This window comes from Salvia hispanica, chromosome 1, assembly GCF_029641045.1.
Source record: "Salvia hispanica isolate PSC_SH4W2 chromosome 1, Shi_PSC_v1, whole genome shotgun sequence".
Taxonomy (NCBI): domain Eukaryota; kingdom Viridiplantae; phylum Streptophyta; class Magnoliopsida; order Lamiales; family Lamiaceae; genus Salvia; species Salvia hispanica.
The window spans coordinates 38512297-38581808 of record NC_142692.1 but is presented as its reverse complement, the minus strand read 5'-3'; the positions used below and the strand labels follow the sequence as shown (position 1 = coordinate 38581808).

At 36.9% G+C, this 69512-nt stretch overlaps 8 protein-coding genes, 1 long non-coding RNA gene and 3 pseudogenes across 15 annotated transcripts; 9 read left to right on the top strand and 3 right to left on the bottom strand.

Moving 5' to 3' along the window:
• Positions 1-4085: 4085 nt before the first annotated feature.
• On the top strand, positions 4086-5565 carry LOC125217542 (uncharacterized). The gene is made up of 2 exons (XM_048119060.2): positions 4086-4426; positions 4833-5565. The coding sequence occupies exons 1-2, from the start codon at positions 4334-4336 to the stop codon at positions 5421-5423; spliced, it is 684 nt and encodes a 227-aa protein (XP_047975017.1). The 5' UTR covers positions 4086-4333; the 3' UTR covers positions 5424-5565.
• A 3859-nt stretch (positions 5566-9424) lies between these two features.
• On the top strand, positions 9425-10400 carry LOC125220745 (B3 domain-containing protein REM5-like). The gene is made up of 3 exons (XM_089061359.1): positions 9425-9529; positions 9610-9873; positions 9975-10400. Exons 1-3 carry the CDS (start codon positions 9425-9427, stop codon positions 10398-10400), a joined length of 795 nt encoding a protein of 264 aa, XP_088917485.1.
• Positions 10401-15683: 5283 nt separating this feature from the next.
• On the top strand, positions 15684-16327 carry LOC125220746 (calmodulin-like protein 30 pseudogene; annotated as a pseudogene).
• A 5280-nt stretch (positions 16328-21607) lies between these two features.
• Positions 21608-22487, bottom strand: LOC125219969 (uncharacterized). Its single transcript, XR_007176271.1, has 2 exons — positions 22252-22487; positions 21608-21883 (listed from the first exon to the last, which is right to left on the bottom strand). It is a non-coding gene; the product is annotated as an uncharacterized LOC125219969 (long non-coding RNA).
• A 2482-nt stretch (positions 22488-24969) lies between these two features.
• Positions 24970-29944, top strand: LOC125219411 (uncharacterized; annotated as a pseudogene). Its single transcript, XR_016132855.1, has 18 exons — positions 24970-24979; positions 25122-25341; positions 25387-25580; positions 25688-25791; positions 25922-26000; positions 26192-26279; positions 26588-26777; positions 26862-26988; positions 27138-27218; positions 27521-27622; positions 27735-27830; positions 27997-28071; positions 28560-28679; positions 28924-29052; positions 29174-29251; positions 29330-29416; positions 29502-29588; positions 29662-29944. The product of XR_016132855.1 is annotated as an uncharacterized LOC125219411 (transcript).
• A 6228-nt stretch (positions 29945-36172) lies between these two features.
• On the top strand, positions 36173-37234 carry LOC125223865 (uncharacterized). 4 transcript variants are annotated; one of them, XM_048127175.2, is made up of 4 exons: positions 36173-36508; positions 36589-36632; positions 36736-36836; positions 36987-37024. In XM_048127175.2, the coding sequence occupies exons 1-4, from the start codon at positions 36317-36319 to the stop codon at positions 37004-37006; spliced, it is 357 nt and encodes a 118-aa protein (XP_047983132.1). In that variant the 5' UTR covers positions 36173-36316; the 3' UTR covers positions 37007-37024. The 4 variants fall into 4 exon arrangements, with proteins under 4 accessions (XP_047983132.1, XP_047983131.1, XP_047983130.1 ...); XM_048127173.2 differs by having other exon boundaries at positions 36174-36508; positions 36717-36836; positions 36987-37234; XM_048127172.2 differs by having other exon boundaries at positions 36175-36508; positions 36714-36836; positions 36987-37234.
• Positions 37235-41555: 4321 nt separating this feature from the next.
• Positions 41556-44682, top strand: LOC125222103 (uncharacterized). Of its 2 annotated transcripts, XM_048124545.2 has the most exons (7): positions 41556-41871; positions 42269-42326; positions 42645-42725; positions 42886-42921; positions 43001-43240; positions 43356-43497; positions 43906-44682. In XM_048124545.2, exons 1-7 carry the CDS (start codon positions 41693-41695, stop codon positions 44370-44372), a joined length of 1203 nt encoding a protein of 400 aa, XP_047980502.1. In that variant the 5' UTR covers positions 41556-41692; the 3' UTR covers positions 44373-44682. The 2 variants fall into 2 exon arrangements, with proteins under 2 accessions (XP_047980502.1, XP_047980503.1); XM_048124546.2 differs by lacking the exon at positions 42645-42725.
• Positions 44683-44823: 141 nt separating this feature from the next.
• On the bottom strand, positions 44824-45846 carry LOC125222104 (putative carboxylesterase 2 pseudogene; annotated as a pseudogene).
• A 586-nt stretch (positions 45847-46432) lies between these two features.
• LOC125185229 (uncharacterized) lies at positions 46433-51033 on the top strand. Of its 2 annotated transcripts, XM_048081730.2 has the most exons (7): positions 46433-46794; positions 47770-48005; positions 48083-48341; positions 49093-49272; positions 49340-49495; positions 49580-49709; positions 50499-51033. In XM_048081730.2, exons 1-7 carry the CDS (start codon positions 46765-46767, stop codon positions 50522-50524), a joined length of 1017 nt encoding a protein of 338 aa, XP_047937687.1. In that variant the 5' UTR covers positions 46433-46764; the 3' UTR covers positions 50525-51033. The 2 variants fall into 2 exon arrangements, with proteins under 2 accessions (XP_047937687.1, XP_047937686.1); XM_048081729.2 differs by lacking the exon at positions 50499-51033 and having other exon boundaries at positions 49580-49890.
• A 1465-nt stretch (positions 51034-52498) lies between these two features.
• LOC125185228 (polyadenylate-binding protein RBP47-like) lies at positions 52499-56001 on the top strand. Its single transcript, XM_048081728.2, has 6 exons — positions 52499-52970; positions 53709-54219; positions 54453-54538; positions 54620-54750; positions 55190-55286; positions 55591-56001. Exons 1-6 carry the CDS (start codon positions 52632-52634, stop codon positions 55729-55731), a joined length of 1305 nt encoding a protein of 434 aa, XP_047937685.1. The 5' UTR covers positions 52499-52631; the 3' UTR covers positions 55732-56001.
• A 1067-nt stretch (positions 56002-57068) lies between these two features.
• On the top strand, positions 57069-59525 carry LOC125185227 (serine carboxypeptidase 1-like). Its single transcript, XM_048081727.1, has 7 exons — positions 57069-57558; positions 57623-57894; positions 57978-58220; positions 58338-58456; positions 58648-58743; positions 58814-58919; positions 59151-59525. The coding sequence occupies exons 1-7, from the start codon at positions 57084-57086 to the stop codon at positions 59298-59300; spliced, it is 1461 nt and encodes a 486-aa protein (XP_047937684.1). The 5' UTR covers positions 57069-57083; the 3' UTR covers positions 59301-59525.
• A 7534-nt stretch (positions 59526-67059) lies between these two features.
• LOC125223695 (transcription factor HHO6-like) lies at positions 67060-68750 on the bottom strand. Its single transcript, XM_048126952.2, has 5 exons — positions 68381-68750; positions 68103-68278; positions 67818-68043; positions 67508-67584; positions 67060-67436 (listed from the first exon to the last, which is right to left on the bottom strand). The coding sequence occupies exons 1-5, from the start codon at positions 68445-68447 to the stop codon at positions 67287-67289; spliced, it is 696 nt and encodes a 231-aa protein (XP_047982909.1). The 5' UTR covers positions 68448-68750; the 3' UTR covers positions 67060-67286.
• Between the last annotated feature and the right edge of the window lie 762 nt (positions 68751-69512).

Below are 69512 nucleotides of genomic sequence, written 5' to 3'. Positions count from 1 at the left end.
GCTTAGGTTCGACCTTTGGTGATGGATAACTGCAGCTTTTTAATTTTTCCTCATAGCAAGAATTAAAAATGAATATAAAGTTGAAAGCACGATGTTAATTAATGTAACATATGAATCATGCATATGTTAAAATTCAATTTAATAATAAATACTCTCTGCATCACTTATTCCTATTTTTGTCCGTTCCCAAAAATTTATCATATTTCACTTTTAATATTTTTTTTATAATAGATCTCACATTGTACAAAATTATTCTCATTCACATTTTATTATGAAATTAATATATAAAATTGGAATATTACATTCCACTTATTTTTCTAATTCACTTTTTATTAATCTTTTTTAAAATCCGTGGGATCAAATGAATGACAAAGTATTAGAAACGAATGTAATAAGTACTATCTTTGTAAGCGATGTTTATTAAAAATGTGCTTAGGCCATCCGCATCCTTGTCTCTTATCCGTCTCTTAACCGTCTCATCTCTTAACTATTCATGGGCCCCATTGTACTTTTCAGGTCATCTCTTAACTAAAAGACAACACCTGCATCCCTCCATCTCTTAACCATCTCTTAACTATTCATTCAATTTTATTTTTTATTTTTAATTCCAACAAATTCAATTAATAAAAACACACTTCATTAAATAAAATAAAAATTATAATTTAAAAACCTAAAAAAAAAATACATAATTTAAAATCCTAAAAAATTAAAAAAATACATAATTAAAATACTCTAAATTAAATTATAAAAACTACTCCGCCGGCGAATCATCCCCCGAAGTCGCCGGTGCACCCAAGTTAGATCGATCCCGAATACCAAGTTGAGCTCTCAGATGCTCAATTCCGTCCATATGGGTTTCAAATTGGCGAGCTTTCATTTTTGAAGTGTCAGCCATCGTGGCGACCAGGTACATGGACATTAGGTTGTTGTAGCCCGTGCCCGTGCCGGAGCCCGAGCCCTCGCTCGCCTAGCTTAATTCGCCGCAGCCCCTCCCCCTCCCTCTCCCTCCCCCCCTCGCTCTCGCCGCCTTGGTCCCTTGCGGCTGACGTCGTGCACCGGAAGAAGACCCCCTTGCATCATCGGTTGGCGTATCGGTTGGCGTGCCCTCACGTGAGGAGTTGCCTTCACCGCCATCACTAAACGAGTAGTGGTCACGCGCCGTGTGCTTCGTGCGTTTCGAGCCTGACTCGACACCACCAGCCCACCTTTCAAGGTGGTGGACTTGCGACCAAACATCGACAAACTTGAAATCTTTACTGACGTCGTCTTTGAAGACCCGCAACGCCGCTCTCAGAATGTCGGCTCCACTGGCTCCGCTTTGATAATTCGCCTCTTATGCCCTGAATATCGCGCAAAATTTTTTGACATCTTTGTCGCATCGGTCCCAATGACTGCGGAGCATCTTCACGTTGCGGGCAAAGGTGTTCTTCGGCCTTCGTGCGTTGTAAGCTTCGGTGACTTTTTTCCGACAGGATCGTACGAGACGCTGATCCAAGCGTCGTACAGAGCCAACGTCTCTTTTTGGCGGTATGGATGACGGCTGCCGTCCCCCACAACCTCGTGGTCGCCCTCTTCCTCCTCGGCATTGACGCAAATCCTGAGGCCGATCCTGCCGGAGCCGGAGCCTCCACTATTGGCCAGTCGGGCAAAGTGCGTTCAGGCGCCAAAAAGTTCTCTGGAATTTGGGATAATCCCGACGATTGCCCGTACCTCTGGGGGGGGGGGGCGATAGTATGCATCCACATCAAAATGTGGTGTTTGGTACGCCGGCAGAGTGGTCGAGGCTTGGGTGCCCGGCGACGAACCGGGAGTACCCAAAAAGTTGTACATGCTCGCCCAATCGTCGAACCCGCCGGAGCGCCGCCTGCCGGAGCCGCCGCCGCTGGAGTTTCCATCGCCGGACATTTTTTCAACAATTTGAGAGAAAGGAATAGATGAGTGTAGTGAATGGAATAGGAATGAGAGTAGTGATTGTGTGTAAAATGGTGAATGGAGTATGAAGTATATTTATAGAATAATAAAAGAAAAGAAAAGAAAAGAAAAAATTTAAAAATTCGACCGTTTGATACAACGGTCATTTGACCGTTTAATTTTTTTTATTATTAAATTCGAATATTTCGAATTTATAAAAAAAATTATTACGTCCTATTTCCGACGCCCACTCGCGGGCAGGCGAGTGGGCGCCACGCTATCCTCCAGCGCGCGCCACGTGGGGCGCGCACGTCGTCTCGCAAGCTCGAGGCCGGCCTCGTCGGCACGCGTCGCGCGACGAGATGTCTCGTCTCGTCGAGACGAGACCGAGACAACATCGCTTCTGCGATGCGGATAGGGGTGGGTCGATACGATATATCGTATCGAAAACGTTGTATCGTGTATCGTATCGAAAATATCGATATGAAAGAATTTCATATCGTTATCGTATCGAAAGTTTCGATATATCAAACTTTCGATATAAAAAAATTTCATATCGTTATCGTATCGATATTTCGATATATCGTATCGAAATTCGATATATCGTTAAATATCGATATATATCGAAAATTTTCGATATATATCGATATATATCGAAAATATAATATCGATATATATCGAAAATATCGATATATCGAAAATTTTCGATATATATCGTATTTTCGATATAAAACGATATATCACGATATAAGGAAATTCATATCGTTATCGTATCGTATCGAAAATTACGATATATCGAAAATTCGATAATTTTTCGATATTTTTTAATACGATACGAGCGATATATCATTTTTTCGGTATTTTTCCCCAGCCCTAGATGCGGATGCCCTTAGAATAGTAATATTAACTGAGTAGACTAGACACCCCATGTTTTAATTATTGGTCTAAAGGATATTACTATTACTATGGTGCCATATAAGCTTGTAATAAAGGTGCAAATATATAAATGTGTCAATCAAGCTTGTAATAAAGGTGCAAATATATAAAATCTGAACATTGCATATTTATTGCTAATTATTGTATATATTTTATACAGATTTAGTTGAGACTTGAGAATGTGGTCTTTATAGCACAAGACTATTTATTTTTTAATATCATATTGGCACAATAGCAATGGAAGGACCTATCTCAGGGCTTATCCCACATCCCATCTCGTTCCATGTCATCACTTAGGGCTCGTTTGTTTTCTATGTTGGCCCAACATATGTTTAGATATAGTAAACTCAAAAATCAAGTTATAGGTTAGAGTTAGCAATAATTACCATATGTTTGTTTGTACATATTCATATCCCTAGTTTCTTATTTTTATGTTTGGTATGAGGTGTCCAAACACAAGATACAACCATGTATTCCCAAATTTATCCTCATTGCATTTTCATATTTCCGAGATTGTCCTCATCCATTTCATTTTGGCGGTGAACCCAAATTTTCCAATCAACCCAAATTTTTCATCTACCCTAATTCCCGCCCCCCCCATCTCAACGCCTCCTCCAAATATAGATTGCACTCTCTATACCAAATTGCGAAACTCAGAACGGTGGACGCTATCAACTGAGCCGACGACCTTCGCCTGAAGTTCAAGGTAGTCTAAACTCGTATCTTTGTCGTAGATGGATTGTATATCTTTTCATATGTATACGACGATATTGCCGTCGGATATTTCTTCTATAATCTGCTCTCTCTTGTATTGGAGTGTCAAACAATAGGACTTCAAATGAATTACATTAATTACAGTTTGCATTATTTGAACTTGTTGAAGCTCATTAATGGTTTCAAGTTGGGCAATTGGTTTATTTCAATCAATTCATCTTCGTTGTGTGGCCAAGCTTATGTTTAGCCTTTGTTTTAGTATATTTCAGTTACATAGAATTTATAATAGTTCATTGATTAGAGTGTAATTGCTCTAATTTTTTGTTGCCTTAGTGGTTCTATTCTATTCTCATCAATTCAGCTTTGCTCGTATGGCCTCCTAACAACAGAGTGGTAACGACACCGATGGCAGTCCATTACCAGAGGGTAATGCATTCATTTAACAGCTTTTACTCTTCGTAGTTCCTTCTCCGTGATAACACGAGAGGGCATGTGACAATATCCTTTTTGCAGGTAACCCGGATAGTATTACCGGTAGAGGGGTGCTAGCAGACAGATCTAGACGTGTGTGGACACAACGCGAGGAGCAAATCCTTTTGTCATCCATGAAGGAGTTGGTGGCAACCGGATGGAAGTCGGAAAATGGTTATCGTGCAGGATATTTGACCCGTGCATTGGAGGTACTAAAACATGAATTTCCCAAAACTGATATTTGTGTTCACCCCACATCAAGTCGAAGATCCAATCTTGGAAAAAGAATTACTACTCCCCGATGCAAATACTTGACCGTAGTGGTGTTGGTTTCAATACCGATGGTGACTACAAGATAGATATCGATGATGAACAATGGACACAAGTTGTACAGGTAACATTTAGCTATATTTACCCTTGTTTCGTATGCCATAACATTGTTTACACGCTTGCTGTGTCGACCAACAAAATCTGAAAAATTGCTTAGGGAGTGTTTTGTCATCCAACATTGCTCTGTAGAGGTTAGATGGTGTTCTGATGTTGGGTGAGGAGGTTAAATGGTGTTCTGATGTTGGGTGAGGACAAGTGGTGGAGACTAACGGAATGATTTGGTGATTATGTTTGCTTATCGTAGTTTATCTTAGTATCTTTGTTTATATTAGATTTGTGAATCCAGATTTGAGCCACTGATGCAAATTCAGTTTGTTAAATCTAGTTGCTTATATATTTATTACCATATATACATGCTTTCTTTGATAATACATTCGTAATTTGTGTTTTTTGGTTAATATCTTTTGTAGAAAGATAGCAATGCCAAGTATATGAGGAACAAGTCTTGGCCAATGTTCGCTGACTGGAAAGAGATTTTTGGCAAGGACCGTGCGGAAGAGGTTAAGGTTATGGACATGGGGGATGCAGTCCGCAAAATTTATGGGTCTGGTTCTGGTGTAAACGAAAATTCTCCAATGACTTTAGAGGAACTCTTCCCCGATGAAGTTTTTCCTACCGGTGTTCTACCGGAGATGGTTGATGAGAGCACTTCGGCACCTGTCAAAGTTAGTCCGAGGGTGCCAACCAAGGTAACAAAGAAGAGGAAGGCTGATGACAAGATGGACAGTGTCCTTACTCTCATGACTCGCATCCATGAGGACACGAATGAGCGCCTGAAGGACATCGCAACTCGAATTGGTTATGAGTTCGATCTTAGTACGAAGAGGACCGAGGTCTTCAATCAACTGAAAGGTATGCCCGGGCTGACCATCAAGCAACAATTTTATGCTGCAAAAAAGTTGGTGAAGGAGCCTGAGCTTCTGGACTTGTTTAGGGGATTGGATGAATTTGCTCAACCTACTTTTATTCTCGATCTTCTGGAGACAGATGGTAAGATTTGAACGTGGTGGAGTCCATGTCTTTGGTAGTATTTTGTTATTTAACATGGTTTAAACAATGATCCAATCCATGTAACTAGTGCCAGTGCACTCTTATGTAGTATGTCAACTGGTATTTTTTTGCGCATGTAATATGCGAAGTATGGACGAGCTCTGTATTTTGTTTAATTACTATCAACATCGACAGTATGTGATACTACTTCTGTACTGCTTAACAACATCATTCTATCTGCTATATTTTTGAACGTTCATTAACAACACCATTACTATCAACATCGACAGTATGTTATATGAATCACTTATATGAATCACTTTTTGAATCATCATTAAGAACTCTTAAATCGCATAGTATTATAAATATGCCCCATTTACTCAATCAATTGCTATTTATGATTTTGCATTCAAAAATACTATAAGCAATTGCTTCTTTTGATTTAGCATTCAAAATTATTGTAATCAATCGTTTCTCTTGATTTTGGATTCAAAAATATAGTAAGCAAGCGTTACTTTAGATTTTGGATTATAAAATAATGTAATCAATTGCTTCTTCTGTTTTTGCATTAAAACAGAAATCAATGACTTTCTTCTTTTGATTTTGAATTTAAAATATTGTAAACAATTGCTTCTTTTTATTTTGCATTAAAAAATATTGTAACCAATTGCTTCTTTGGATTTTGCATTCAAAAATATTGTACTCCAATGCTTCTTTTTTTCATTTCGCATTAAAAAATATTGTAATCAATTGCTTCTTTGGCTTTTGCATTCAAAAATATTGTACTCAAATGCTTCTTTATTTCATTTCACATTCAAAAATATTGTAATCAAATGCTTCTTTAATTTTTGCATCCAATAATATTGTAATCAAATGCTTGTTTTAATTTTGCATTAAAAAATTTTGTTAGCAAACGAAGCATGTCAAATCAAGCAAGAAGCTACACCATAGATCATGAATTACGATTAGTAAGTGCACAAATTCAATGGCTACTACACCATTTTTCTTACAAACAAACGCATCAAAAAAAAAAGTGCACCCCCTAAATACTAATACACCGACGAGATACATGCTCGTCGATCACTACTTAAGCTACCCATAGCCATTAACTAATCATTAAAACATAGAAAATACCAAATACCATATCCGATATAGCCTACTAAAGTGCATCACCTGTGCACATCAAAACAAACATTACACCATTCATAATGCTAAGGAAAACAAAGTGGATCGACTACAAACCCCTTTATGGTGCTGTTTTACGAGAAGTTGGGAGGGGGCTCCAAGAAGCACATGATGAACCTCTCGGTGATGATCCTAAAACCTTCTTCGCCGGGACCATGCGACTAGGTGACTTCGTGGAGGATATTTGGTCCATATTACCCTCATTCACCTGGAAAAGCTTTCGACGAACCCGAGAGGGTGTGCCCGGCGGTGGGGAATTCACTTCATCAACATCGACAGACATAGCGGCTGCGTTCCTACGAACCGCCTGATTTGGCTCGACGGAGTCAGATATGACTATGACCTCCGTGTTGTCGGATAGGGTTATGACCTCGGTGGAGTCCTCAACTTTGACGTCAAACAAACCGAACACGGTGGATAGGAGGTTAATTTCTGGCTCGTCACGGTGGTAGTACGCTCCGGCGTATGAGTTCCTCTACAAAACATTCACCACATTTTATGTTAGGCCAAAATGACATGATATAAATATAGGAGATTAGAATGTGAACCTTGAAGATGGCCTGCCATATTGCTTCATCGGCGTGTACGACTTTGTTGAAAAAGTCCCAGCGCACGCCGTGTGTGGCAACCACCTCGTTGAACGTCTCGTAGCGTTGCTTAAGAAGCTTGAGGCGCAGCGTGATATCACTGCAATTTAGATCAGAATCGAACTGAGAGTTTATCAACCTAACAGCCACACGAAGCACATATTTTGGAACACATGCATCGACCCAACCAAGCCAATTCTTCTTCTTGTCGATCAGAGTTCTGAGGAGCATCGAATCCATCAGTTGAATCCACTTTCCATTGTAGAAGAACGTTGCCTGTGTTGGGATGTTAGAGTTCATATTTCAGAGGGATGTTTGTCTACACTTGATCTAAGCTAACCATGTTATATAGAATTACATGTACAACAACTCATAAGAAATATTGAATGCGGTGGAAGAGCATTAACAACATGGTAGATAATTGTCAAATCTATTAGGGTTAAGTACACACATTAGGTTTCCTCGCCGCCCTACTATGGCGATTACTCCGGCGTGTGAATAGGAAGTCTTTAATAGGACAACTGTATATTCTCCATTCCAAAACATATCTTCTAAATTTAATGCATATCGGTTCATAATATGTGTTCATATTCGTCGCTTAATTCGGTTAAGAATATGGAAATGTGGCACCAATTATGTAGGCGATACTTTAGGTTATTTTTGTTTGGAATCATTAAAATATTACTTACCTGTATCTACCATGATCTTTTGAAAAAATAGATACATATGGAGCCGACATCGTAAGTTATCACTGAAAAGGTGAAATTAATAATATATATATATATATATATATATATATATATATCATTTTATGGGTCAAAAGTTTCATTTTTACTTAAAATGAAATTTATACGGGATAAAATGATATTTTTTCAGCACGCATAAAATGATACTTTTATTCCATAAAATGATATTCCGTTCCATAAAATGATATTTTACGTACATAAAATGAGGGTTATTAGGTTATCACCATAAATATGAATTTTGATTTGATCACATCCCTATATATATATAAAAGTATATCTACCATAATATTTTATGATCGAATTTATCACATTGATATCTGAGTTTTTGTTTAAAGGGATGAAATGTTCATTAACATACTTTTACGAAATATTGCATAAAATTGCAAATTTTGAACTTCTTATATATACAAATATATTTGGATACTTATATATGGTCATGATTTAATTTCTATTCCCTCCGTTCCATGTTAATAGAGACATATTCTATTTTGGGAAGGTCAAAATTCATTGAGTCATTACAATTTTTGTTAAAATAATTTCTTCTTTTACTTTATTCTCTTTTCATCTATTTTACTTTATTAGGTCTTACTTGTTTCACCATTCATTATACACACTATTCTTTAATTCCTACGCGAAAAGAAACGTTTATAATAATAACAAGGAACAGAGGGAGATTTTTTTTAATAAAATATGATCATGCTTTGTTTTATAATTTTAAATATTATTGTACGAAGAATGTGTTGGTATGATTCTACTACTAATTATATTGTTGTAAAAAAAAATGATGATCATATATAAACTATAATTACTTTATTGGAATGTATAGTTTGTGTAAGTATTAGGTAAAGAAACTTTAAAATTTCCATATTAAAGATTGTATGAGATTAAGAAAGTGTGATGTAATGAATATATTTATTACTCCGTATAATTTTACTAGTGACAATGCCATCCCCTAAATTAGCAATATACTCCCTCCGTCTGCCATTACGAGTCCCGGTCACTTTTGCACACTCGTTTTGTAAAAATGATAATGAATAGTAAAAGTGGAAAAATGGTAAAGTAAGAGCGAGAATAATGTTAAGAAGACTCTTCTCAACGTTATTCTCTCTCTTACTTTACCATTTCTCACTTTAACTATTTATTATCATCTTTATAAAATGAGTGTGCAAAAGTGACCGGGACTCCTAATGACGGACGGAGGGAGTATTTCATATTTAATTTAACCTATTGACTTATAACGTTAAAAAATGCATTCAATTCTCACAACCGTATCCGGAAAGGCGTGAAGCATTGTTTGTAGAAGTTCAGACGCAATTTTAATTGCTCACACCCACCTCTCAGATTCATAACTTCAACCCACCTTCTCCACCACTTTCCCTTTAAGGCCGATCATATCATCACCAGTAGAAAAGTGGTCTATAAGTTCTGCCTCCTGTGACGCAATACACACCCTCAAACAATCTTCTTCCATACTCACGTATCCAAAAAGTTCACATGGGAGGCGAAGGTGCAAACTACCCCCCGAACGGCCCTGACGATTACCACCGACTTCCTACATTTCTGAAGGTGTATCGCCTAGAAAAACACAAGGAGGAAATGGTATGATATTTTCTATTTCAATTAAGATAACACCCTATATACGAAAATGATGCCAACATGTTCCTTTTATGTATTTGTAGCGGCTTCCTCCGGAATTTGTTGGGATCCATGGAGGGGACCTTCCGTTTGACTGTAGGTTAGTTTGGCCTAATGGAGTTCGACACATTGTACGCATACTGAAACTCGCTAATGGGTTCTACTTCTGCACCGGATGGCCACAATTTGTACATGCAAATGGCATCGAACATGGTGACTACCTTACCTTCACCTTGGTGGATGTTGGAACGTTCAACGTGAGGCGGTATGACATGGGCACCCACTGCCCCCGCAGGATGATATCGATCGTAAGTTTTATTTTGTTGGCATTATACTTACTTCAAATAGTCTTCGTTAATTGGTCTCGCAATACTAATGGTGTCATTGACATTACTTATTAGTTGTTGAGGACGACAACCTAGAAGAATGCTACTCCCCCGATGTCGATACTTCTGATGACTATTGTCCATTGGAGGTGGAAACTGATTCATCACAAGATGATGACTATGAGGATGACAGTGGTGCCCTAGATGTCGATGGCTATCCCACTTTCGTGCTAACACTCACTAAGACAAACATCAACCGCACAATTGAGATTCCCTACCGCTTTTGGCAACGCTATATCCGAATGGGAGCACTTGAAGCTGCTGTTTTTTTGTTGGCGGAAGGGGAGACATGGCGGGTTACTCTCAAGCACAAAGGATCAAAGATATGGGTGAAGCACGGGTGGGGACAATTCAAAACTGATAACCAACTGGTAGAAGGAGTGCGCTGCCATTTCAAGCTCGTTGATGCGGATGATGTCCAATTCTTTGTGTGGTTTGAGCGTCTTTAGAGATGGTGGGATTATGCAACTGATTATAGGGCAGTACTAAGGTTATGGATCTCCTATTATGTATGCATGTGTGTTATATGGTGTTTGTTTTCCATTAGATCATGTCAAATTTTAAATTGTTATGCTTTGTGAGTGGGTTCGTATGATGGTTTGTAATGTCAAGATCTTTTGTAATTTGGTTGTTATGTGAACCAAACTATGTATAAGTTCGAAATTTTCACCTTTACTGCCTAAAATTGTATTTTATTTCGTGATGAAATTTTGGGCTGAAAATTATTCAAAGTTCGTAAGTAATTAATTTTAAAAAATACAATGCCTAAGCATACCTTATGATCGGTAAATGAACTCCATTTTAATATTTAGTTTTTCCATGAATTAAGCAGCAAAATTGTTGCATTGCCACGTATAAATTATGTCACCAAAAGGTATCCAAATTATTTAAATTAATATTATAAGTTCAATAGGTCATATGTATGAATTGCTTGTAATTCTATTATTTGCCACGTAGCATATAATAATGTATTCACATGACATTATCATTCCCATTATATTTGCCAATGGGTACAGTTAACGATGATAATGATTTATTTTTATTTTCAAACAAGTAAAAATTTATAATCAAGATATGTAATCTTGATATTTTGGTTGTACATTCTCATACATTCCCTCGATTGCATAAAAAAAGTAAAAAAGAAAAATATAAGAATTGAGTTAGGAATTTCAGGTAGTGTATCTTAATAAAAGAACAAATAAGTATTTCATACAAACCATATGTCAGAATGTCGCTCGTCATAGACCAGTGCACGAATTTAATTTAAAAAGTTTTAACACAGATAACCTCACCAACATCGATCACCCGTTTGTCCTCTGACCCCACATTGCAGCAGCTAGATCGTCCCTCTTCTTCGTCCATTCAGGTGTTGGCGAGACAGTAGTGATTGTAGGCACTACCGGGTCATCGTTCTCACTCCCATACCCGTCTTCATGTTGACTGCCTATCAATTCCTCATACGGATCCACCTCCATTTGCGTACGAATAAAATTGTGAAGCAAGAAACAAGCAATGATCAACCCGGTTTGAACCTCGATAGGATAGAAGCTTGGGCTGCGAAGGATTCCCCACCACATCTTAAGCACTGCAAAAGAACGCTCGATCACATTCCTAGCTTTAGTGTGCTTCAAGTTGAACAGTTCCTCTTGAGTTTGCGGTGCTTGGGTTCCAGGTCCCCACTCCTTCAAATGATAACGAACGCCCTTGTATGGTGTGATGAAGCCCTCGCTGTTTGCGTAAGCATTGTCGCAAAGGTAATAGCAATCTACGAATTGAAAATAAGGTAACTGTGTAAGGACTACCAATTATATTATATAAAATGTCGAGCTGAATACCTTTTGGCACTTTAAGTCCGAGAGGCCTGCTTATTGCATCACGTAATATCCTCGAATCACCGGCAGAACCTTCCCATCCTGGCAGCACGTATACAAAGCGAAGTCGTCGATCACATACAGCAAGTGTGTTAGTAGAAACCTGCCCCTTCCTATTACGATACCGTGGTGTGTCAGCAATGGGCACTCGCACGTTTATATACGTACCATCTAAAGCTCCTAGGCAACCCTACAACATTTTTTAGAATAGTATGAAAGAGGCAAGACATTGTTATAAAAACATTGACAAAATGGCATACAAGTTATGGCACATACCTTAAACCACTTCCATCTTGGGTCCGTGCATTCATCATCAACCGGTTCAGGTTTGACTAATAACAACTCATGCAAAGTAAGCACCCCACGGAGCACCATATGTGTGTATATAGACGCAGTTTCAGAAGAGCGCATGAAATCGTGACCCACAACCCGTGTCTTTTTATGGTGTGATAGAATGGACAAAAACATAGCAACTTGTTCTTCTACGGTGACAAATTTTTGGTCTATTAATCCAGCCCGGTCACGCAATAGACGACATAATCTACCAAAAGTGTTTCTATCCATCCTTAAATTGTCTAAACATGATCGGTCACTTACCCGGACAAGCCTGTCCAACTGCTTTACGTGGGCAGGAATGGAATCAATGAGCTCCTCTCGTGTATCTCTACCACCCCGTTTCCTTTTACGTGCATTGGGTCCTGCCAAGTTGATTAGCATACTTGCGAGGAGCAGGTTTGTCCGTTGGTCTCTTAGTATTTCCTCAAGCAAAACCAATACGGTGGGCAGTTCCTTTTTATTATCCTACATGAAGATGCAATTACCAATTTTACTCAGATTTCATGAACAAACTAGCATTATAACAACTCTATTCAACATCACAGCTTCACCTATACAACCAATCTGTAATAAGTCATGACAGCTCAAAACAGACATTCAAAATTAGGCAGAATAAACTGGAATGTGTTTACATATACCTTGCACACAAGCTCTAAACAAAAGGCATACAAATTTTGGGAATCTGAATTAGTATCCTGTTGAAGCTAACCTAATTCACAAGTGAATTCAAGCTTCCATTATGAACACATGCTCAGACGACAACATAACACAATGAATCCCAATCCGACCAATGTATACAGTATTAAATCTATTCAATTAGGTGAAAAAAAATTACAAATAAACACACTCCAAACACATATTAAATTTTGCAGTCGGCCATTAGGAACCAACAAAAAAGGCGATGGGTGCTCGACGGGGGAAAATTCTGAGACTTATTTACAAAATCACAACGGTACACGAATCGCAATATAATCTTCTGTTACAGGGTTTGAAAAACATTACCTTTTGAATCGCATCTTGGTCAGCCATGGGTCCTCGGCGTTCGATTTTGCCGGTTCAATTGGAATCAACCTACAAACAACGGCAAAGATGATAAGATTGAATTCAACCTTCTCAATTTATGATTTAAACCCAACAAATATGCCCACCAAAATTTTCGAATTGGAGTTTCTTCACCGCCGATCTGATATGTGGAATTTGGAGTGGGTGGAGAATTAGTTGTTTCTCGATAGGAGAAGGGAGATGGAGTAAATGAAAGGGGCATTAAAGTATTATCATGTTGTAAGTTAAATTCACTAAAGTATTGGGACTCGTTTGTTTGACATGTTAGGGGTAGTTAGAGCCCATTATCTACCCTAATATCAGTGTTTGATTGTCATGTTAGTCTTCCACACGACCCGGTATTGAATCTCACAACCCGAATGTTTCGGTGCTTGTTATTTCAAAATCGTTGCTAACTCTGTCACCGTCGCAGCCTGCGATTGAGCTTTATCTTCAAAAAGAAGATACAACCTCTCTCCTTCAATTGACTAAAATAGCCCCACCATTAATTCAACCACCACCAATTTCATCTACTCAAATTCAATTCTGAAGCATCCATTTCGCAAAACAACAAACGATTTCAAAATCGGCGGTCATATTTGGGGAATTCGGTGTTGTGCCTTGGTCGATAATATCGGTTCGTACCGAGTTCATCCTTTGAAGATCTAGTCGTGCGGCTTCTATCGACGTTAAATTGTGCAGCGAATTGAAGATCTGGTCGCGTTCGCACTTATTTGGAGCTTGATTCCAATTGCACCTGCACCGGGTATCGCCTACGACTCATGGCCGAGCCCAATCAAATGCAGAAGGTAAAGTTTTTTTCAACTCCGACAAATATTTACATCTTCAATTTGTGACCGAATTGATATGCTAATGATTTGTGTTGCTCAATATTTATGGTGGAAAGCTCTGTTATAAGTTACTGAATGTTGAAAATTTTGGTTTTTTTTTTTTTATTTCATTGGTTGAGTTGAGATGTTGGGCAAGCTGAATTGCCGTAGGTTTTAAGACAGAGCATACGTTGATATAAATGAGAGTACTGAATAGCTTTCCTCTGGCTCTCTGTTGGAATTTACCTTGACCGACATTATTTGTGAAGATGTATTGAATTTGTGCTTATGTGGTGGTTCTTGTTTGTAGCTGCAATGCTGCCACTGTTTGTTTTATTAAGATTTACTTTGATTTAATCCATATAGGATCTCCGGAAGTGTGAGGACTTGTGATGATGTCTATTTGAATTTGTGCTTATGTTGTGGTGGTTCTTGTGTGTAGCTGCAATGCTGGCATATTTTGTTTCAGTGGGATTTATTTTGATTTAATCCATATAGGATCTCCGATAGTGTGAGGTCTTGTGATGATGTATATTTGTATTTGTGCTTTTGTGTTGGTTCTTGTTTGTGGTTGCAATGTTGCCGGATTTTGTGTTAGTGAGATTTACTTTGATCTACTCCATATAGGATCTCCGGAAGTGTGAGGACCCGACCACGGTTTTGATTATGCTTGAGGAAATACTAAGAAATCATCGAATCAATCTCCTACCACAAATAGCAGAAATCGATGACCGGCTCGGATTTAACTTCGGTGGAAGATCTTCCTCTTGTGGGGAATCGTCGCAGGCTGCAGTGTGGATGGAAGAATGATAATTTTTTGTTCAACTTATGAATTTGAGTAACATCGAAAAGGGGAGGCGCGAAATCAAAATTTGGGGCGCGCCAAATAGGGTTTCTGAGGGCAATTCTGGATTTATGATTAATCTATGAGGTTATTTTTGGGAATGTATATTTGTATCGCACATTTGAGTGTGCCATACCAAACACAAGAATTACTAACATCAGCTTCGTATATTGACAAACAAACAGCAATAGGTGATAACTATATAATTTAGAAAACACAAATATAGTGTTAACAATGTGCTAACACATGTTAGACCAACATGTCAAACAAACGAGCCCTTGATATTCCCCAATCGCAGGTTCATTGGTAGTTAGAGTTAGCTACTTTTTTGCAATAACTATCGCCTACAGTGACGGGTTTTGAGATTCAAGTCCGGGTCACTTTGATTGTTAACATGGCATACAAACATGGAAATAAGGGTAAATAAGGAGGGCTATCTATGTCTAACATGGAAAACAAACGAGCCCTTATAGTCCAAGGGATTGATTTGATTCTTCACCATTTGCTTCTCTGTATTTTCCATCATTCCAAATCAGAGTATTAGGAAAAGTATGATTTGTGTGCTTGAGAGTTTTTGTAAACATCTATGTATATATAACCACGTTCACAAATTTAATGAAAATCTTGTTCAATTCTACACATAAGAATCTATTACGATCTCTTACTTTATAAGAATCTTGATTGTAAGTAATCCCTGAATAAATTAAAGTTATTCTATGTTATCACTCAAGCATCAGAATAACTCCTACCATATCCTAACATAGATTTAATTGACAATGCATCTTATATATAACCACACAAGTCTCCTGATTTCTGATATCTCTTCCCCTGCAGTACAATCTGTCAAAAAAGAAGTTGCTGAAGAAGCCTTGGAGGATGTTCTCGCGGGACAGGCAGATGTCTGGCCTGGCACCCGTCTACATGCCGACTGCAGACGAGCTGAAGCAAGTTTTCAACAAGTTCGATTCCAACAGAGATGGCCTTGGGGAAGAGGAATATGGTGAGGATCGAAGTGCAGAAGATATTCGAGGTTGCAGATTTGGATGGGGATGGTTTCATCGACTTGAACGAGTTTGTGGAGATGCAGAAGAAGGATGGTGGGGTGAAGACTGTGGATCTGCACCGTGCCTTCCAGGCCTTGGACAAGGATAGCGACGGGAAGATCACGGTGGAGGAGGTGTATGAGCTGCTGCGGAGGCTCGGGGAGAGATGCAGCCTACAAGACTGCCAGAAAATGGTCCGAGCTGTGGATGCAAATGGAGATGGTGTGATCGACTCGGATGAGTTCATCACCATGATTAGATACTAGTAGTGTAGTAAATACGTGAATCAGTTTGGATGCGATTTCAAGTATTTTGTGTATTATTTCATCGATATGTGTAATTATATACTATGTTTGTATCTGTGCTTGCTTTGGTATGAATCTAAACTTAGCAATTGTTTAGTTAATATAATTTCAAATGGCAGCTAATCCAGGGTTCAATATATGCAAGGCTAGTTACATACTCACAATCAAATCCCTCCCAACAATTCCGGACATGATGTTGATGGCATTGGGACACTTTGCTTGTTGATGAGTGCTCATCAGACCACTATGGTAGAATGCATCTTGTGTCATGCCTGATGCTGGTTCGCAGCTGCGTCATCCTTGTAGAGAGCCATGAATTCTTCCTTGTTTGGAGGAGGGGTCGGGTCGGGATCTTGTTGGACTGACCAACAACTCCTCAGTATATACTCCCGAGCCTCGGCTAGATGCCCCGACTTACCAACAACACCTAAAAGCCCCACATAAGAATCCCTCTTCAATAGCATCACCGCCAGCACAAGCTTCCAAAACAGCAACAAGAGTTGTAGACCAGACGCCTTCATCTGCTCAAACAATGCCAAACCATCATCACCAAGGCCATTAGAATCCATACTCCTGTCAACCATATCATCAAAAACTCTTCACTGATTAAGGCTATCTCTCACCAAATTTGGGATCAAATCTCCGGGAATGGAGGAGGTGATTAGGATTTTGGAAATTGAAGTGAAATGGCAGAATAGGAGAATCGAGGGAGAGAGACAAATTAAAGAGTGATAAACCCAACCTTTTATTCGGATCCTAATCTGGCTTCTGCTAAGAATCTGCAGGCCCAACTATAAATGTTAAGTACTCCTTTTAGTTTCAGGCCCAAATTTCTAGCTTTTAACAAAGTTATATAGGTAGTAGTAATATTTTGTCCACTAACTAGGTTTGTGCAGGTAGGTGCATTTGGTACTATGCTGTTAAATTATCCCAACATTCATTTCCTTTCCTCGTATATAAAAGTAACAGGAATTTGGTTATTAGAGCATGAATAACCCTGGCCCGGATTTGGGCCGCAAGTCCCCTCCACGTCATCATTTCCTCAAATTAGGGGTTCCAGGCCACAAATCATATAACACCGCAGGCCACAACTCGGGCCACAACTCAGGCCACAACTATTCATCTGCACTATTCACAACATATTTTAATCGTAAAATAGAATACGTTGAACAATTAAAACCGAGAAAATTCATTGTTCAGTCGGAAAATAGAAAATTACAACATTGAAATTTAAAAATTCGAAAAAAAAAAAATTTAAAACATAAGTCAATTGCGGTTCCAAATTTCTTCAATTAGATCCGCTTGGAGGCGTGTGTGTTGATCTTCTTGGCGCATTGCCGCTGAACGGGCCATGACATTGCGCACGTCGGGAGGAACACCTTGTACGATCGGATCGGTGACAGTGTAGCTACTGCTGGCGCTGACGAGCGGATCGTCGCTCCAGTCAGTGGCGTTGTCTCCCTCGTCCTCAACGATCATGTTATGCATTATGATACATGCATACATGATGTCGGCGATTAGCGGACGGTGCCAACCACGGGCCGGTCCCTTCACTATAGCCCAACGTGATTGGAGAACTCCAAATGCGCGCTCCACATCTTTCCGAGCCGCCTCTTGCTTTTTGGCAAACAACTTCCTCCTATCCGTAGTTGGACATGTGATGGTCTTCACGAACACGGGCCATATAGGGTAGATCCCGTCTGCCAGATAGTACCCCATAGTGTACCGACGGTGGTTGGCCGTGAACTCTACGGTAGGCGCTCGCCCGGCACACAAGTCGTTGAACAATGGAGACCCGTTCAACACATTGAGGTCGTTGTTCGACCCAGCGACTCCAAAGTAGGCATGCCAGATCCACAACCGTTGGTCGGCAACGGCCTCCAACACAATCGTTGGATGCGAGCCCTTGTGCCCGCTAGTGAATGCTCCTCTCCAAGCCATTGGACAATTCTTCCACGGCCAGTGCATACAGTCGATGCTGCCCAGCATCCCCGGGAAGCCGTGCCTCTCCTCGTGCATTCGCACCAATCTGCGAACATCGTCGGACGTTGGCTTTCTCAAGTATGTGCCCTTGAATGCTTCGATCACTGCCCGACAGAATTTGGCTAGGCAAGCGCGTCCAGTATGCTCGCTCACATGGAGGTACTCATCAAACATATCTGCAGTTGTTCCGTAAGCGAGTTGGCGGAGGGCGGATGTGCATTTCTGTAAAGTCGATATACTTTGCCGCCCGACAGCATCGAAGGTTTGCATAAAGTACGCGTCACGAGCCACAACTGCGTTGACAATGCGCAAGAACACATTCCTCCGCATCCGGAACCGGCGACGGAACATCTGATCACTCCATCGAGGATCTGCAGAGAAATAATCCATGAAAAGCCGCAAACCAGCTTGTTCACGGTCTTGGTGGATATACATCCGAGTACGCGGTACCCGGTCGTGTTGCTCGTTCCACGCTTGGATAGCAGCTTGATAGCGTTCCACCTCGTTGTTGATTTCTTCTTGGATTGCGGGCATCGCCGTCTCTAACATTCGAGCCATTTGAGCTTCGATTGCTCGTTGGCCTTCACGCCGAGGATTCATATTTCGAATTTTATGGTGAGTGAGAGGGAATGAGGTTGAAGTGATTTGAAAATGGATGGAAGAGTGATATTTATATATTAATTTTCGAATTTAAAAATTAAAAAAAAAAAAAAAAAAAAATCGGAGGGGACTTGCGGCCCGGCCCGAACGCAAATAACGCCGGGACGGGCCGCAACCGATGCGGCCCGGGCACGCATATCGCCGGCCTGGACGTGACGGAGGGAGAGGCCCCGGGACGCAACTGCGTCCTCGGGACCGGCCTGGGCCGAGCCGCATCGTCGTCCAACGCTAAACACGGGCCGGGACTCGCAAGTTGCGGCCCGCCCCAGTAGCGTTATTCATGCTCTTATTCCCTCTATCCCGGATAATTCGTCCCACTTTTATTGTGCATGGATTTTAAGAAGAGTGAACTACAAAAATAGTCCCTGGACAATGCGCTTATCTCGCAATTGAACCCTGAACTTTAAAAATATCCTCAGACAATCCTGAACTAAGCGTTTATTTCAAAATTGGTTCTTTTTCACTGTTTCGTGACGAAAATACCCTTTTAAGGGGTTTTGGGGGTTTGGATAATTTGGTCTTTTTACATTTTAAATCTGATATTATTTCAGTGATGTACTATATCTGATATTATTTCAAAATTATCATTCGTCTTCCCTTTTGTCATCCTTCACTTTGTTTCTTTATTTCAATATTATATTTAATTTTATAAAATTAAATTTTAAATTTCAATTTTTAAATATCAAAATATTTTTTTAATTTAAAACTATTAATTCATGGACGCTATAAATATTAAAACTATTAATTTTTGTTATTTAATATAATATTTAGCTGAATTGAAGAAGTACAGATGATGGAAAAATAAGAGCTATTCTATTTAGCCTTCGTTCGGTTGTTATAATTGCTTGTGATTAAAAATTATGAAGTTGACCAAAAATTTGATACTACTAAAAATTTGATATAGGAGAATTTTTTGTTGAAATTTTCTAGTTAATTTTGATTGTTTTCAAATTAATAAATAAAATTTATATTAGTCTTACATTAGATGCATATTTATCTCAGAATAAATCGTGTTATATGATCTATTTATGATTAAAATTATTAAATATTGATTAAAACTAAGACGTCGTCGTACCTTATTGATTAAATGTTAGACACTTGATTAAAACTATTAATTTGTTATTTAATACTAGTAATTTTAATAATTAATAAAAATTTATTGATTTTTAAAATTAAAATTTAAAATAATTTTATAAAATTAAATATAATATTGAAATAAAAAAACAAAGTGAATGATGGAAAAAGGGATGAAGAATGATAATTTTGAAATAATATCAGATATAGTACATCACTGAAATAATATTAGATTTAAAGTGTAAAAAGACCAAATTGCCCAAACCCCCAAAAACCCCCCTAAAAGGGTATTTTCGTCACGAAACAGTTAAAAAAGACCAATTTTGAAATAAACGCTTAGTCAAGGGTTGTCTGGGGATATTTTTAAAGTCCAGGGTTCAATTGCGAGATAATCGCATAGTCCAGGGACTATTTTTGTAGTTCACTCTTTTAAGAAATGTAATAAAAAGCAAGTTGAAAAAGTTAGTGGGATGTGGGTCTACTTTAATATATTAGTTTTTTAATGTTTTTTAATAAAATGTGAGTTGGAATAAGTTAGTGGAATATGAGATCCACTACCAAAAATGAAAAAAGTGAAATGGGACAAATTATGTAAGACGAACCGAAATAGAAAATCAGGACGAATTATCCGTGACAGGGAGTATAATTTACTCCCTCCGTCCCACATTTAGTTATGACACGGATTTTAAGGAATTGGTGGAGTGTGTAATTAATGAAGTAAGAGGTGAAGTGTGTAATAAATGAAGTGAGATGGTGAAGTGAGATGGTGGAATGTGTAATAAATGAAGTGAGATGATGGAGTGTGTAACAAATGAAGTGAGATGGTCCAGTGTGTAATAAATGACGTGAGATGTTGGAGTGTGTAATAAATGAAGTGATTTGGTTGAAGGCGTGTCCCTTTTGACTTTTTGGTTTTTTTTTTATTTTTATTTTGATTTATTTTAATGTAGATAATGACATTTAAGTGTAATTTTAGTGAATAATGGGGTAAAATTTTATGTCCAACTATAAAAAATTCTAAATGTGACTTTAAATGTGGGACGGACTTTAAATGTAACTATAAAACTAAGACAGGGGGAGAGGGAGTATATGATTGCCATAAATTTAACAAACAAAAGTATTTATTTTTGCCCATTTTGGATCAAATATGAATTTTATAGTCGTAGTATATTAATCCACAAACTCGAAGGATTTTAATTTATACTGCATGCAATTATAACATTTCAGGCTTCCAATTATTTCAAGACTATTTAAAACATTTCAGATTATTATCAAGAAAAATAGTGCTACTGCTTATTTTAATTAGGAGTACTACAGATAACATTACAGATGAAGAGCCGAAGCATGAATATAGAGATTTTTCACCACAATGTTTCATAAGAAACAATTTCCTTCTTCAGTTTTACTTAAATATGATTATAGTAAATGTTAATAAGAAGACTATATGAAGAGTCCAAGTCCAAGATATTAATATGAAGATTGAATGGTAGTTCTCACCCAATCATAACTAGCATTCATTGCAATGTTTATTACAGTAAAAAGGAAAATTTATAACAGTACTCAATAAAATCGCGTCAACTTATTGCAATGAATCATTGAAAATCTAGCACCAACAATGAAAATCAGTTGATTTAATCTAACAATTAAAATGCTATTAACAAATAAACTGTTAAAAAGAAAGAAAATTGCAACTAATCCAATAATGCAGTCTGAACTTTTACAACGAAACAATCTAGGGATCTAGGACGGAAAGAGGGTGAAAGAGAGTACAATCCAGCAACAAATCTACAATAAATTTACAAGACAGAATTCAAAGACAAAAAGTTTATCAAAATCCAGCATATATAACAGAAACAAATCTTTGAACACTGAATCCAGCTGCACTTGATAAATAGCTAGGCACAAAACTACAACAAACAACCAGAAATGTTATTTTGACTTTCACCTGCAACCAAAAATAGCAATCCAAAAAATCAGTGAGTAGATTTTCATAGATTCCATGCAAGAGAATCTAACAGCAAATTAAGCACCAAATCTAAAAATAAAAAGCCTTCACTTTGACAGAATATATCTAAATAAAGAGCACAAATATGTAGAGCTCCCTTCAATCCAAACAAGGCTCAAACTTGGGTAACATAAGCTCCTGACATATGCAAATCCACAGACCAATCCATTTTTCTATTGGATAGGGCTGAGGAATCCATAAATCAGCAGCTTGTTCTTCCCAGCAAGATCCTTTTATTGGACTTAAAGGAGCTCCACTGATATATAACCTCAAAATCCAACCCTAGATCTATGTTGAAGAAACCCTACATCTTGGTTTCTGATGCAAAACCTAGATTTGAGGGGAGAAAAGAGAATCTAGTTTAGAAGAAGCCCTAGTGAGAAGGGGTGGAGATGGATGGGTGAGTGGGGTTGGAAAGGTCAATATATAATGGGATGGAATATGGAGGGATGAGAGTTGATTGAGAAAATGGGAAAGAGGTGGGGTAGGTGGGTACTGTTGTATTTCAGACAGTAGGGCAGTACTGCAAAGGCTGTAGTGAAACGTCTTGGGGTTAATTGATTAGATTCCATTGAAAATCACATGCGCTTGTCTTTTAAAACGGTAATGTCGATGCTGCATTCTCCTCTACCGTTGGATCTTTGACACGTGTACTAACACGCATTTTCAGAAAATGACTTTATTGGAACACAGCTAATTACTCACTCCACATTTATGTTCCCTACGTTGACTCAAATGTAAATTTACAAAAATTAAGAAAAATAAAAATAATTAATCCCTCCTCCATCCCATCATAATTGTCCATTTTACTGTGGACATGAATTTAAAAAAAAAAAAAAAAAAATTTCGTAAAATATGAAACTCACCTGTCTCCAAAAAATATACACTTTGTATTTTGCACATATTTTAATGCAAAATTGATAAAGTAAGAGAGAAATAGAAAAAAAATAATTAAAGTATTGTTAGTGGAAAATGGATCCTATCTTATTAAAAAGAAAAAAAACTTCAAAATTAGAAAATGCATATTCTTGTAGGACGGATTAAAAAGGAAAGAGTACATATTCTAATAGGACGGAGCGCTATTAGTTTTAATAAAAATATGAGTGAAATGAGTTAATAAAATATGAAATCTGCTTAATATTTATGATAAAAGATAAGTGTGATAATTATCATGGAACTGATTGAAATAGAAAAGAGTAACAATATGACTATTATTTCGTGGACTAGGGAGTAAAATTTTGGTGTCTTCCGTATATGAGAAATAGTCATATTCATTTTTCATTTTGACAACAATAATATTTTAATTATAATTTCATTAATTTTATATTAAAATTTATACGAAATTTATGGATTAAAATAGTAATACAAGATAATATATTGTTATCTTCATCTCATTCAAAATATCACATTTTTTTTTAAATAATCCATACAAAATACACATTTAAAAAAATAAGAGTATCACTGTACAAATTCTCATACTAAAGGTTCACCATAATATTATAAAGTAAAAGTTAAATATAATAATCTTGTAAGACTAAAATCACTTTATATATAAACTATCAACATGAATTACGTATTGAGCATGTATAATTTTGTTGGGAAAACATCTATGTATATATATATTCAGAAATTTATTGTTTCTTGTGCAATTTGAATCTAAAATCACAAATTTGGTATAGACCTGTTAATACTAGTAAATATTTAATGATAAGATAGAACCGTCTTGAATTATTTTTGGCAATTCATTATATCACTCAAAATAAATGCCTAAGTAAGTAAGCTCATTGAATCCGCCCAATTTAATTTGACAGATGACTTATTGTTTCTTGTGTCCCTCTACAAACTTTCTAAATAAATTCATGATTGGTTTAATTTGGAGTTGGGCTTATTTTTTTGAGAAAATAGAGAAGATAGTAAAAAATGAGATGGATAAAAAAAGAACAATATTCTCAATCAATTTCTTACCTTCAATAAGTAAATAGATCAAAAGCAAGGCCTGGATAAATAAAAAAGGATTTAGTATCTCTTCAAACAATACAAAATGAGATGTCATATTCTTAAAGAAAGTCCAACACAAAATTAAGATTATATCCAAAAAGATCATCTAAATTTAAGAATTGGTCTATGCATACGCATACAAATTAAAGGAGTAAAACATTCAAACAATCTGCAGAAGATTATCACGACATAAATCCATGAATGAGCATTTTCCACGCAGCAATCGTAGCAAAAATGCATGTGGTCTGTCGATTAGAAACCAGTTTGTCGTTTTAATCGTACAAGTCTCTTGATCCTGTCTTTGTCTGTGTTCTCCATCAGACCCTTTCGGAAGAAAGAAAGTATGTTAGTTGTAACATTCTTGAACTATCCACTATGTGAAAGTTTATAAAAGGGTATGATCGCCTCACCTTCCAGACAATCTCGTCCGGGCACAGACATATTTTGCCATATTTGTCGAGGAAAGGGCATTCGGTTGGAGGTTCCTCACATACATCCTTCATGGTTGAGGTTATGACACTAGAAGAGGAAATATACGATCTCAAAATAGAACATTCGTTGTATACAACATTGCCCAGCTGAATGAACTACTTACAGCCAAGTTCATCGTATTCATCCTTGCCAACAACGAATATACTGACATCTCCAAGCACTGTGCATACAATATACACCGACATGTATAACAGAACACTCACACCTGCATAATTTAGAACAACCAGAGATGATATAAATGACAAAATAGTTGTAATATATTCTTAATTGCACGTTGTCTCTAAATTAAATTACAAAAGCAACCAACGGGCACTAAACAGATACTTGATCAGCTGAGGGATCTAGGCCCAACCGTTCTTTAAGTCATATAAGATCAAATCCAAGATTAGTTCAAATCAATGATCATAGCTACAGCCTACAAAAGTAACTTGATTATAAATTTGGGTTCATATCTAAGCCAACTCGCATGTCAAAAAATCAATAGAATTTTTTAGCATTTGACAGTTTAGTTCTGATGTAATACTAGCTCCTAGCAGATGCAAGACTGTAATTAGCAACAAGGAGCTCCTCTAAAGATTATCTGCTCGATCTCTGCTGTAACACCGTTAGGATTAGGGATTAGAGTATTAATAAAGGAAAAAATATGACGTCATATATATAAATATGAAAATCTGCAGTTAGTCAACAGTGACAGTGGAGCTCAAGGCCGGTCTCTCAGCTATCGTCACGGGCGGCGGCGCCGGAATTGGCCGAGCACTGACGTAAAGGAATTTTCATCACAATAATTGATTTTTCGCAAGAGAAAGGGATAGAGGCTGCATCACTGGCTGAGGAACAAGTCCGGAAGTTTCACGCCGACCTGAAATTCCCGGCGGTTCTGTTCTTCAGATGCGACGTCTCCAACTCAAGTAAGTGAGGTGTTTTTGAAAATAATGCAGTTGATTTTGTGGCAGATGAACTTGCGGCTGCTTTCCGTAAGCATGTGGAGACTTATGGAGGATTAGATCTCTGTATCAACTGTGCTGGAATCGCGAATCCGCTCTCTTTCTATGAGGATCAGACTGACGGCTTTAAATCTTGGAGGCGTGTTGTTGACATCAATTTTGTTGCACAAGCTGTTAAGATGAATTGGTGTTTTCACAAGTTAGTTACTGCTTGCTGTCATGATATAAAGTTGTTCTTCATTCTACTATAGTCTATAAGTTTTGGTGGCATTTTTGTTTTGGTTTGTATGCTGCCATTTCGAGTGCACAGATTCGGGCAATGAAAGATGTTAAGAAACCCGGTGTGATCATTAATGTTGGATCTGCTTCGGGTTTATACCCAATGTATGCTCACCCTATTTACTCTGGCACGAAAGCTTTGTTGCTCTTTCTCTTCTGTTGTGTGTACTTCAGTTTTTTTGTTTCTATTCTTGATATGTGCCTTTCTTTTGTGTGTTTGTAAGGTTTATCATTAGTATAGTCAATTAGTCACAAAACAATTTGCAGGGGGAGTAGTTCTATTCACCAGATCACTTGCTCTTTACAAGCGTCAAGGAATCCGTGTTAATGTCATTTGCCCTGAGGTGAGCCATTTTTATTGATTAGTTTGCTCTTCAAGGAAAATATGCTTCCTAGTTTCCCAGCAAAATTATTCAGAATGATTAGTAAACTCATGTCTACAAAGCATAATTTAGCAATGAAATTCATTGCAAAAGACAGCTTACATAGCTATGATGGTTGTAATTTTATAGCTTCCAACTCTTACTCTCTGCAGTATGTTCAAACCGAGTTGACTGCTAAGATGGACACTAAGTACATTGATACGTTTGGCGGCTTTATGAGTACGGAGATGGTTGTGAAAGGTGAATTTTACCCCTTCTAATATTTTATCTGCGTGTCAGTATTGACATGATATCTCACTAAGTACATTGATACGTTTGGGGTTCATTCTTTTCTGCTCTTGAAAAACTGAAAATATTTCAGATTGCACCACATGATTTTCTTGCTGTTCCATATAGCAGGAATACATGTTTCTAGATCTCTTATAATTGTTTTCAGCCATGAGAAATAAACTATTTGCAGAATCAGAACATTATTTTTCTAAGCTCTTAATTCTCTAAGGCTGATAGAGAATATTTATGCCCTTAATACGATGAACTAACTTATGTAGGAGCATTCGACCTTATTAGCGATGAAAGTAAAGCTGGGGCTTGCTTGTGGATATCCAATAAAAGGGGCTTTGAGTACTGGCCAACTCCCGCAGAAGAAGAGAAATACCGAGTTCGTCCCAAGGCTTCTAGGAAAAAGTCTGCAGATGTTTTGCAAGTGAATGTTCAAATCCCTCGAAGTTTTGATAAGATGTAGGTACATGTATCTAGGACACCTCTTATTCTCAGGCCACCTATGTCCTTACATTAACTAATCATTATTTCAATGTCCTTTAGAGTTGTTCACACTCTCAATCACAATTTCCAAAGTGCAACAAGAGTAGTGCGGGCACCCTTGAGATTGCCACTTAAACCGGATCATGTTCTTATGAAGATCATATATGCTGGGGTCAATGCTAGTGATGTACGTTCATTTCTTTCAAGATTAACGATAATTGTTTTTTAAAATATTAATGATAACTGGTATTTATTGTATTTTGGATTTTAATTGGGAGACAGAGAGTAAATTAACTACAAGTATTTTATTTTGTTTGGGAATATCAATTTCAACAGGTGAATTTTAGCTCTGGAAGATACTTTAATGGGAGTAGTAAAGACACTGCTTCCTTGCTTCCCTTTGATGCTGGCTTTGAGGTTAGGGAAACCCCCCGTCTGCGTTCTTTTATGGTTATATACTAACATACCCATATAAATGCATGTATATATACTGGTACACATACATACATACATTGTGTATATATGTATAGTACTCCACATAATTAGTTTGGAAGCTTAAGGGAGATGACTATCTGGAAATCGAAGTAATTCGTCTTGCCACTTTTACTCTTCATTTAAATTTTGACATTGTTCAACTTCACCACAATACCTGTACATCTGCATGAGTACCATAAATTTAGCATGAGGAAGTCATGAAAAATGCCAACTCTTACCGGCAGGCTGTGGGTATAATTGCTGCTATAGGGGATTCAGTCAAGCACTTAAAGGTTGGGACTCCAGCTGCAATTATGACATTTGGCAGTTATGCTGAATTCACAGCGGTAATACATTTGTTTAGTTTTGACATACTTAAGTATATTTCTCCCTTCTCATATTGATTTTCTTTCTGTGTTTGTATAATAACTAAAAGCATAGATTTTCCCTGTAATTTAGGCTCCTTCAAAGAACATCCTTCCTGTGGCAAGACCAGATCCAGAAGTTGTTGCTATGCTCACATCTGGGCTAACAGCCTCAATAGCTTTAGAAAAGGTGACTCTTCATTCTTGATTTTTCTTTTCTGTCCCTTTTAAGTTAGTGAGTTGCTTGAATATGATTTGGAAGATTAGTTCCTTCTGTTTTACAGGCTTCAGTATATAAGTTAATTGCACCTATAAATTGATGAGTCTTTAATTTCTCCTTGCTCTTCACGCTGTAGGCAGCTCAAATGGACTCGAGGAAAACAGTTCTGATCACTGCTGCTGCAGGAGGAACTGGGCAGTTTGCAGTCCAGGTATATTTTAGTGATGCAAATTCTGGCAAGAAATTGGTATGTATACATGATGCTCTATCTTTGCATCAAAGAATAATCACTTGTGATCTGTCTTTCTTTGCAAATTTTCCTTATGGATCAAATTTTTGTCCGAGACTCGTGATACCAAGATTTTAAAAATACATCGAGCTTTTGCGGCCAAATTGAAGCTAGAGCTTATTCTTATCAGGATGCCGACTCTGTTGAAACTACAAAGGCTGTAATTTTTGTGATCCATCACATTTTTCCTTCCCAGCTACTTCTCCAGAAACAAATGCGTCCACTTTTTCTTATATATATAAACATCAGGAGCCATCTAAACATCGCAACATTAAGCAATGGCTCCAATGATTCTCTTAGGGCCTTATATAATACCCTTTTTTATTGATTTCTTATTCTCTCATGAAAGGTGGTTACTATTACTATTTTATTGTAAGTAAGTAAATAAATAGAAGAGTGTCATGGTGCAGCTGGCAAAATTAGCCGGAAATAAGGTTATTGCAACTTGTGGAGGAAAAGACAAGGCCAGGCTTTTGAAGGATTTGGGAGTGGATAGAGTAATCGACTACAAAGCTGAGAATATCAAGACCGTAAGTTACTACAAAACTGTTTTTCTCTCTTAATTAATTGAGTATAATGCAGTATCTAAGACATAGAAACTGGAAGCGGTTGAGGATGTGGACAGGCATCTGGGATTTGCATACTTCCCTCATTTTCAGTTGAAAAATATTTGCCATTTTACTATTTAAAGATTATACTCCATTAGAGATAATTTAGAGAACCAGGTTGCCTGCAGAAAATCCAAATATTTGTAATGCTTTGTTTCTTGGTCAGGTTTTGAAAGATGAATTCCCTAAAGGTGTTGATATAATATATGAGTCTGTTGGTGGTGAAATGTTTGATCTATGCTTAATTGCTTTGGCAACCTATGGTCGTCTTATTGTGATTGGGATGATATCTCAGGTTAGTAAGTACTTTCAATCAAAAGCATAAAACTTCTTGTAAAAAGACTGGTTTGCTTACAAGTGTTGTCAATTTCATGTTTGTTTCTAATCCATTGCAATCATAAAACTTATATGATTAGTATCAAGGGGAAGATGGGTGGAAGCCACAAAATTATACTGGATTGTGTGAAAAGATTTTAGCTAAAAGCCAGACTGTGGTAAGTACTATGCATTTTCATGTTGGATAGATTCTTACCCTCTTGAATGTGCTATAATGGTGACTCCGAAATGTCCAGACTGGTTTTTTTCTAGTGCAATATGCACACTTCTGGCAAGAACATCTAGATAAGCTAATGGATCTCTACACCTCCAGGAAGCTGAAGGTAATTAATATTCCTCGTACTCTTGTTAACGTGTGCTTGATTAAGCACATTAATCCGTAACCTCTTCTCATCTATGCTTTATCAGGTCATTGTCGACCCCAAGACATTCTTGGGTGTTCATTCCGTTGCTGATGCAGTTAACTATCTTCATTCTGGTCAGAGTGTCGGCAAGGTAAATTCGAAACCATTTCCGGGGTTCTTCACAAACTACCAGATTGATTACTGAAGGTTTCTAACTATCGCAGGTCGTTGTATGCATGGATCCAATGTACAATAATCGCCTTGCAAAATTATGATAAGCATACATTCCTGCAGTTCATTTGCAAGGATCAATAATAGCAAAGCATTTAATCGTGTATAAACAGGTGCATCACTACATTTAAATTTGAAATTGGAAATCATGCCATTTGAAGGCATTGGATAATTGGATGTATTAAAAGGTCGTGATGTCATTATTTGAATTTAAAATTGACTTACTATGTACAAATATTATGCTGATAAAACAGTGAACAGATTACCTAATCTTCAATTGAACTAGAGACAATATATAAGACAATTCCAAATACTCACTTCGGTCCCATAAAAATATATGTATTTTTCATTTTCGTTTGTCAAACAAAAAAAATGTGCATTCCATAATTAAAAGGTTGTCCCAATTTATCACTTCTATACATTAACTTATTTACAACTTATACCACCATTATTTATGGGAGGGAGGGAGTAATATTTATGCTGATAAATACTACTGCAGGGGGGTGTTATATTGCTAACTCATAACTTAATTGCTAACTACAACTAAATAATAGCCATTAGATATTCAAATTAAGAGCTTAGATCATTAATCTCTAAATGTCAATACGATCAACGAAAAACGTCAATAAGGCCATAGGATTCATTCCAAAAAATATCAATAGGGGTATTAATGTCAATTAACTACATGTTTAGTTATAACTTACTTTTAAAAGAAATCCCAAAATTTTAAATTCATATAGCATATATCAAATTAAAGATAATTTCATAAGGATTCCAACGATATCATACATGCATATGTTCCGACGTCAAAATTTGAAAAAAAATTAAAATTTTTTAATTTTTTCGTACAAGCAGAAATGTCAAAATACTATATAAAATATGTCAATATAATACATGTAGAATGTCAATATAAGCAATGAGTGAACATTCTTAAAGCATTGTGTTGACATTCTCAAAGTATTGTGTTTATATTTTCGGAACACTATATTGACATTTTCATCCAAAACCCTAATTTGAAGTTTTTTTTAAACTTTTTTGATTTATTTAATAAAAATGAAAATTACACGTGACAATTTGTAGACCACACATTTTCTAAAATCCTATGGCCTTAAATTAGTTGTAGTTAGCAATTAAATGATAAGTTAGCAATTGATCACTCCCCTACTGCTGCATCTATTATCCTTTATTTGACAATTTGCTTAGCTATGTGACAGATAAATTGATCTTTGGATCGAAGGATTCCCACTTTTCACTCACTTTAACTTTGAATGAGCAAACCCTTGTGGGACACAAGACGAAAATTAAGCACGTGCATGTTGTACGGTCGAAAGATGAAAATTGAGCAGACTATCCTGTGATGAAGGGGGTAGTTGTTTCTCAATACAACATGACGCGGAATGCTCAACGAAAAGCCTAGCACAAAATCACCATGAGCTAAACATTGGAACCCTAGCACATATGACCAACAATAACAAAGATAGTGACGCCTAAAACAAAACTATAGGATCAAACGCTAACAATTCCACGATAACATACCTCGCGATATCCTTCTTCAGACTAATGATCACCATCGACTTAGTTTTTCCGGTTAAATGTATTGTAGAAAACAAAAGGTACACGCAATTAAACGAAATTTTAGAATTCAATAGTACATTACTGGAATCAGATACTGCGGAGATTAATCTGGAGATAACAGAATAAGCAAGATCTTGGCACGAGAATCACACGGATTGTGAGCTGCTTCGTTCCATCCTTTCTGCTGGCGTAGACGAATTACGAAGCTCAACTTGAAGCGGTTAGTCCGCGTCGATGACTAAACATCATCTTGGGACGCGGAGTAGGTGAAAGATTATTTCTAATAAAGGAAATTTTACCTTTTCCACTTAGAGTTGGTGTCAGGACCCCTACCATGGGCCACAAAACGGACAAGAGGAAGGCGAAGGAGCAAGCTTTGACAACGTCGAGCCGGGCACCGGCCACGGAAGACCTCAGTTTACAAAATTATAGCGGAAATAGCGATTGAAATTTTGTGCTCGGATTATCCAACTATTCTATTTTTTTTTGCTAACCAGTAGTAGTAAACAAGATGTACGATGTGATTAATACTTGAAGTAGATTCGTACAAACATGTCATTATTGTGTTGAAATTACTATGCAATATATGGATTATTACTTAGGATAAAACCAGCTAGACAATCTACTACGAGTCTATGTCTTCTAATTAAATGCTTTTCTTTAGTTGATTTGGCATGTCTGTCTATTTGTGGAGGTGTGCAAAGTCGAAATCAGTAAATTAAATAATTGTATCACAACTTATTAATTATTAGTACTATTAAGAAACATGTATCAATAATATAAGTATGGTGACGCTATTTTATAATGCCTTTTATGTTATAATCTGTTTGAATAAAATTGCAACGTAACATTATTAAATTATATCGGTTAGAATGTTAAATAGGAATAATTATTAATCTTAACTTTTATTTGTCAATTAGGAGTAGTTATTAATTCTTAATTTATTTGAAATGTGGTTCTCGTTTATCACACCTATAGACATCTAATATCACGTTTAATTATAGTTAATAATTAAACAACATAAAAAATAATTAAAATGGAGTATCTCACATTTCTACTTTTTGTCATATAAATTAAAGATACGTCAAAAATCATTACTATATTATTTTAAAAGTATTTGGCGACAATTTATTTGTTAAAATGCCAATAACTTTTGTATTTAATTATAGTAATAATTGAGTGTTGTTCGAGACACAAAAATATTCGACCAAATTTCATGCAAAATGCCTAATCCCCTCTACATTTCATTAGTGCTCAACTACCCTGATTTTTCCATAATGAATTAATTGAATCCATATACTCCATAAAACAAGCATAAATTAATTGGAACTCAATAAATCAGCATATACAAATCCAAATAATTAATTTCAAAATATATCCGACCAAAGTCATGACATTACTACCTATTTATGGCACCAGCCTTAAATTAATTTGTTGAGATATGATCTTTTTAACACTCATTGATACAGATCTACAAATCTATATGATAATGGCGACACACCACCTAATACTTTTGGTGAAAAGTATTTAATTCTTATCTTGTGTGGTACTGAATTAAATGAACATTCCAATAATTTTCAACTATGAAAGCAAATTAATACACCTACATGCAGTATACATAATAGTATATAGTAAATTTTGATTACCTATAAATTCTCAGTTTCTTGAATATTGCATTAATATGAAATTCATCTACTCTCACTGCCCCCTCAACTGTGGTCATGGTAGATGCCCTATTTATTACATGTACTATTATTTTCTCCAATTATGTCTTACCATAGATGGTGAAATATTATTTCACTCACACCCACTACCATTTATTTTTATCGACTTATTATTTTTTCGTATGTATTTGGAAACAAATTCTCCATCATGATAAATTAAGCTCGTCATGTGAAATATATCTTGATACTGATGTTATGTTTTTTTAATACTCCATATCTTTTTTTGGATAAAATATAGGTGACATATATACTCTGCTATTTTGTATAGATTTTGAGCTCGAATTCCTAAGTAAGAATATGGATAGACTAAGACCAATGCTAACCCTATTAGCACAGTTGTATAAATACATAGCATAAATGGTAGTAACAAATTAAGATCTAACGTGATGTAATGAGGAAAATGATGCACTTGAATTCCACCAATTTTTATGTAATTCTCATACAATTATGTATGAAGTCTATTTTTACGTACTTTTTCCACTTATTAAAACAATAAAACTAAACTTAATATTGATAATCTGCAGTATCAAAATATGCATACATATTCCTGTAATATTTACAAGATCATTTTGCAGCATTGCTTGAACTAAGGGTGTCCACTATAGGCGAGCCGCGGCCGGGCCACGGGAGAGCCGCGAGCTGCGGCTCCCTATAGTGAGGGGGGTGGGCAGCCGCGGCGCGGGGGGGGGGGGGGGGCGGTCGTGGGCGCGCCACGATCGTGGCCTGGCCGCGGCGCTTGGGCGCGAGCCGCGGCCCTCCTATAGCATTGGCCACGAGCCGTGACTCCCCTTTTCCGAATTTTTTTTTTTTTAAAATTTTTGAAATTTTTTCTATATATACCTAAAATTCATATCTTATTTTTACTCTACTCTCACACACAATTTACCCTATTCCCTTCAATTTGAATTTTTGTGAAATGCAAGGCGGAGACGATCCCGGTTATGGAGATTCGGGACAAGGGAGCTTTCCACCCCCCAACGCTGGAGATCGAGTCCCACCCCTCCTCCATCCTAGATGTGGAGTCCGCCATCGCCGGCGCCGTGGCTACAAACACCCCAAAACCGGGGTCAGTCCTCGGCCTATCAGCAGAGATATGCGGGTCGTACCCAACCGGGGACGGGCGACTATCGATCCAACATGGACGCGATTAACTTCCCGTCCCAATTTCAATCCTCCCCATTTCAGAGCAGTCAATCTCCGCTTGATGAATCTGATAGATTCACATGGGAACAATTGATGGGGTCGCCTGATACCCCGACGCCGACGCCCGGTCGTGTAGAGACGGGGAGAGGCGGCGGTGGAAGAAGCGGCGGTGGCGGCGGTAACGGCGGGCGAAGGGGCGGTGGCGGCGGCGGGCGTGGCGGAGGATCCGCGCGAGGTGGCGGCGACGGCGGGCAGGGCGGCGGCCGCGGTGGTTGCAGACAAGGCGATGGCGGCGGCGGGCAGGAAGGCGGCGGCGGTGGTCGACGAGGGTTTCTGTACACAGACGCCGAGTCCATTGCTATTGCTACGGCATGGGACGCGGTGACGCCAGATGCCATAGTTGGCACGGATCAGACCGACTTATGCTTCTGGCGGAAAGTCTTGGTGGTGTACAATGAATTCAAACTGTCAGGGAGCGTCGACCGTACACCCGATCAGATTCGGAAGAAGTTCGGCAGGATCACTACAGCTCTTCGGAAGTTCATTGGTATATACGAGAACCAACTGCGCACTGCTGAGAGTGGCCGCATCGAAGCCGACATAAAATCCCTGTCGATGTAGTTGTTCAATGTGCAAGTAGGCAAGAAGTTTACCTACTGGGCAGAATTCCTCGTTCTGCGGGACTCCCCAAAATTCAGAGCCATCTGCAAGAACGCGTCTGATTCTGGGCCAAGCCGTACAAGACGGGGCAGGGGCGACAACTGCAGCAGTAGCCGCGGCGGTTCAAGGACCTTCGACCTCAACGACGAGGTCATGGAGGAGCCCCCCCCCCCCCCTCACTATCCCGGCGTCCACGGCCCCTGGGTCAACAGTCCGCAATCCGAGCCGCTAGATCCACCTCCGCCGCTGCCTCCCAACACTCTGCTGCGGGCCTGTCTGCACCTGCCCTCGGATCGGCCCGAGTGGCGTTGCAAAACACCCTAGCAGTGCAGATGATAAAGGAACTCAAGGACACTCTGGCCTTGTATGAGAAGTCGACCGACCCGACTACCAAGATGATGTACTGCGACCTTATAGTGAGGCTGAGGTCGTTGTTGGGGTGGGAGGACACGGCGGCGGCGACGGGACCTCAGAGCGGTGGCGGTGGTGGTGACGGTGATGGCGTTGGCGGTGACGATGCAACGGGTGAAGATGAAGTGGCAGATTCTGATGATGAGACCGAGTAGTCGGCGATGGCGGTGTTTTTTTATGTTTTTGTTTGCGTGTTCCAAAACAATTTTCGTTGTATAATTTTACCCCGTTCTATAATACAACGAAGATTTGGTTTTCGATTTACTTTTCATTAAATTATGCATTTTATTTAATTATTGTAGTCTAACAATTTTTATTGTAGTATAATTAAAATATAAACAAAATGGAAAAAATATATTTTTTGGTGGCTTGGCCATGTCCACTATAGTGGGAAACATGAGCATTGGTGGCCTGACACGATTTTGTGGTCGGCCACACTTTGTGGCTTGGCTCGGCCAACTATAGTGGACACCCTAAGATCGATCACTATGATAATAAATTATCTCGCACATGTCCTATTATCAGTAACACTCTTATTATTATTATTATTATTATTTTTTTTTTTTTTTCTTCAAGATGACACAATCTACTTAACTCATTTCCTTAATTGAATAACACAACATGATCTTTACTTTATTTTTTCTCCGACTTTTATATCCACCTAATTTACATAACAAAATATTAATATAAAATCTCGTGTCAAATATAATATACTCCAACATTTTCAGGTTGAATCAAATCGGAAATAGTAGTAGAGTAGTACAAAATTGGTTATGGAAACAATTTCATGCAAATACCATTCCATGTGTCGCTCACTTACTGGTTTTGTTAATCTTCAAACTTAACGGCATCACCATGTGCCTGTCACCGTTAATACTAACAGACTCAGGACCACATGTTACGGTAATCTCCACCGTCCAATCAAATCACACCTTTATTTATATTCCGTTTTTGCCCCTACGAAAGAAATTGAGCTTTATTATGCCTTTGCAGATGCAGATGCAGATGCATGTATGTTGATCACAACTCACATTTCACAAACATATATATGCGCACACATTAGCAGAATTATAGCAGAATTATAGCAGAATACTAAAATGTATGTATAGACTATAGACTATAGAGGTGGAGTGAGATGGAGGAATTCCTGAAGAGATGCGAGAGCGTGAGAGTCAAGTGTAGAGTAGCGAAGGAGGAAGACATGCTGTTGAAGAGGAAGCTCCAAAATGACAGCTGCGAATCGGTGTCTCCGTCGTGTTGCTCTAACTCTAAGCATGAGGACTCAAGCGACGGCGTTGAGATGAGTCCGAGATCATCAGATCTGGAGGTGAGAATGAGTTACTTTGTAGAATTGTGTTGTTCGTTTACGGAAATATTTTTCTGATTCTGAGTTTAAATCCTCTCTAGAATGCTGGTTCTGAAATTTCCACTTCCACCGATCGTGTTTTAAGGTGAATGGTCGATATAATAGCAGCTATGCATTTCTGTTGAGTCTTCGTTATGAAATTTAATACTAGTATCTTGGATTTCAGTAGAGAGCATATTTTGTTGCAGCTACCGTCGCCCAACAAAGAATCATCGATGCCTTCGGCGGCGGAGCTGGAGAGGTTCTTCGCGGCGGCAGAAAAGTATGAGCAGAAACGATTCGCTCAAAAGTGCGTAATTAATACTCCATACAATCATTACATGTGTGGTGTGCGTACGATAAGCGAAATGCACACAGTCTGCTCATTTTAGCGCGGGCCAACTGATTATTCCCTCAAAGCAGAAATGATTTGATTGAATTGGGTTTGTATTATTTTCAGGTACAACTATGATATTGTAAAGGACGTTCCATTGGAAGGCAGGTATCATTGGGTTCGTTTACTTCCTTAAATGAAACCAGAAACAATGCATTTTTTTCAGATTTTTTCCAATGCTTTTATTTTTGTTGGTGGGTTAGATTCTTGATTTGATTGGCATTCAACATTTGATTTGAAGGATATGTATAGCAATTTCCCAGATTCATGTAAAGAAGCTAGAGTTCTTTTAATGCAAAATCAAGCTTTTCATTTCCCTTTTTTTTCAAATTTGGGACGCGCGATTTCTTTTGTCAGAGTTTGATGATATTGATGTGTATCAAATTGGTGTTGTTATCTTGCATTTGAGATTGAAAAGGGAGTTTCTGTTTGTGTATATTTTGGATGGTTTCTTGTTTGGTGTGTGAAGTTGCTTTGTATCCATTATTTGTCAATGTGGATCACCCACCCACATGTGTGTGTCTACACCTATACATACAGATACAGGTTGTTGGTGTATGTATAAAGTGGGCCATGTGAAATGGTTTTGGAGTTTGATTGAAAGGTTTGTCTTTTAGCATTTGGAGTGTGGGATAATGATGAATGGTAAAACTGAAATTGTATATTTCGAGATTGATCTGGTCCCCAAACCGGCGGGGGATGAGTTCGTTAAATCACTACACAAAGAATGATGAGGGCAAATATGAATGATACTACTGCAATCATAATAGATAATCAAACCTAAAGATGTATTGTGAAACTACACATTACAAAGGGTAACTATGGAAAAATGATTCTCATATGCATCCACTTAATTAAAATAATTATAGGTTGATGGACAATTTTTATTTTCGATTATCCTAAATGACCCGATTCCCTATATAACCTTGAGAATAATTTTTTTTTTTATCGTCAGGTAAATTTACAAAACTATTGAAGTAGCTAGGAGCTTCTGCTTCCATTTCCTGCCCTTGTAAGAAATAGTATACACTATCAAAAATAATTCAAATTTAGGAACCATTTCAGAAATCATCAAAAAGCATAATTGTGGGCTCTTCCTCAGCTTTTCTTATGAAGGTACATCAAAACATGAGGGCCTGCAATTAAAGAAAAAGTTGCATACTCTCTCAGTCTCTCTCTCTTTCTCTGGAGTTGTAATTAAAGAAATAGTTGCACATGTTTGAAAACTATCTCCCCTTATTCTCTCTGTGTGTAGCTCTCTGGCTGCATTATTTCCCTTGTTTCTATATTATTTTCAATGTGATCTTACTACTGTATTATACTACCACATACAACCTATATGCTATAATGTAAAATACTTTTAAATAATAAAATAAAGACAGATTTGAGCAGAGATACATATGAATTAGAATTACTACTATAAGAAAGCAATTTAGATTATTTCTTTATCAGTTTGTGCATTGAGCAAATATACATTTTTTATATTATCAAAAACATCTTATTTTCATAGAACGCATGCCGTTTTAGTCTACAACAATATGATATGAACTGAACTTTTGTATTTTTACTAAAAGTTTTCTTTTGACTGTACATTTGATTACTCATTTGTCATGTATTTTAGCATAAAATTCAAAGTCATAAGTGATCCTACTTTAATTTTGGATAAGAGAATAGTTTTCATAGTACAACACAGAAAATAGAAAACATTTCACCTATGTCGGAGTGTATACATACATACTTACATACACAGAAAATAGAAAATATTTCACCTCTTAATTAGTTTTGTGAGTATTTTATTTAATTAATCGACTAAATAATTGAATAAATTCATGGATTGGTCAGATTTTCTTGGGTTGTATTCCATGAGTATTCATTTCATCCTTCATCTATTAAGAATAGCTTTTTCCTCAAAATTTATTTCATTATATAGATCAAAATTCAAGTGAAAATATCACTCATGATTATGATAAGATTCTTTTCAGTTTCTTTTTATTTTTCTGGGAAAGGAAAAAGAGGAAGCATAAGAAAAAGTATGTAGTTAACTAGGCAACAATTGTAGATGTGTGCCGTGAAGGAATGGTCGGCACGTGCTTTGGATCTGATGCATTTCAATTTTATTCTTATTGAATTAAATAACAATAAGAATGAATGTGCAAAAAGAAGGTTGGTTGTGTTTCTTGATTTCAACTAAATACACACATTTTTTTTATTTGATCACTGATTATGATGATGTATGGGAGGGGATGTAATCAATTGCTAACTAATTACCAATCTCAAATTGAGACCAATTTTCAACCATTAGATTAGAAGATCTTGTGATTAATATAATGTCAAGTGTAATATATTTTATATTTAAATAATTATTAATTAAATTAAAAGGGTATTAATGTCAAATCCTACGTGTAGTAATTATAACTAACAACTTTCTCTTTCCTCAAAATCATCTCAAATCTTTAAATTTACGTAACTCTCTCAATTTAAATTATTTTTTCGCAAAAAATATATCAAATTAAAGATAATTTAATAAGGATTCCAACGAGATCTCAATTGCATATGTTCCGACGATGTTCGGGTGATGAAATTTGATAAATTATATTTCAATTTTCGTACATGTTGATAAGCAGCTATTTTCAACAAATACAACAAAAAATCTCAATATATTGTATGCAAAATCTCAATATTATGCATGTCCAATCTCAATAAAAATGTGTTGATATTTTCTTGTCCTTGTGTTGATATTTGTAATACACAATGTTGATATAAAAAACACTCACGAAAATTATCATATGATAACATAATGACGATATTACCCTTTTGTTGATATTTTGTTTACTATTTTATTGAGATTTTGTGAGCTTTAATCTCATCTACTCATTTTAAAATTCAAGGGTGGAGATTTAGTTTTGATTTTGGATTAGGGTGTTAAAAGCATTCGAATAGAATCATGTATTATGTATGGGAGTATACAAAAATCACTTTCTTCTAATTCTAGATTCTAAAATCACTTTCTTCTAATTCTAGATTCTTGATTTTTGTGCCATTCACTATGAAAAATTATTAAGGGAACCGATTAATTCGCATTGTACTGTTAGTAGTAGGAGTGATAGTTTGGTTTTTCAATATAAAAAAGTGGGATTGGGTAATTGGACTGCAATTGTTTTTCTCCTTTATAATACGATCTGCAACCTCTTTTTATAGACTGCCATTGACTTTTCCTTGCTTTTTTCAATTATTTATTTTGATAAGCATGATGCAGTTACCATAATGAAGCCACGTTTAGTATTAGTGATAACTCATCTATGATGAAAATTCATTATTTGATCATGAATTTCCATCCCTAGATGAGTTATCACCCTATCAAAAATGCCAGTAATGTTAGAAATTTAGGCTTCCACATGATTAATTTAATGTGTATGGCTATTTTTCAGTTGCCCAAATTAAGTGATCCAATAAAGATTAAAGTTTGGACTAAAGTATATTTATTTGTTATGAAAATAAGTGTAGATACCATTTTGTGATTTTCTATTTGACGAGAGACCGAATAGAAAATAAAGGGATTTATATTTTATATAAATATAAATTAGGTTAATGGTCCCCATACGTCAAAAGAACATTCGATATCTCTGTATTCTCTCGGCAGACTATTGTGAAGAATGTCTCTGATCGTTTGGAAGATCCATAGCCGCTGCAAAGTAATTCTGCTGTTTAATTTTAGATGGATCAAGGTACACTTCCGGTCTACAGTTTCTGCTCCTTTTCCGTTGTTCTTGATTAATCATAGAGCGCTTCAAGTAATTGTTCATTCAATTATTCCAACAAGTAGTCTGAGAGTGCGAGTGATACATATTAGAAGTATTTCAGTTGCCAATTAAAATTAAAAGTCACTCACTCACAATAAAAGTACCACTAATAATATATGACTTCTTATAGAGTCGACCCCTAAATACTTAACATATTAATTGTATTATTATGAACAATAATTAAACAAATTATGAATGTTAAATAAATAAAACATAATGTTCTAAAATTCACATGATTGTCTCCAAAATTGCTATTTATATCTCCTCGTAAATGAAAAATAAGATTAGAATTCATTCATACCCTATCATTTGATTGCAATAAATCCTAATCATTAATTGTGATTATTGCAAGAAAATAAAGTTTTTCTTTTTATTGTTATGATAATATATGATTGTTAAAAATAAGAAATACTCCCTATGTTAATTTCCATTGATAATTTTTAGCTAGCCGAAGCCAGAACAGTTAAAGTTAAGGTTGAAAAGTTCTAGTGATAAATTTACAGGCTAATTAGGTTGCAGTTCAATAAAAGTAACTCGAAATCCGATAGACTAGCGAAATTGACAACCCCATATTTTTAATGTCCTAGTTTATTTATTTATTAGTCCCGAACATTAAAAGTAAGGTTTAAAACTTGTAAGTCGACAAATTTACAGCTTAATTAGCTCGCAATATGATAAACTAACCCGAAATCTTATAGACTAGGCAAGTTGACTGTCCTTGTTTATTTATTTATTTTCATTTTAAGTTATTTATCTTGGGCTCTCTGAAGCCCAATTATGTAGAACGGGCCCAATAGCATTTTGTACAAAGTGGATCACACTCGCAGCCGACGGAATATCCCTTCCGAGCTGTCAATATGCAATCCTACTCGGCGATTCACCACCATGAACTGAACAACACTAGCATTTCCATTCCTCTCTAATTTCCCCACTTTGAACAAATATTTTCCACAAATTGAAGGTTTAGTGAGGATGAGCAGCGGCGGGAAATTGTATTGGGCGCGGAATCGTGGAGAAGAATGCCAAGCAAAGGGGATAGTCGTGGTTTTTGCCTGGGTTTCGGTTGGCGATGTTCAATTGAAGGATTTCGTAGCTCACTGCTCCTCTCTCGGATGGAATTGTCTCGTTTCCCGCGCCGATTATCTTAACCCGTACGTTAATTCCCCCTTTTAGTCTTTTAAAAGAAAATTGATGTGTTATGCAGTTCGTTGAGTTGAATGTTAATTGGCTGAGGTGGAGCTGGAGCTTGTGTTGTTGTGCCAAGTGATAGCAAGTTGGAGGTGTAGCTCGGATACAACTGCGAAAGAAGTTGCTAGTTTTTTAATTTTATGACCAGATTGATTCTACTACCAAATTTATGTGATATATCCTCATGATTTATTAATATCATAGCAGTTCAGATTTGTGGCAGTGGGATGAATATCAGAATGAGATTTTAAGCAAACACAGGCAATGAATTTGCTGATATAGTAGATAGTTTCTCCATGTTTGTTTTATTTGATATGTGCCCGGTATTAGCCTTTGATACTGTCTGCTATATTTCTACAGGTTCATCCCAGAGAGAGCTACATCACTGGCGTTTTCTGTCCTTGCCGAGCTTGTTAAGGTTTGCATATTACCTACCATCTATGTTCTTCTTCACACAGATTGAGTTTTGGCAGTTTAAAAGGGAAAAAAAAAAAAAAAAAAAAGGAAGCAAGGCTTGTGGTTCAAAGCATGCCCTTATTCTTACTGCCGTGTGTGGTATCTCAAATCTGTATTAACATGATTAGATGAAAAGAATTCGGATTGTGACTGTGGAAGTATGGCCGTGCTTATACATTTCATAATTAGTGTTCTTTTTAGTAGTAGGTACATTTGGGTATTATTGCCTCTCGCACTTTTGTTGCTCATTTGATGATTATTCTCTGTTTTGTACACATAGGAACTTAGGTGTGGAATATGCCCTGTTGTTCTTGCATCCTTCTCCGGTGGTTCAAAAGCTTGCTTTTATAAATTACTTCAGGTATTGGGATGGACTATTTGTTTAAAATTTAAATCACATGAAACACTGGGTAGACTTAGGCATCAGTATTACTTTATGCTTAGCATCCCTATAATCTATGATGTTTAGGATTGCCATGCATTTTCTTGATATAACAGATTCTCTCTTCTTTATGGTGCAGATTGTAGAAGGATGTTCTGATATGGAGCTCAGCCTGGTAATTTTTTAATTAATTTAATTGTTACTGGTTGATAAAAAAACATTATACTAGTGATTGTCTTTGTTGTTATGTTTAGGAGGATAGTAGAATTCTTGCAAACTGCATCTCAGGTCAGATCTATGATTCTGATCCTATTGAATTTACTAAGGACCTCGGTGCTCGATTTGCTTTGCACCACTCCATTCTCAGAATGCCTGGGTCGTCAAAACTAGTATCGTTAGTTGCAAAAGGTGTTACTTCAAGTTTGGATGCTTTATTTATTACCAGGTTTGGTTCCCAACGTGCAGAGTACTGGAAATCCCTGTATTCATCAGTTGTAAGTTTCAAAGTGCAGCTCTCCCAATTAAGTGATCTTCTATTTTGTTTGTCTTCTTTTTAATGTCTTAAAAATGTTTATTGACCCTTTAGTTCTTACTTTTTTATTCATGCAGGGACTGGGAGCCCCATTTCTCATTTTATTTTCAGAAAATGACGATGTGGCTCCATGTTCAACTGTGTGCGACTTTGCTCAGAATCTACAGGATTTAGGGGCTGATGTTAAACTTGTGAAGTGCGATACCTCCATCTGTACAGGCTAGTCTTAATCTTCCCTAAGGCTTAAACTTTCAATTCCCTTCCACGCCTCTTGTGCCGTTAGAAAATTGAAAACGTTAAGCTGCTAATTGGTTTTAGTTGTGTTCATATAAATTTGAGATGAATTAAGTTCATGTCCCTGATGCTAGATATTCATTTATGGGGCGTATTTATTCGAGTTATTCTCCTCATTTGTACAAGATATTCTGATAAGCCACTTAATGCAGTATTTGATATATCAATGATCCTTGGCTATAAGTATATACTCTTTCTCAAAACTTAACAATCTACTTAATTTGTTGAATGGAAACAGACATTGCTGGCTTCCCACTAATTGTAAACAATGTGGGGCTGTTCTCTTTAAATTTGTTATTGACTCCGTACTCATTATTTTTTGCCTCGTATCAGGTTCCTACAAGCATCCATCAGTACAATATACAGCTGCTGTAACTGAGTTTCTCGAGCATGCAGTTTCTATTTTCTCTGCGAAGCTTCAGAAACTCGGGGAGAGGTCTTATATGGATGATGAAGTTTCCTACTTGATATGTGACCTCCAGAACGCGGCAGTCGACTCAAATCAAAGTTTCAGAAGAGTTGCAGTTGGACCAAATGACCACTTCTTCCTGCCAAGTTCATCAGGTTATCAAAACAGCAGAGAATTTGGTTCTACAGCCAGAGATAGGTTACCTCATCGTTCAAGCCCCCCTTGTCTGAGTGCAAATAGTGTCCTTGGCCAAGCCCTTTTTGATGCATGTGTTCCAAAGAAGGTAGAAGGCTGGGATATCAAATTCACTGGCTCCTTAAACGGAGAGCCATTTGCTTCTGTTCGTAGGAGGTCACCAGTGCGTGGCATCAAGCATAGATCAAGGTTATGACGGATTGGAGTTGGGCAGTGCCAGTGACGGAGCTAGTGGGAGTTTCTAGTAAAGATTCTTGGAGTTGGGCAGTGCCAGCGATGGAGCTAGTGGGGGCGTGGCCAGTGCTGGACCATGGCGGAGTGAGGTGGTGTTGGGCGGAGAAGAAATGGAGCAAACATGGATTAAAAAATGAAGCAGTTTCAACCATTTTGGAGATGAATATGTGTTTTGTAGGTAATTGAGTGAGAGTTTTTATTAGTACTAATTCCTTATGTTGAATCCATTATGTAGTTTGAAAGGTCCCCAAATAAGACTGTTAGATTATAAATTATAGTAGAACAAATTATTACTAACTCAACCCATGAAACTAGAGTGGCTATGACTAAAGGGAGCTTGTGTATAAAATTAGGCTAGTTTTCACTTTTGTTAAATGATAAAATTATCTTTATTAGCATATAGAATAAAGAGATTAAAATAAAAGCGATGAAATCAACCCAAATCAATGCAATCATACAGCACATGAAACTAGGCGGCAACCAAGAAAGCAAGTAATCGATCGGTTATGGCCGCAGCTTTATCACTGTTTGGACTGAAAAAATGAAAGCAATGCCCTTCTCCATCCGTCTCCATAATCTCCACCTCTCCGCCCCACTTGCTCTTCTTCAACCCTTGGTAGTAAGCCCTTCCCCTATCCCTCAGTGGATCCTTCTCCGCAACGAAGAACATCACGCGCCGCCCCGCCATCTCCCCGATCCGCGGATCGACAGCCGGATTGAGTCGCGGATCGTCGTCGCGGGCGCTGCTCGCAGGGCACAGGACTTTATACACCTTGTCCACCTCGTTGTTGCCGAAGAAAGGGTGAACTAAGAAAACCCCCAAAACCTCCAATCCGCGGAATCGCCTCACTCCGGCGCGAATCGCCACGTCGTTCGCGATGGTCGCCCCCGCGCTCTCCCCGCCGATGAACACGCGGCGGAAGTCGGCGAGGTCGTTCAGCCAAGGATCGGCGCCGGATCCGTCGGCGTGAGAAGCGATCCACTGGAATGCGGTCCAGGAGTCGTCGAATGGGATTGGGAGGGGGTTTTCGGGAGCCAATCGGTAGTCGACGGAGACCGCGATGAGGTTGCCCTTGTCGACTAGTTTGGAGATGAAATTGTGGAAGGGGGGACTTCTGGGGGAGCCGATGCAGAAGGCGCCGCCGTGGATGTACACTACGAGGGGGAGCTTCTGCGGCGGGGATTGGTGGCGCGGCGCGAATATGCGGACGGAGACGCCGGTGTCGGGGTCGATGAGGACGTCTTTGGAGCGGACGGAGGCGTCAGGGTGGTCGGAGGGAGGGATGTCCGGCACCGGAGAGAGCCTCTCAATTGTGCCGTCGGTGAATAGGCGGAAGAAGGGCGACATGTCGGCGGCAATTTCTCTAGTAGCTGAGGCCATTGGAAATGCTGGAAAACTACAATGAAAGAATTTTTGGGATTTTTATATAGTAGTAGCCACTAGCCAGTAGGTGTAAGTAGATAGAATTGCATTAATGAATTCAACTTATATAACAAATTATTATTTATTAATTTATTTCAAATTTTAAATATCAAACTTTGATTTTTATAAATTTTGAGGGTGAAATTATTTGATTTTCATTAACATTTGGGGACATATTCAAATGAATTTATTTTAAATCGGATTGCATAATGCATAAATGAATTAAAGCCCGTGGTTTGTTTTTTCTTCTTCTTCTTTCGGTATTTAATAAAGAATCACATCAGTTGTATGCATTTTTACAATATTTTTGAAATCATGATTTTGTCAATATTAATGAATCAATTAAAGCTTGTGTGCATCAATTGGTATCATAGGCAAACTCGATTGAACATTTGAACTTATGAACATGAATTTTAAGCTACAAATAAACAACAATTTAATTGACTTCCAAATGCCAATGCTATGCTAGTAGTAGTATGGACGATTGAAAATGATTAAATTCCAACATAATGATTAACAAAATCAAAGTGAGCGGCACGACGTCGTTTCAGTCAGTTAGTTCAGGAAGTCTGTAGTCGATATCATTTCATTTCCCACAAAGGGAAGGACTCTGGAGAGAGAAAAGAGAAATAGTCTTAGAGAGAGAGAGAGAGAGAGAGAGAGTGTGTGTCTGGGGAGGCGCAAATCTGATTGAAAAACAATTCCTTAATCTAGGAGATTAACATAGAAAGAAGGGCGCGACAACGGTCTCTCATTATTTTGATGTTCTCCGCAGAAAAAGATCATGTTTTTTGTGTTTATTCCGTCTGTAAATAGATATCTATACACGTATTGTTGCATGCAAAAAAATTCACTTGAGAAACGATGGATATAGTGAAGAGGAGAAGAGTAAAGGAGACGTGAATCGAGCTCTACCTTTTGGGAATTAGCAATGGCGGACGATCTCTGTTTCTGGGCCAAGGTACGCCTTCTTTTTTCTCTTCCCATACTACTAATTTTATTTCTTATTGTTAGCTCGGGTTTAATTAACGATTTGCTCTTTGATTTGTGCCCTAATAATGTGTAGTTTTGTGTATACAGATCAGTGTTTTGGTGTGTCAGGACTATGAGAGTTCAGTGAATTTCTACCGTAGTTGTAAATGGAAGCTCGTGTTTGTGATTTTTTGTATTAATTATTTTCTGTATAATGGGCAATTTTAAGATTTTGTTTAAATTAGTGGACTTTATCCTGTTTACGCTGATATATTTGAATATCATGTATTTTCATAAAGAAGGAATATACCCTTTTGGTTATGATTTTGTTGCTCAATGACTCATTGGAGCTTAATCCAAGATTATCTTTCATTTACTGGGATTTAGAGAGCTTTGTTTGTAAAGTACTATATGTGCAAATAATGATTTCTGGTAGTAATGAATTTATGCCAATTTATTAAGAAAATAATGCCTTTTTGGTTCACCGTTCAAATCCTTACTCTCACTAAGATTTTGTTGCTCAGTGGCATCAGCTTAATCCAAGATTATGTGTCATTTACTGGTTTTAGAGAGTTTTGTTAGTAATGAGTATATGAATTTGCAGTCTTGTATGTACAGATAATGATTTATGGTGATGTGAATTCATGTCATTTTATTAAGAAAAGAATGCCCTTTTGGTTCACTGTTCAAATCCTCACTCTTACTAAGATGTTGTTGCTCGATGGCATCTTTGTTGGAGCTTAATCAAAGATTATCTTTCAGTTACTGTGATTTAGAGAGTTTTGTTAGTAGGTACTACTAGTCTTGTATGTACTGATAATTTTTTCTTGCAATTAGAATTTTTGCCATTTTATTAAGAAAAGAATGCCCTTTTGAGAGATTTGTGAATAAATGTTTAGGTTTGTGAGTCTTGGATGAAAAACTGTTCTTTTTCTTATTGCTGTGATGTTTTCTTGAGCTTCAGGATAGCTTGACTGTGAAACATCCTAAGAAAAATCCTCTGGCATTGAGGATGCTGGTTTTGATGTTCGTGCTGGTGTGTGGAGTTTACATATGTGCAGTCTGTCTTAAGCAAATTGGCGGGCACGCGACTAAGGGGTTGTTGAGTTTTTCGGTGGCTGAGAGGCCTTGTGATGTAACGGATATCGATCCCTCTGAGAAGCCCTATGTACATTTCCCCGAACCAGAGACTTTTAGCAGGTTAGACTTTGTCTAGAGCTGATAAACGGGTTTGGGTTGCTGCTGGATTTGCTGATTGTTGTTTGGTTACTAATTAGGGAAGAATGTGCTTGCAATCCTGTACGTTACTTTGCAATATTGTCCACGCAGAGGTCTGGGAGTGGATGGTTTGAGACGTTGCTGAACAGTCATAAGAACATTAGCTCCAATGGGGAGATTTTCTCAGTTAAAGTTCGAAGAAGTAACATGTCCACAATCGTGGAAACATTGGATAAGATTTATAATCTAGATTGGTTTACAAGTGCCTCAAAAAATGAGTGTACAGCTGCAGTTGGATTGAAATGGATGCTTAACCAGGTGTGCGCTCGATCTTCGGAAATCATACACATTTGTGCTTTCAGTAATCTGTATGTGAAATAAAATGGCTGCAATACCTTTCTTTGCTTCTTTGTATCTTGAAACCTGTTTGTTTACCTACCTACCACCTTGCTGCAGAGAAGAACTTTCTCGTTTATTTAGCACGGGTTTCTTGTGTTATTTGGAGGGATGCCGTGTGCGTCTTCTCTTTTAAATAGAAACTTAAAGTTTCTCTTGAAGCTGTTGATGACTAGCTGACCTAGAAAAATAACCATGGGAACCTTTCTAAATAGTGCAGCTCTATTTTACAACTGAACAAGCATTGTCTGAGCATGATTTGTGAAAGATATCTGTTCTTGATGTACGTAATTGTTATTCCAAGCTTATACCAGTTTGTAGTTTGGCAAGCGATGATCGCAATTGTGAAAGTTTCCCATTAAATGCAAAATCAAAACGAACTGCTTTTCAAAAGCAAATCACGAGGAGACCACCTGCATCTATACTAGTGATAAATTTTCCTCGTTTCCCTGCAATAAATCTCTCTCTCTCTCTCTCTCTGATATGTAGATATGAGTTTGTAGAATAACAGGAACTACATTTGTTTCTGTGTTCTTGTTATAAACAAAATGTAGCTTTCTCCTGCCTTTAGAAATTACTAGTTATTAGCAGACACTAACACTATATTTAGATTGTTTTTGACATAATGCAATATCTTCTATTCTAGATGATATTCTTATACATCTTTTTGCAGGGACTAATGCAACATCATGAAGAAATAGTGGAATACTTCAACTCTAAAGGAGTTTCTGTAATTTTTCTTTTTAGACAGAATCTGCTGCGTCGTATGATTTCCATCCTAGCAAATTCTTTCGACCAGAACGCCAAGCTACTGAATGGCACTCACAAGTCTCACGTTCACTCAACCCATGAGGTCCTTTCCTCACCCCTCTTTCTCTCTCTCCATAATGCAGGTCCTAAAATGTGTATAACCAATACAGGCCGAGATACTTGCCAGTTACAAGCCAGTTGTTAACACAAATTTGCTTATACCGAGCCTGAGGCAAGTGGAAGATCTCGTTAATAAATCAATGGAGTATTTTAAAAGCACCCGCCATATCATCCTCTACTACGAGGATATAATAAACAATCGGACTGTAAGAAACATTTTTAACAAAATCTATATAGCTTTTGCTTTTGGTTTTGCATCTTTAAGCTCAAGTTATCTCCTTTTGCTGCAGAAATTAGTCGATGTTCAGAACTTTCTGAGGGTTCCTCTCCAGGAGCTGAGTAGCCGACAGGTGAAGATACACAAAGGGTCGTTGTCTTCGCAGGTCGAAAACTGGGGAGAGATCGAGAAGACACTCAAGGGTACGCATTATCAAAGTTATTTACATGAAGATTACAAGTTGTAGGAATATGCACCATGTGCTTCTGCTGTGTATATAGATTATTTTGATTTATTCATTGATTCTTACTAAAGCATAAGCTAACAGGTATTTTCCCCTGTTGGAATTTTGATAGCATAGTTTTACAGGATACCTTATCAATATTTGTGTTTGTTTTATTTTTTAGTTGTTTTTTTGATAAGCAAGGTAGACTAATTTTTCTGTATTTTAGCTCTTTCGATTGAGATTTTGTATTTTTAACCACATTTTATAATTTTCTAGCTATATAGAGTATTATGTAGAAGATTTAGAGTATTAACCAATCTATTAGAGTGGATGGATACTTTTATATACTAAAAGACAGTATTAATATTTATATATAAAAAAAAGAAGAAGTAAAGAGCCAATAATATCATAAACATTAACAAGTTAACCGAGTGAATAAGCACTCTCTATATTTTCTTAAAATATTTAATACTTGAATGCAATTTTTATATTTTATTCAAAGGGCAAATTGGATTAAAAATCGTGAACATAAAAGTTTGGTTTTTTTCGTAAACTATAAATGATGCGTAAAAAATCATGAACTTTATCGGTTGTGTAAATTTCCTGTAAAACCGGACCCGGTATATTTGCGGCCAAAACTTATCCTACGTGGCTGCCGGAGTTGTGACATGGCATAGCAGCTGTCAAAACACAAAACAACGTTGTTTTTACACGCAAAACGACGTTTTGTGTAGCTTCTGTTAAAAAATTAATTTTAATCATTCAGGGTTAGATTTCTTCCACCCGTCGTGAAATCCAATCGGCAATTCCTCCATCGCGATTCCTCCTCCTGCAGCTGCAAGTCCTCCATCCCATCGCTATTCCTACTCCTCCATCTGCAATTCTCCATCCCGTCCTCCTCCAGCTACAATTCCTCCATCCGAACAACAACGATTTCACATCTGCAAAATTGTCGTGTTGGAGAAGGTTTTGGGCGGAAGCTCGCCGGAGAGCCCCATCCCGGGGAAATGGAGCTCGACAACGGAGGAATTGTCCGGGGAGCAGTTGAAGCCTGACCAGGCGCAGGGGGTGGGGCTGGAGAGGTTCCATAGGAGGACGCGGCCGCCGACGGCGGAGCAGAGCACGATTAAGGCGGCGCGGTCGGAGGCGATGTCAGGCGCGACGGAATGGAAAAGGAACGCCGCCGCCGTCAATAAGAGGAGGTGGAGTATGCTGAATTAATCCATCTCGCAGCAAATGTAGGCAATTTCTCCGCTGTTGTTGAAATTTTGGAAGGAATTTAAGAGGAACTTTGAATTGAATCACGCCATTTATATGTTCTCTTAATCAAGTTGAGAGATACAGTAATTTGGGGGATAAGGGAAAAATACATAAGGCTTTTGTTTATTAAAAAAAATTCCATCTCAGCAGCCAACTCATCGTCCATGTCAGCGTTAATATCGTCATCTTAGCCGGAATACCCGATACGGGAAATCGGCACATTTTATGAAAGTTCATGATTTTTTACGCAACATTTATAGTTTACGGGAAAAACCAAACTTTTATGAAAGTTCATGATTTTTAAGCCAATTTGCCCTTATTCAAAAAACCATTCTTTAGTGTTCTACTTTTAATGATTGATTATGATTATGGTATGTCATGTAATTTTGTTTCCTATTAAATCATTAGAATTCAGAACAACCTCTCTTGCAAATTGATTGGGAAGTGTTTCGATTTATAGATGTCGATGGCCAAAAGTGGTTGAATGAACTATGTAACCAAAGTCTACGTTCTTAGCTAACTAATCCCCATTTAAATGAAATGAATGAAGTATAGTACTCCAAAAGCAAATCTCAATAAAGTAAGACCACAAAGCCATTATTCCATCTAAGTAACCTCTCCCCATCAACACTATATGTTGGAATATTTGAATGTTCTATTCCATGCACCTAACCCCAATCAAATGATTCAAAGTTCAAACCATCCAATTTTGTTGACCCAAACTCTTGCCCCCACTCTCACCCACCCCCTAAAACTAAAACATTTTGACAAGTGTATATGGTGGCCAATAAGATATCCTCGTGTTGACTAGGACCATGCCCAACCCTACCTTACTATACTTCTCCGGGACAAGATTCAACATGTTTTCAATGTTCAAATTTGAGGAAGAAGAAACTAATTGCATAAAAGTTTTAATATTTTATGTTGGCTTCACACTAAAGTTTCTTGAATTTGATATCATTGTTGGATAGTTTTGCTAAGATTAAACATCATTGTTGAATAGTTGAGACGAATAATAGGATATAGTAATTCAAGCCCGCACGAATTTGTTTTTAGGTCACTTTCAAAAAGCCTCAAACTAATTAGGGTTGGACATGAATTATATACACATTCTAACTTCCTTCACTCATCCGATGTGGGATGAGTTTGTACCTAACAATAACTAGACCTTGACACAAATCAAGAAAAATGACAGTAAAATTTACGGGATGGTCTGGTCTTGGTAGATTTTTTCATTAGATACTAAGTAGGAGTATACAATTAGCCGATAATATTGTTTTAGTTTCTATAAATTATTAGTACGTATATTAACAGCATCTTCCAGCCGTTAATTCAGATCTAGTTGATCTCCGCTGTTATCTACACACCAAATCCAGCCGTTGGATCAAAGCGGGTCCCTCATTCATCAACGCAGCCCAATCGACGGCCAGGATTCACCAGCACATCCATCAACGGCTCAGACACGGTATCGTCAAATTCAATGCCACACGTTGAATCCACCCTAGATCCCTCACACACTTATTTCTCTCGCCAGCCGAATTCTCTCTAATACCTGGTAGCTTCGACCAGGTAACCTAATCTATTGAGAGAGGATTTGAACTCGAGCTGAGAGGTGATTGATTTTGCTTGTGGAGTCGATATGAACGGCGGGGATTTGAATCAAAATCAGAATCAGAACCAGAGCAACCAGCAACAGCAGCAGTTGCAGCACCAGCAGTGGGTGGCGATGCAGCAGTACCAGCAGCAGTGGATGGCGATGCAGTATCCTGCTATGGCGATGCAGCAGCACATGATGTACAATCAACATTACGCCCCGTACTACCACCCGCAGCAGCAGCAGTATCACCAGCCGCAGGGGCAGAAGCAGAACAATCAGATTCACAACGGAGCTGAAGATAACAAAACGATCTGGATTGGAGATCTCCAGCAGTGGATGGATGAAGCCTATATCCACTCCTGCTTTTCTCAATCTGGAGAGGTAATGGAATGTTAATTTCTTCAAATTGTTCTTCGGAATTGCTAGGTTGGTATACGATTTTAATAGAGTTGTTATGCTGAAAGAATTATGTGTTTTAGTTGGATTTTTTAGTGATCTGTGAATTTTATCTGTATGTGTAAAGGATGGCGAATTAGAAAAATAAACAATGTTTCTATGTGATTTTTCAGCATTAGGGGTGCTTAAAATTGGATTAGAAGATCAGGGAGATATTCAAATAATTGATGTTGGAATTAAATTTTCAAACAGTTCATGATTCTAATGAAAATCAAGCCACTCTTAATTAACGTATTAAGTATTCAAAAGAAAATTTAATACTAGATTGAAGGTCTATTTAAGTTAATTGAGAATGCAAGATTCCGGCTTTGGGCATTCAAGATCTTAGCAAAGTAGTCTGTATTCTACAGACTAATAAACGTGAGACTACATCTCAGAAATTGGCTATATTTTTTTTATATGATGTCTGATTGAAATAAATAACTTAGATCATTACCACACCATGCCATAACACCACATAAGATTACAGCACTATAAACATATCAGTATCTGTGAGAGTGTCCTAGCGAAAGGCTTGGATTAATCAATGGTGCTTCCACATGTGTTTTAGAACATTAGTCCATTAGTTATGAAGAACAATAATTAAAATAGACTCTAATAAATAGTCATTGTATCGGACCCCTTAGACACTAAAATTCTGTTCTCCTGCATCATATTTTGTAGGTTGTCTCAGCCAAGGTAATCCGCAATAAGCAGACAGGGCACTCCGAGAGATATGGATTCATCGAGTTCAATTCTCATGAAGCTGCAGAGAAAGTTCTGCAGAGCTTCAACGGAACCAACATGCCAAATACAGAGCAACCATTTCGCTTAAACTGGGCAGCCTTTAGCGCTGGTGATAGGCGCCCTAACACTGGTGGTGGTGGTGGTGGTGGGGGTGATATTGGTTCTGATCTGTCAATATTCGTTGGAGATTTGGCTTCTGATGTTACTGATGCAATGTTGACTGATACCTTTGCTAGTAGATATCCATCTGTAAAAGGTGCTAAAGTCGTAGTTGATGCAAATAGTGGGCGTTCAAAAGGTTATGGGTTTGTCAGGTTTGGAGATGAAAGCGAGAGGACCCGAGCCATGAATGAGATGAGTGGTGTTTATTGTTCTAGCAGACCTATGCGAATTGGTGTTGCAACCCCTAAAAAGACTTCTCAACAACAACAACAATATTCTTCCCAAGGTGCGAATTACACATTTCTGTTTGATTGTCTTTTGTGATCCACTGGCCATTCTGTTAATCCGCTGAATAGATTTCTGTAGCATAAAAGATTCCTAATTTAGTTCAACTGGTCCTTCGATTTATGTGTATTAATAAAACATCTTTCTTTGTGTGAAAAATATTTCACATATTTTCCATTGTAGTTTGTAGTTTTATCCACTGTATAACATCTTTATTTCACTTTCTTGATTTAGCTGTCATATTAGCTGGTGGTGGTGGTGCATATGCAAATGGTGTTGTCCCCCAAGGTCATTCTGAGAACGACTCAGCTAACACAACAGTAAGTCCTGGACCCTCTACTACAAGTCAATTGTATAATGCTAAGTTACTGAATAATCTATATTGTCCACACTTTCCATAGATATTTGTCGGAGGACTTGACTCTGATGTAACTGATGAAGAACTGAGACAGTCGTTTACTCCATTTGGAGAAGTTGTCTCTGTGAAAATACCAGCAGGAAAGGGATGCGGTTTTGTTCAATATGCAAACAGGTTAACTCTGATGTTTCTTTTGATAGTAGACTGTATGGAATATCTGCCCTTGCCAAAAGAGTGGACAAAACATGCCATAAAACTCAATGACAGGCTTTTCCTTCCAATTTCCTTTATTCCCTGAATTTTTTTCTTATTTATCAAAAGATAATGATTACAAGGGCAACTTCACTTTTATCGGAATGCATGCATAACACACAGTATACCTTTAACTGATTGTGGAATTCAGTATATAGTTTGTAATTGTATGCTCATCTTATTTTCATTTAATGTACTGGTGTGTTATTTACTGGTATATGTGCAAGTGAAATTATTTGTGTTAGAACATACTATAGTATATCAGATATATGCATGGAAGTATAGTTGTGATTGTTGGGTAAGTGTTGCTATATTGGAAGTTGCATAGCCATGGAATGACACTTCATACTCTCTTTGACAGGAGCAATGCAGAGGATGCTATTGAAAGACTAAACGGGATGGTTATTGGCAAGCAGACTGTTCGTCTATCATGGGGTCGAAGTACGGGTAACAAGCAGGTAAGTCTTTCATCTTCAAGTCTTTCTGTGTGATTGGATTAGTTCTGGTATATTCCTTCTTCAGATTACATTGTTTAGCCTTGACATAAAGTGGAAGCTTGTCATGACAAAGTACAGTAAGTTTGTCGAACCAAATCAGTGTCTGGAAACTATTTCTACCAATACACAACTGTACACTGATAAAAACAAATAATAGAACAGAGATTTGGCTCGAACAAATTCTTGGCTACATTCAATTGCTATTGCGGCATTCTTGAATATGAGATGTAACAAGTCTGAAGCTTTTCTTCATTTCCATTTGCAGTCGAGGATGGATGCTAATGGTCAGTGGAACGGGGCTTATTACGGGAGGCAAGGGTACAACGGCTATGGATATGCTGCAGCAAGCCCATCATACGGGGCTCCTTCAAATGGTCACGGGAATCTCCAGCAGCCGGTCAGCTAAAACCTGCTCGATTGTGTGTCTACGAGCTCTTATTTATCGAGGGAAAAAATGTATCCAAACCCAGATGTTGTCTGGGGAAAAAGAATTTTGTAGCTGGATTTATATATCGCGTGAGACTTGCTTAGCACTCTTTCTCTTTCTTTTTCACTTTTTTGAACTCAAGTTTGAGATTTTTACTTCTAAACAGACTTACAATGGCTCTAGTTATTACATGTTCACGATTCATTCTTTGAGGCCTCATAATACCAAGTACAGTAGAAAATTGTTGTACTTCTCATCCTATATTATTAGCACTTTTTATTTTATGTAGTTTATTTGCGACTGATGTTTTAGTGTAATTAAATTCTTATTTTAAGTGTAATGAGAGGTCATTTAATAATAGAATATTTAATTAAAATATATTAATTAAATATTCTTGGTTCTTACTTAAATTATAAATAGTGTAATTAGTTTGGGGTGAGTTGAAATAGAAAGATAAGGAACATAGGATAGAGGGGGCACTATTTTTTATCATCATTTTCGTCCTGGTGTTTCCATTTTGGACGTATCTTTTTTATACTTTAACCATCATTAATAACTATAATAAAATCATCACTAAACTGCAAATAACAGAAAATTAAAATAAAATCATTTTTAGTTTTATAGTATATGAATAAATCGGCGTGTTGGGGTTGGCCGACATGGCGGTGCATTTTCGACTGGCGAAGGAAGCTGCAGTGCGACGAGCCATCGGCCCCGCTCCTCCCCCTCGAGATGGCCAAAACATTGGCTGTTGTGAACGCTCAAAGGGTAGCTAAATGTGTATGAGACAGTAGAAAGAAGACGTATGCAAAGTAGTCTTGGAGAAGTATTTATTAAGTAGTACTAGTATTTAATTTAGAATGAAGACGTATATATGCGAACTAGTCTTGGCCTCTTGGGGGTATTTATTAGGTACTACTATGGATTTCTCTCTTAACTTATACAATTCATATCATCATCATTTTTGGAACATGTTAGTCAGAAACTCACAAACACAATCTCTATATATACTAGGAGTACTCATTTTGCAACAAAGGTTTAAACAGATTTTTCAATCAAAGCCAAAGAATAGAAACAATCAATCAAAGACTAAATAAGCCGGCTGTTAACCTATCCTTTTCTTGATAATGAATAACGTTTATAAACTTCTTGTAGCTTTGAAACTATTACTATAAGTCCAAAAATATAGGCCCTCAAAACCAAAATACAAATACTTACTTAATATATTCCTAAGCCATAGTAGCTATCTGTGAGTTGTAAACAAGAATTTCACACCCCCTCTTGTTATACTATATAACAAGAATGTTGCTCTTATTCCATTCATTGCAAACATGATCAAAACTGCAATTCTCCTCCTCTCTCTTTTCTGCATTGCAGAATGCCACGGAGGGAGTCCCTACGACCCCCTCCGAGTGCTGCAAAAGTCACGTGCAAGATCAAGAAAATCATCCCAACAGTACACCCAACTGACCCAAGATGTCTTAAAATCAACCCAATACTCACCGGTTTACATGGCATCCCAGAACGGGCTCAAGGAAGCCGACATGATCGATTCCTTGCCCGGCCAGCCACCTGTCGGATTCTCACAATATTCGGGCTATGTGACAGTGGACCCCAGTGCTGGCCGCGCCCTCTTCTACTATTTTGCTGAGGCCGAGGACGCCTCCACCAAGCCCCTCGTGCTGTGGCTCAACGGAGGGCCCGGGTGCTCTTCACTAGGGGCAGGGGCAATGACAGAACTCGGGCCATTTCGTGTGAATCCAGACGGGAAAACGCTGTGGTACAACAAGTACGCTTGGAACAGGGGTGAGTTTTAGGAAATGAATTATACATTTGGTGCAAAGTTTGTTGAAATGTGTTTGCATTGCAGTGGCAAATGTGGTGTTCTTGGAATCCCCTGCTGGTGTGGGATTCTCGTACTCGAACAGATCGTCCGACTATGTCACGGGCGACTCAAAGATGGCTGCGGATGCTTATACCTTCCTAGTGAACTGGCTCGAGAGGTTCCCGGAGTACAAGACACGCGATTTTTACATAACCGGAGAGAGCTATGCCGGCCACTATGTGCCTCAGCTGGCTGATTTAGTCCTCCAAAACAACAAAGTGACAAACCAAACTGTCATAAACTTGAAAGGCATAGCTGTAAGTTAGTCAAACTCCAAACCAACCTTGTCCTTACTATATCTCTTCGGACAATCCAACATATGTGGTCTTGTAAAAAACAGATTGGCAACGCGTACATTGACTACACGGATAGGTGGGCGGGAACGTACGACCATTTCTGGACAAGCGCGCTGATATCGGACGAGACGCACCAGGGCATTCTGGACAACTGCAACTTCACCTCGGATGCCACCGTTTCGGATGTGTGTGATGACTACCAAGACAAGGCGTTCGAGGAGAGCGGAAATGTGTACATCTACGACATCTACGCCCCCTTGTGCGGCTCAGCTTCCACTGCTCCATCGGTATGCTATGTTATATATGGAGTACGATGTTTAGATAGATAGATAGATAGATATATACTCCTCCATATAATTAACTAACTAACTAACTAACTAATTGTATTGTTGTTGTGGAATCAGTTATCTAGTTATGATCCATGTTCGGATGTGTATGCAACCACTTACTTGAACTCACCACAAGTTCAGAAGGCTCTCCATGCTAACATTACTGCCCTTCCTGGCCCATGGGCGCTTTGCAAGTACCATCTTATCCCTCTCTCTACAAACAATGCTCTTTTTCTTTTCTTTTTTGAATACGGAGTACTAAAACTCGTCTCATCTACTACCAATACTAGACTACTGGTAGTGGACGGAAGGAGTAATAAAAATTCAATCCAGACTATTGGTCGGTGGAGATATTTCATCTGAATTTGACCTTCTTTATGTGTAGTGATCCGATATTCGATTCGTGGAATGATTCACCTCTCACTGTTCTACCAGTGATCCAAAAGCTGATGGCGAGCGGCATACGCGTCTGGATCTACAGGTGAGATTATTCTGTTACTCAACTAGAGATATTAAACAAAAAAAGTTGATATCGTGTATTGGAATTGCAGTGGAGATACAGACGGTATAATTCCAGTAACGACCACTAGATACTCGATGCCCAAACTAGGGGCACCGCTCAAGACTCCATGGTACCCATGGGACTTTCAAGGCGAGGTAACAAATCATCAACAGACTTAATTATACTGCTTCTGTCTCACATTATATAATTACTTGAGTTGCATTCCTTTTAATGATCGTCCCACTCTCTTCGTGAACACATTTAATTTCTTTTACTTTATCGTATTCTCTTTTCAATTATCCATTTAATCTCGATAAACATCTTACTGATCAAAGAAGCTCAAAACCTATTTATTCGTTTTAGCTAATTTAAGGTTGCATGTGTAGGTGGGAGGATTTGTGGTAGGATATGAGAATGTAACGTTTGTGAGCATAAGAGGAGCTGGGCATTTCGTTCCAGGCTATCAACCTCAAAGAGCTCTTGCTTTCTTCTCCAGCTTTCTTCAGGGAAAGCTCCCTTCTCCTCAGAAGAACTAAATAAAATTTCAAGTGACACATCCAATTAGTTCATATAAAGAGAGATGACATAATCATCTTCAATGTTGTACCATTTCCTCAACTTGTGTTTATGAGGTTAAAACTTAAATTAATTGTTGTGAGAGTAGAAAGAAGGAAGGTAGGTATGGTATGTAACTAAATATCCATACCAATTGGATTCTTTCTATATTAGACTTAGTAGTATAAAAAAGAAGATTATCTTTATTGAATATCTAACATTACACCGCCAGCCGTACAAGCGAGGATTGATTGCTACGCTTTAAACATGTGATGTCAAATTAAATGGAATTAATCCCACTGCTTCTTTCAGAAATTAAATAGAGTAATTGATACTCGCCACCAAGCTCTACCCCGAATTCATCAGTAATTGATCATTGCCCATTGACAAGCTTCATGTATAAACTAGCCCCGACGCCTCCATGTATTTTGATATTCTGGGATGTCTGCGTTTGACATTGTTTGGAAGATTATGATTGACTTGAATGTGGGACTGAATCATTATACACAACGACAAGTCCACCTATTCTACGCCGGTCAAACTTTAGCTAAAAAAAGACAATGACAAACACACTAGATATCCTTCTACTAACACATTTTATTAGATCATTTTACAATTTTTTTATTTTTATTAGATCCTTGTATTAATACATTTATTTCATTAGATCATTTTATATTTTTGTATTACATTAGTTCTTTATATGCATTTTGATTTAAGAGGTTATTTGGTTAAATTTTAATTTAATGGATTTCAAAATTCAAATAAAAAAAATTTAATTAAATTCTGAAGTCCATTAAAAAAAAATCCAACCAAATTAAAAATAAAAGTAAAAAACCATTTATAAAAATGCACAATATAAGGGCCCATTGAAAAAAAAAACTGTAAAATGATGTATGAAAAAAATGCAACAGTTCAAGAACATAATGAAACAAAAAAATTGTATAATAACCCAGTATAATACTCTCATCATCGTATAGAAATAAGCTAATTGGAAATGATACAGATTTTAATGCATAATTAGTAAAGTAAAATAGAAGAGGAAAAAAAATTTAAAATAGTGTAGTGAATTTGTGGAGCCCATAAATGATAAAGTAAAAGAAAATCAGAAAAAGATTTCATAAATCCATATGGACTATTTCTATGGACGGACGAAAAAGAAAAATCAACAATTTCTATGGGATGGACTATGGAGTGCGTAAAATGTACACATATAGAGACATCTAGATATATATTCTACCAAAGACAGTTTGAACAAGAGATAAAATTAGACATGTCTATTAATCACAAATATGTGGTGAAGTGAATTAGACTTGGATTTGAATTTTAAGTTTAGTATTTCAAATTTAGTATTTCTGTTATTCGAATAATCTGTAATAGCAAGTCTTTGATTTGTTCTCTGCAGTATCTTTCTAGTCAAGTTTAGTTGCTATTTTTTAGGAGTCTTATTAGTTGCTTAGTTAGTGGATTAGTTGCTGCAGCACGTGTTTTAGTGGTTAAGCTAGTATTTTTTCTGTCTATTTAAGATCGAGTGATCATCACAAATTAATATTGAAGTTCTACATTCGATCATCTCTGTGTCTTCATCTTTTCTCATCTTGCTCTCTATTATTCAAAGCAATTTAGAGCTATAATCTCTGCTTATTCAAACAGATATATTAGAGAAGAGAGTGAGGGATTTGTGAGTTAGAAACCACAAAATAAACATAAAAACAGAATAACTCCATTATCAACTAGATAATTTAACTTGGATTTGTCCCATAGATATAGTTTTTCTCTTTATGGAGGAAAATAGCACATAGATGTATTTAAAAACAATACCGCTGTTACTTTGCAAAATTAAAATTAAAATTGAAAAAAAAAAAAAAGGAGGACACGGCGGCTTTCAGAAATAGTTCATTAACACAGAGACGGCCAATAGGAGAAAGCGAAGGTTGGGGTCGATGCCACGGCGGCGAAGTCCGTTGGTGGGTGGCGCCGCTGCACATTCCTCGACAAAAGCTGCACATTTGGTCAAATTGAATCCATAGAGGAATCTCTCTATACCACCATATACATATACATATGTTAAAATTGTTTCAAGCAAACATGAATGTCATCCAATAGTTCTGTGGGGTGGATAAAAAGGGGACACAAGAAGTAAAATGAAAGTGCGCCACCCACCTTCTAAAATGAGTGCATTATTGCTTCTAACAATTCATTCTTTTCCACTTTTGAATTCTTACAATGAATTTTTTAAAATCTGGTATGCTATATATATATATTCTGAAAATGAAAAAAAAAAAGATACAGTAATAGTAGAAGTTAAGAGGGATCAGTGACAGTACAAAAATCATAAAAGCAAGCAACTGTAGCAAAGCAAAATTGAGGTAGACTGAAAAATACACTTGGTACTATTTGCAACAATATAAATTCCCTATTTATTTTTTTACGAAATCAAAACCTTAAGTCCATGTACAATTCACAAAGTAAGTTTTAATTTCCGTAATTTGATTATGAAACTGGTTTGTCAGATATAATCCTATAACATAACATAAAATAATTGGTTACAACAACCGAATGTGGCATCATAAAAATAAAAAAGAAGGGAGTGAAAAAGACCTTAGATTTGATATGAAGATCTACTCATGTTGTTGTGGTTGGGGTTGAGTCTGATTAGCCACCTCCGGTGCGGCGGAGGTGATGGTGACGCGGTGGTCGAGGCTGCCATCAATGCAAGAGCCGCATTTGGTGTCGATCCATTTCTCGAAATCGTAGCGGGCGTGTCCTCTTATGCCCCGACCTGAACAGAGCCGCCCGATCATCACCGCGATTGCGCCCAGAATCGTTATCACCACAAGAACTCCAATCACGGGCCCCACCGCCCCTTTCTGCATCGGCGGCGGCTGTAATGGGGAACTCGCCATTTTTAGCTCTCACAAAACAACTCAACAAAATGTTTTTTTTTGGGGAAAAATAAGGAAATATGGCATCAAAAAGAGTGGGAGAGATGTGCTACTACTTCTTTTTAATTCTCTCTCTCTCTATTTCTCTCTATTGTTTGTATTGTTTTAAATACTCCATAAAAACCTTGAGAAATCCAACTGTGAAAACAGCTAGGAAAAAAGTGGAGGGAAACGGATTTTTCTTCCTATCTCTTTATTGCTGTTTTTTTTTTCTAAATCCAATAGTCTTAATTCTTAAACATGCCACTCAGCATATGAGAGAATCAAATAGTTTTAAAAAATGAATTTTGTTAGATGACTCTTTTTTTGCATGGAAATTTCAAGAAATTTAAAGAAAATATTTTATGCACTAAAGGGACTAGAGAATAGAGATGCAGATAGCAGCTAGCAGCAGGCTGGTTTCAGTCTCATGTTGTGTATACATCCTTATTATTTATTTTTAACTTTTTTTTTTGGTAATCATTTATATGGGACCACAGTAAAATACTTAATTTGGTTGTGGGATTTATTTATGGTTGATTTTGGACATTGATTTCTGTCCAAAAACTTAGGTATTGGTGGGGTTTCCAAAATGGTTCGAAGCTCCTATTCAAAGTGTATGTTGAATGAAAATGTGATAATGTCATATTATTCCGATCTACTATTGTCAGATATTCTTTCTTGATGTTTCATGGGCCACATATATTAGTAGATTTTTAGACCTTAGGATTTTGGGTTCCAATTATATTTTGTGTCTTGAGTGACAAAGGAGTAAAGTTAGAGTTGGTGTTGTAAGGTTTTGAGCTTTGGGATACAATGAAAGAAGCATCACAACACTACACTAATTCCGAGCACTTTGTGCATGTTAGAGGAGAACAAACACGGGGTGCTTTATGCACAACCGATTGTACGTATAGGCATTTAGAACTCGTGCATGCAAGCTAGCCACGTACACGCACTCATTGTGGCGCGTGTTGCACACGTTGTGCTCGTGCGTGTGGGATAAAATTGTATCCGTTTTGATATTTTTTAATCGAATTTCGTCTATAAATACCATACTTCCCTTCGCTTCATTCACACCAAATTCTAAATCCCGATAATTTTTTCTTCCAAATCCTCCCATAATAAATTTCTTCTATCATTTTTTTTTGGGAAAATTCCATTCTTCCGAATCCAAATCAACTAGCTCATTCCTCGGCCATTTTAGTGACCAAACAGCCAATTCCAATTCAGGGCGTTGTCAAGTTTAAAAGCTTCAGCGGTTTCGTCTATAAATTGGTTGAGAAGAACCATATTCATGCCACTGCCATATTGAAATTCGTATGTAATTTTACTTTTTATTAATTATGCAATTTTTTTAATTTTAATAAAACTAGTACTATATTTTTGTTCGTAAATGAATTTAATTAAAATTATACTATATAATAGTAGTAGCTTATTATGTGACCGTAGTCCGTATATATATGTATACATATCTATTAGGAATACGAAAAACAAAATTTTCAATTTTTTTGTGCAATTTATTTCCAACTTTTGACGATATGTAAACGGTGGAAAAGGCATATAATATAGGAGTAATGATCCGCTGAAGGGAAAGTTTTCTTTTGATGGGTTGGATTATATGAATATCTGTAATTAATAAAGTTGTTCTATTTTTAAGGTGGAGATAGAATTCACTATATACATTTTATTTCTTTTTTCAAACAAAATACGCTGTTATAATTAATACTACCTCAATAGTTGAACATTTTACATTTTGATTCTTTCGTATTAATCATAGCCCAATGTGATAAGCTAGAAAATTTGACTAGTTGTCACATACTTATATGTTTTTACTAATATAATTTTTTTATAGAATGAATATTGTAGTTTAAAACTTAATTAGAAGTTACCGTTGAAAGTTCAAAGTCTTAGACGAAACATTTCACTCTTAAGGAGAGTAATTAAATAAATTTGAAAAAATTCAATGGCAAATATAGAAGTGGACTGATATGTATTTATGATTTGCGCATTATTATATTTATCAAATTACAATGCGACATAATTATAATTGCCTTACAGTTATTTAAGTTTATCCGTAGTTTGTTTCTTTATGTGAAAAGTGAGTAATAGATAATACCTTATTAACTAGGAGATATACATGAAAAGCACCGGCCACCTAATTCTAGAAGAGGTATTTAAATTTTATGAAAAAGTCTAAAGGGGATCTTTACGAATTTTACCCTTTCATATAAATAACAATCAAAGAAAGTTAATTTTTTTTGATGTATGAGATACTTATGCAAAACATGACTAGATTTACTCATTTTTATTTTTAATAATCATTTGAAAAAAAATTCAAAAATTTGTCACAATTTTTCTGTAGAATTTCGAAATTTAACACTTATTCGAAGACAATAACTCATGATTTTCGGTGGATAGTAGTAAAAAATTTGGTCAAAAATCAAATAAATATTCGGAGAGAGACAGCTATTTTCTTAGTTTTTTAGCCATTTGTTTTCCATTTGACTGTATTTTACCAACTTCTTCTGCTTGTCTTGTGATTTCTAATAGGAGTAAGTATTTATTTTTAAGAAAAGATAAATGTACATAATTGTACATATACATTTGATTTTGTTTTAAACATTTTATATTAAAAATTAATTTATAACTATTAATTGATTTATTATAAATTTCATATTAATTTTGCAACAATTTTAAAAAAAGTTGAAATTTTAACTTAAATATTTTCACATTTAAGAAAAAAAATATATTGAATAATTAATTCGAATCAAGCTCGAAATCGTGTTACAATTTGACATAAAGTCATTTCTTCTTGTAGCTACACAATAATAACAAATAACAAAATTAATTTTTAATTAAATCTAAAAATTAAGGATATTATGTACATGTACAATTTTATGTGCATTTATCTTTATTCTTATATTTTTCGTAACTAAATTTGGTAATTGGGCACTGCCAATTATATGTGTCTTTATATATTTTCCCGGGGTGGTGTCTTCTATTGGTTAGATTTGTGATTAAATGTATAGGATGCATGTGTTGTATAGTAGTACAAATTTAGTACTGTGTTGGGCTGGGCCGGCCCACAGCCCAGCTCATTTGAGAACTCTTAGTTTAGTTGCTAAAGCTTGTTATACTAAGTCCAACAATGGTCGATTTACTCATAATGTATTCTTGGTTATATAGGCAAGTTTCGGCGCAGAATAAGGAGTTTGAGTTGCGTGCCAAGTGTTAACTCATTGTTCAGTTTGTTTATGCATGAAAATACGTTGTTCAATTTTCCTTTTAGAGCACAAATAGTGAACCAAGAAACGAAAGTTATGGAAATTTGAAAAATAGTTAATTTTTATATTGGAGTATTGAGTATAACATGAATAAGATCTTTTCCAATCAAACAAATCTCCCTCACTACAAGAGTCACATGATTCCATGGAACTAGATCTCTATTTTACTTAAATTACTATGACAAGATAAAATTAGGGACAATTACAACATTCTAATTATGTGATGGAAAACTAATTTAGTTAATCAATTCTAGTCTCCGCTCAAATTTATCCACTTCACCTAACATTTTTTGGGCATTCTATAATGGAGCCACCAATATGGGCCAACACATTATATGATTATATCTTATCGTGAAGATTCTTCCTCCATTATTTTGTTTGTGAAAGAGACTTTGTGTTCAACATTTTTGGACAAATATAAAAACATTATATTTTTAGTCAGTGATGTAACTTGTTTGGTACAAGGACGGATCAACTTTGAGGATTTTTCCTTCTTATCATTAAATTATTTTCTTGTGACTTGTGGCTTTCAAGGGTTCATTTTCTGATCCAAAGATCCATACAGTATTATGAATTATGATATCAATTTCACACACATTAAGATTCTTCAATTTCTTATAAAGTCATCTTTTCGTGATAGTTCATTGGATTAAGCTTTGTTTAATGGGTTCACGACGTTGATGTCGTAACCAACGATGTAATTTTTTAAAAACATGATAAATGTATATGTACATGTGTCACATAACGTTTGTTGGCATTTTAGTCTAACTTTTTAAAAAATTCGATATTAAAACGAAAAAGTCATGTTTAGACTCTAGATTATTACACCATAATAAATTAATTTAATAGTTGAATTTTTAGACTTTTTTTCATGTACGGTTATACTTATCTCTATGCCCATTCCTCTCATTTTAATTGATCATCTTTTTGGACATATCATTCAATAAATTTGGATTCATTTTACGTTATCTCTCCATTGCTTTATTATAATTAATAGTATTAATTTCTTTCCTTTTTTTTTTTTGATAATATGCATCTATGAATATATTTCGCTTATAAAACATCTCTTTAAGAAGATGCCGATGAAAAATTCATTTTATCTCAAAATAGCTTTTTATTTCCTTTCACTTACTTTTATTCTAGTCCTACTACCTTTCTGTTGATTGAAGTTGAATAAATCAAGATTCCCCTGTTGACTGTTGTGATTTGTGAACTATATTAATCAATTTACTCAAAGAATATTTTAAATCTTGGATCCCCAAAAAATCTCCTTTAGTTGCAAGGCCAGGTGGATTAAACATTGAGTCGAAGAAAAAAGACATATATTACAGCAATTTTTTTTAAAAGAGCAGAGACGATATTTATAAATTCCAAACCCCAAATCATGGGCTAATCCCCACTGACTGATTAGTTTAACGAAGCAGATTAAGAATAACAAATTACAAATCGCATCTATATGTATAGTTAGTAGTAATTACTGTTTAATTTAAATAACATAAAATTGTGGTGCAATTTAAATAACATTCTTGAGATATAATGAAAGAAATAATTGAGAATTTTCATTTCAGACATATCGACGGGGTAACCTAATGCTGCAAAAATTTGATACAACTCTGCCTCATGATATTTGATTCGAATTTTGTGTATTTTAGTTTATTTTTTATGATCAAAGCCCTCCCATGTACTATATCTCAGTATCTGCAAAACTCATGGACATTTATACACTATTGCACCCATATGAGTAAGAGTAGTCTGCTGATCATTCATCAATATCTTTGTCGTCCAGGGTGTCACTTTCCGGGCACCTCGATAAATGAAGAGGGCCTTCAGGGGAGCCGTTGCTATGCTCGCCAAATTGTTCTTGGGACGGGGACTTGTTGGCGATTTTTCTCATGTGCAGCCGATACTTCTGAAAGGGAAGAAGCAGTAGCATCAATGTTGTGTTACAATGAATGATATGAGAATGAGAGATAAAAAAACCTGTAAATGACTCTTCACTTCGTCATTGGTTAGACCATCTACTTGCATATGTTCTCTGATCTGCTTGGGAGTAGCAGCTGTAAAGCATAGAGCGAAATGGAATTATGAGGCACACTTACAAGGAGGCTATTCAAAGGAATGATTTTGTATAGAGATAATAACACTATCTCAAAATTCAATACTACTATTTCAAACAAACCACGTAATACAAATGCCGCATACATTGAGAAAGGCACTTTTTCTCATAAACCAATCAAGCTTTAACCAACTAACACATTTCAATGGAGTGGTAAGTTTGCAAGTTTCAGACCTTGCGGGCCTCCAAGATGCTGCAGGGCATTGACAAACTGCGTATGCAGATCAGGGGACCAGCATCTCCTTTGCTTCCTAGCAGTCTCCTTGAAGCTTGGTTGAAGATTTGATGAGCTTGATCTGCCAATAGGATTGATTGAATTCTTGATTCCAGGCGTACAAAGAGAAAGCCCGGGAACAGGAGGCAACTTCATTACTTTCTTCCCACTCTCAGATAAAGCATCCTGAATTAACATTGACAATATCAAATTAGCACTATCTTGCTCTCTACTACTCCTATTACCTTTGTTTTGTAATTTTGATCATCGGAGTTCCATAACTGCACACAACTCATCCAGCCGCTAATTTCCTTCTCTTTCCTATCATTATCATCATTTTTAATAGGAATGAACTCTTCCAACACCGGCTCAGATTTTAATTTCTTACACACTGCTAGCTCCTCCTCAACTATCATAATTGCTGCAAATGCAATCGAACAAATCATCAAAACCTAAATCTTCAATTCAAATAGTATCATCAAAATAAACCTAAAAGCAGAGAAAAGGGATGAACGGATCGCACCGTCGGTGATGATAAGCATGCAAAGAGGTAGCTCTAGCTCGCATTTGAAGGCGTCGATCTTCTTCATCTCGTCTACCAGCCGACTAACAAAACCATCTAGCTGCAAAATCTTATCCGATATGCAGCGATTCTGCGAAACGTCGGCCAGAAACCTGCCGATAAGTCACGATTTGGTTGAAAATCGGGAATCCATTTCCCCACCAGATTTCTCCAGTGGATTTATTAAATAGTAGTAGTATTTCCTAATCAGTGTGAAGGAGGAGTGATTTGAGAAGGGTTGATAGATGAAGATTCTGTTAAACAACGCCGAGTTTTGACAAATGTGTGTAGATATAGAATTTGTACGTATTCAAAAAAGTCATTTTCTAGTCCTCACATATGTACACTATTCTTTGCATTTCTATGGTAAACAATTTTCTTGGAATCTTGGAATATAAATGCAAAATAATGGGCGATTCCACTATAGTTAATTAATAATCCACGATTCATAATAAGAATATTAATTACTCCATCTTATCAGAAAATGTAGATTTTTTTTGGCTTACCTTTCCACGTCCTAACATTTTCAATTGACATATGATGTCTAAATATTTAAATAACTAGATATTAGCGCAGGAGATGTCTAACTATTTTTAAGTGTATAACTAGAGAATAAATTTCAGCCATACATCCTGTTACTTCAAACTAATTCTATGGTTTAAACAAACTTTCAGATTTTTATGAAAAAATACTTGTCCAAGGGCATTTTGGGAATTCAATATCTCAACATGAATTAATGAATAACATAGAATATCATCGTGAATTCAATCTTACCAAATCATGCGCAAATCTGAACCAAATTTAGCTTAGGATTTCTTCCAAAAATACGAGATTCCCAATCGAATTCATTCACGATAATCAAGCATGAATTACTGTGAGATTTCTGAACCAAATTCATGCGCGATTTCTCAAATCTGAACCAAATTCAGCTTCCCGATCCAATTCGTTCACGTTGATAAGCTACGTTTTATTCATCGCGAATTCGTTCAGGATCGATCAGCGTGATTTGATTCTGATTGAATTCATTCTTCTGTGATCAGCGTGATCGTTCAGGATCGATCAACATGGCAAACCGAAGTTATCAAATTCGCTC

Excerpts from the sequence above, each read along its gene's own strand:
- LOC125223865 (XM_048127172.2), top strand. The coding sequence starts at position 36,317 with ATGGAGGAATTCCTGAAGAGATGCGAGAGCGTGAGAGTCAAGTGTAGA. Across the intron at positions 36,509-36,588 it reads CGAGATCATCAGATCTGGAG|AATGCTGGTTCTGAAATTTC; the intron begins GTGAGAATGAGT and ends AATCCTCTCTAG. Across the intron at positions 36,837-36,986 it reads CAGAAACGATTCGCTCAAAA|GTACAACTATGATATTGTAA; the intron begins GTGCGTAATTAA and ends TATTATTTTCAG.
- LOC125220745 (XM_089061359.1), top strand. The coding sequence starts at position 9,425 with ATGGGAGGCGAAGGTGCAAACTACCCCCCGAACGGCCCTGACGATTAC. Across the intron at positions 9,530-9,609 it reads AAAAACACAAGGAGGAAATG|CGGCTTCCTCCGGAATTTGT; the intron begins GTATGATATTTT and ends ATGTATTTGTAG. Across the intron at positions 9,874-9,974 it reads CCCGCAGGATGATATCGATC|GACGACAACCTAGAAGAATG; the intron begins GTAAGTTTTATT and ends TTAGTTGTTGAG.
- LOC125185227 (XM_048081727.1), top strand. The coding sequence starts at position 57,084 with ATGATCAAAACTGCAATTCTCCTCCTCTCTCTTTTCTGCATTGCAGAA. Across the intron at positions 57,895-57,977 it reads TAAACTTGAAAGGCATAGCT|ATTGGCAACGCGTACATTGA; the intron begins GTAAGTTAGTCA and ends TGTAAAAAACAG. Across the intron at positions 58,744-58,813 it reads ATACGCGTCTGGATCTACAG|TGGAGATACAGACGGTATAA; the intron begins GTGAGATTATTC and ends TTGGAATTGCAG.
- LOC125185228 (XM_048081728.2), top strand. The coding sequence starts at position 52,632 with ATGAACGGCGGGGATTTGAATCAAAATCAGAATCAGAACCAGAGCAAC. Across the intron at positions 52,971-53,708 it reads GCTTTTCTCAATCTGGAGAG|GTTGTCTCAGCCAAGGTAAT; the intron begins GTAATGGAATGT and ends CATATTTTGTAG. Across the intron at positions 54,751-55,189 it reads TTTGTTCAATATGCAAACAG|GAGCAATGCAGAGGATGCTA; the intron begins GTTAACTCTGAT and ends TCTCTTTGACAG.
- LOC125185229 (XM_048081729.2), top strand. The coding sequence starts at position 46,765 with ATGGCGGACGATCTCTGTTTCTGGGCCAAG. Across the intron at positions 48,006-48,082 it reads GAACCAGAGACTTTTAGCAG|GGAAGAATGTGCTTGCAATC; the intron begins GTTAGACTTTGT and ends GTTACTAATTAG. Across the intron at positions 48,342-49,092 it reads TGAAATGGATGCTTAACCAG|GGACTAATGCAACATCATGA; the intron begins GTGTGCGCTCGA and ends ATCTTTTTGCAG.
- LOC125223695 (XM_048126952.2), bottom strand. The coding sequence starts at position 68,447 with ATGAAGAAGATCGACGCCTTCAAATGCGAGCTAGAGCTACCTCTTTGC. Across the intron at positions 68,044-68,102 it reads ATCAAAATTACAAAACAAAG|GATGCTTTATCTGAGAGTGG; the intron begins GTAATAGGAGTA and ends ATGTTAATTCAG. Across the intron at positions 67,585-67,817 it reads GCATCTTGGAGGCCCGCAAG|CTGCTACTCCCAAGCAGATC; the intron begins GTCTGAAACTTG and ends TATGCTTTACAG.
- LOC125217542 (XM_048119060.2), top strand. The coding sequence starts at position 4,334 with ATGCAAATACTTGACCGTAGTGGTGTTGGTTTCAATACCGATGGTGAC. Across the intron at positions 4,427-4,832 it reads AATGGACACAAGTTGTACAG|AAAGATAGCAATGCCAAGTA; the intron begins GTAACATTTAGC and ends TATCTTTTGTAG.
- LOC125222103 (XM_048124545.2), top strand. The coding sequence starts at position 41,693 with ATGAGCAGCGGCGGGAAATTGTATTGGGCGCGGAATCGTGGAGAAGAA. Across the intron at positions 42,726-42,885 it reads GCTTTTATAAATTACTTCAG|ATTGTAGAAGGATGTTCTGA; the intron begins GTATTGGGATGG and ends TTTATGGTGCAG. Across the intron at positions 43,498-43,905 it reads CGATACCTCCATCTGTACAG|GTTCCTACAAGCATCCATCA; the intron begins GCTAGTCTTAAT and ends GCCTCGTATCAG.